The sequence below is a fragment of the Adiantum capillus-veneris genome, chromosome 8, assembly GCF_014529385.1.
Source record: "Adiantum capillus-veneris isolate H3 chromosome 8, ASM1452938v2, whole genome shotgun sequence".
NCBI lineage: Eukaryota > Viridiplantae > Streptophyta > Polypodiopsida > Polypodiales > Pteridaceae > Adiantum > Adiantum capillus-veneris.
The window spans coordinates 152,893,267-152,965,063 of NC_140938.1; the positions used below are offsets into that span (position 1 = coordinate 152,893,267).

At 43.3% G+C, this 71,797-nt stretch overlaps 3 protein-coding genes across 7 annotated transcripts; 1 reads left to right on the top strand and 2 right to left on the bottom strand.

Moving 5' to 3' along the window:
• The first annotated feature begins 12,538 nt into the window (after positions 1 to 12,538).
• Positions 12,539 to 17,280, top strand: LOC147453186 (uncharacterized). Its single transcript, XM_086518655.1, has 5 exons — positions 12,539 to 12,735; positions 13,392 to 13,596; positions 14,055 to 14,186; positions 14,388 to 14,645; positions 16,540 to 17,280. The coding sequence occupies exons 2-5, from the start codon at positions 13,438 to 13,440 to the stop codon at positions 16,741 to 16,743; spliced, it is 753 nt and encodes a 250-aa protein (XP_086374781.1). The 5' UTR covers positions 12,539 to 12,735; positions 13,392 to 13,437; the 3' UTR covers positions 16,744 to 17,280.
• Positions 17,281 to 18,933: 1,653 nt separating this feature from the next.
• On the bottom strand, positions 18,934 to 30,382 carry LOC147453187 (Thioredoxin superfamily protein). Of its 3 annotated transcripts, none has more exons than XM_086518653.1 (7): positions 30,022 to 30,379; positions 29,792 to 29,838; positions 29,271 to 29,385; positions 29,129 to 29,173; positions 28,739 to 28,798; positions 28,527 to 28,626; positions 18,934 to 19,165 (listed from the first exon to the last, which is right to left on the bottom strand). In XM_086518653.1, the coding sequence occupies exons 1-7, from the start codon at positions 30,331 to 30,333 to the stop codon at positions 19,050 to 19,052; spliced, it is 795 nt and encodes a 264-aa protein (XP_086374779.1). In that variant the 5' UTR covers positions 30,334 to 30,379; the 3' UTR covers positions 18,934 to 19,049. The 3 variants fall into 3 exon arrangements, with proteins under 3 accessions (XP_086374779.1, XP_086374778.1, XP_086374780.1); XM_086518652.1 differs by having other exon boundaries at positions 18,934 to 19,169; positions 28,531 to 28,626; positions 30,022 to 30,364; XM_086518654.1 differs by lacking the exon at positions 29,129 to 29,173 and having other exon boundaries at positions 18,934 to 19,169; positions 28,531 to 28,626; positions 30,022 to 30,382.
• A 2,579-nt stretch (positions 30,383 to 32,961) lies between these two features.
• Positions 32,962 to 46,715, bottom strand: LOC147453188 (uncharacterized). Of its 3 annotated transcripts, XM_086518656.1 has the most exons (5): positions 46,421 to 46,715; positions 46,161 to 46,319; positions 45,929 to 46,053; positions 45,727 to 45,856; positions 32,962 to 33,338 (listed from the first exon to the last, which is right to left on the bottom strand). In XM_086518656.1, the coding sequence occupies exons 1-5, from the start codon at positions 46,568 to 46,570 to the stop codon at positions 33,336 to 33,338; spliced, it is 567 nt and encodes a 188-aa protein (XP_086374782.1). In that variant the 5' UTR covers positions 46,571 to 46,715; the 3' UTR covers positions 32,962 to 33,335. The 3 variants fall into 3 exon arrangements, with proteins under 3 accessions (XP_086374782.1, XP_086374784.1, XP_086374783.1); XM_086518658.1 differs by lacking the exon at positions 45,727 to 45,856; XM_086518657.1 differs by lacking the exon at positions 45,727 to 45,856 and having other exon boundaries at positions 32,962 to 34,484.
• Positions 46,716 to 71,797: the final 25,082 nt, after the last annotated feature.

Sequence of the window (71,797 nt, forward strand, 5' to 3'; positions counted from 1 at the left end):
ATCCACAAATTTGACTACAAGTCCAAGTCTAGCAAGTGCAGATATAGGTAAAAGATTCTTCTTGATCCCAGGTACATAAAGTGCATCAACAAGTGTGAAAGAACTGCCATTTGCAGCAGTAAGCACAATCTTTCCAACTCCCTGAACCGGATAGAGGCATTGTTGGCACAAGTGACTGAATTCCCATGATGGACACACTCAGGAGAGGTGAAAAATTCACGATGTGAGGTGATGTGCTTTGTAGCACCACTGTCGAAATACCACACATGTGAATCTGTAGCAACTGACATGCATGCATCATGGACAACAGGATTGTAAGTGCACTCTGCACTAAAAGCCCATTCTGCATCAACATCAGCAACACAGTCTTCTTTAACAGAAGACTCAACAATGGCTGCATTTGTAGTGGAACTAGCATATGCAGTAAAACCACCCTCTTTCTTCTTAGCCTCTTTGGCCTTCAACTTAGGGCACTGCTTGATCAACAATAATGGCAACGCATCTTCTTTTTGCCCTTATCACCAAAATTTCCAGACGAATTGCTGCCAACAAAAGCATTAGGAACAGAAGTTTTGCCACTCGCAACAGAACCATAAGAAGTGGTTGCATTGTTGTTACCACCCTTTCTTTGAGAAGCAATAAAAGCCTGTTCAATTGCACGCTGCCTAGTCCTGTTTTTTCTGGAAAGTGACTCTTGCCACAGCAATGTGCATAATGCGTCAAACTTGACAACTTCAGGATTTCCTTGGGTCATAAGTCTCAAAGTACTAGCAAAAGTCTGGTAAGAATTTGGTAAGGCATCAAGAACAGTCTGCACAACGGAACTGTCTGAAATGACTTCACCTGTAGAAATAAGTTGCTCATGGATATCCTTGACACCAGCAAGGAAAGTGTCCATATCATCTTCCTCATGCATAATCTTCGATTCCAGCTCTTTACGCAGCAAAGCAATTTTAGCCTCATGGGGGCTTACATAAAGACCTGCTAGAATATCCCAAGCCTGTTTTGAAGATTTTGTTGAACGAATGTGAGGAACAATGGTGCGATTCATAGACAACGCAATCAATGCATGAGCCTGCGCCCAACGAGCTTGTTTTGCAGTAGGCAAAACAACTCTAATAGCAGCAATCCTTAAAGAAAGACCTGCAACATCCTCAACATCACCTACATCCTCAAACCAGGACATACATCAATGCCATGCAAAATATTCTAGACGCCCTTTGACACAAGAACATGTTGCATCATATAAGCCCACATAGGGTAATTGTCCCCATCCAACCTGTCCTTAGCAGCAAACGTCTTGAACACATCTGTGTTGTTGTCAGCCATGGTAAACACTGCACCTGATGTGAAAACTGCCCAAAAAGAGGAGAAACAAAGCGTGAACAGCACGTGCTATATAGCACAAACCGTAGAAGACTGTAAAACACCTCTTATGCAAAAAACAACACTGACAAAAATTCTACACAAAATTATAAAATTGCATGTGTAGTCCTGTTTGTAGTGAAAACAGAGGTCGAAATGAGCCCGAATCAGAAATTTGAGCAGACTAAGCTCTACGTCTTATCCGAAATTTTTTTCGACCTACGAACGCTCGCCAAAGCTCACAGAAATCGGAGAAAGTGAGCAAGCGTGTGCTGGAGCTGCTGGCGACTAAGCCCGGGAGGACGCAACCTGCTCTAATATCAATTTTTGGAATTAGGGTTGCAGAGAAACACACACAGCTTGGAGAAGACAAAGGAAGCTCTAGGCACACAATAGAGAGTGTGTTACTTAGTGTGCAATGGAAAGATAGATAGCCCTAGAGTGATGGGCGTATATACAATGCACAGGGGAAAAAACCTCCTAAAGAAGGAAAAAATGTCCCGGTGGTCCTAGTGTGTTCACACACGTCACTACCACATGTATATGGTAACAAAGTAAAGGTAATTGCCCAAGGACAGAGTTTACATGGGACCACAAACATCACTATACACAAGCTGCAACTTGCATGTTGCCCTAACTGAACCATCCTTTGGAAACTTAGAACACTGCATCTTACCCAAATACAGCCTTCACAAACATGTTTGATAGGTGCTTCCAGAGGCGGCAAAGAAGCAACCATATTAGATTTTTGCAAACGTAGCAAACTGGCAAAATTCAGATGACCAAAACGTGCATGCCATAGTTTTGCATCTGAAATAGCCTTTGAATCCACAACTAGATTTGCAAAATTCTTCCCACTCTTGTCATACAAAGTGAGCTTATACAACCCACAACATAAAATGTCAGATGCAACAATTTCATCACCACGACTACAAGACCAAGTCTAGCAAGTGCAGATACAGACAAAAGATTCTTCTTGATCCCAGGTACATAAAGTGCATCGACAAGTGTGAAAGAGCTGCCATTTGCAGCAGTACGCACAATCTTTCAAACTCCTTGAACAAGATAAGAGGCATTGTTGGCACAAGTGACTGAATTCCCATGAGGGACAGACTCAAGAGAGGTGAACAAATCACGATGTGAGGTAATGTGCTTTGTAGAACCACTGTCAAAATACCACACATGGGAATCTGCAACAATTGACATGCATGCATCATGGACATCGGGATTATAGGTACAATCTACACTAAAAGCCTATTCTACATCAAGATCAGCATCACAGTCTCCTTTCACAAAAGACTCAACAATAGCTGCATTTGTAGTGGAACTAGCATTTGCAGTGGAACCACCCTCTTTCTTCTTATCCTCTTTGGCATTCAACTTAGGACACTGCTTGATCAAGTGATCATTAGCTTTACAATAATGGCAACGCATCTTATTTTTTCCCTTATCACCAAAATTTCCAAACAAATTTCTGCCAACAAAAGCATTAGGAATATGTGTTTTTCCACTCGTAGAAGAACCATGAGAAGTGGTTGCATTACTGCTACCACCTTTTCTTTGAGGAGCAATAAAAGCCTGTTCAATTGCACGCTGTCTTGTCCCTTTTTTTTTTTGGAAAGCGACTCTTGCAATAGCAATGTGCATAATGCATCAAACTTGACAACTTCATGATTTCCATAGGTCGTAAGTCTCCAAGTACTAGCAAAAGTTTGGTAAGAATCTGGCAAGGCATCAAGAACAGTGTGCACAAGGGAACTGTCTGAAATGACTTCACCTGCCAAAATAAGTTTCTCATTGATATCCTTGACACCAGAAAGGAAAGTGTCCATGTCATCTTCCTCATGCATAATCTTTTATTCCAGCTCTTTAAGCAACAATGAAATTTTAGCCTCATTGTTGCGACTTCCATAAAGACCAGCCAAAATATCCCAAGTCTGTTTTGCAGACTTTGTTGAACGAATGTGAGAAGTAATGGTGCTCTTCACAGACAACGCAATCAATGCATGAGCTTGCGCATCTTTTACATCCCAATGAGCTTGTTCTGTCGTAGGCAAAACAACTCTAATAGAAGCAATCCTTGCAGCAAGACCTGCAACATCCTCAACATCGGCTACATCCTCAGAACCAGGACGTACATCAATGCCCTGCACAATATTCCAGACACCCTTTGACACAAGAACATGTTGCATCATGTAAGCCCACATAGGGTGATTGTCCCCATCCAATATGTCCTTAGCACAACAAACATCTTGAACACGTCTGTGTTGTTGTCGGCCATGAAGAATGCCTGCACATGATGTGAAAACTACCCAAAAAGAGGATAAACAAAGCGAGAACAACACGTGCTATATAGCCCAAACCGTAGAAGACTATAAGGGACCCTTTATGCAAAAAAACGGCACTGACAAAAAAATTGCACAAAATGACAAAATAGCATGTGCAATACTAGTAGCTTGTACTGGAAATGGAGGCCGTAATGAGCCCGAATCAAAAATTTGAGTAGACTGAACTCTTCGAGGCTTCCCAAAATTTTTGTCGACCTGCGAACGCTCGCCAAAGTTCACAAAAATCGGAGAAAGTAAGTAGGTGTGTGTTGGAGCTGCTGGCGACTAAGCCCGGAAGGATGCAACCTGCTTTGATACCAATTGTTGGAATTAGGGTTGCAAGAAAACACACACAGCTTGGAGAAGACGAAGGAAGCTCAAGGTGCACAACAGAGAGTGTTTTACTTAGTGTGCAATGGAAAAATAGATAGTCCTAGAATGATGGGCGCATATACAGTGCAATGGGGGAAAACCCTCCTAAAGCAGGAAAAAATGCCCCAACAGTCCTAAGTGTGTTCACACACATCACTACCACATGTATATGATAACACAAGCTACAAAACAAAGGGATGTGTTAGCAACCAAAGCCCTTCAATGTATTACGAATAAAATGGATCAATTTGAAGGGAAAGATATCACAAAGTATCTTTGTGGTTATGTGAAGGAGATGGAGCTACAATGAGTACCAGAGGTGGAGATGACTGGAAGTTTTGAGCCTGTTGTGGTCCATGAGATTAAAGACCAGAAAAGGGAAATCAGGAAAGAGCATGGAAGCAAGAAAAATTCAAATTAGCCTTAAAGGAGGAATACTTCATGGAGGACACTGAAAGGGTTACAAAAAGAACTTTCTTAGAATGGGTTGCAAAGCCAAAAGAAGGGCTTTCAATCACTAAGCTACTGAGGGAGTTTGAATGATGTTATGTTCAACTTGTTAGGAATAGAGTGAGGCACTTTGAATAGTGAAAAAACTAAGTTTTTTCTTTAAGTGGCAAGTCTTGAACTCCAAGAAAAGTTGGAAATACTATTAGAGGCCAATAATACAGAACAAGGTCTAAAGGTTGAGTGGAAAGAGATTTAGGATGCAGTCTTATTGCTTGCTAAGAGGCAACAACATAGAGACAAGATGATAGTGATTGGTATTACTTCTACCTCTAGCTTGAGATTCCAACAAAGTATGATATTTTTCCTTCTATGCTGGATGAGATCGTTAATGGCATGCGAGACATGAAGTTAAAGTTGGCTAGGCTTGAAGAGAAAGGGAAAACTTCTGGATAAAAATTCCAAAGTAAAGCTTCATGCACATATGCATATGGTGTGATAGCACAGATCATGGTAGAAGAGATTGTGATAGCTTTAGTGGTTCTTTACAAAGAGATCTTGTGTTGTTTTAGGATGGGGAGATCCATTTGCGGAAGCTAAGTATGCCATTGGGAACAAACTTTGAAAAAAATGGCTACCAATCATACCATTTTTGCATTGAAAGTCGCTACCTTTCGGGCCAAGGAATATCCCATTACAAAGAAAGGATCAAAGATTGTTGAAAATGATTTTGATGAAGTTAATAAGTTTTGGCCCTATGCAGTGGCATCAACTCAGAAAGGAAAGGTTACTAAAGAGGTACCACATCAATCTAGGATTGCATATGCCACACGATAGGATGGATGATCCAGTGGCTACCAATCATACCATTTTTGCATTGAAAGTCGCTACCTTTCGGGCCAAGGTATATCCCATTACAAAGAAAGGATCAAAGGTTGTTGAAATTGATGAAGTTAATAAGTTTTGGCCCTATGCAGTGGCATCAGCTCAGAAAGGAAAGGTTACTAAAGAGGTACCACATCAATCTAGTGATTCCATATGTAACACGATAGGATGGATGATCTAGTGGACTCATTGTCAGTGCATGCATATCCTACCAAATGTCACAATAATGAAGAAATTGTAGAAGAGAAGTGCAGGCATGAAAATAGGGATGAAGGAACCTTGATTATAAAGAGGGCTACCAGAAGAAGAGGAAGGAAGGATCTAGGACCCTCTCATGAGACTTCACCAAAAGATCCTTTTTCACCTAAAGTACCTATAGCGAAAGCATCTACAAGAAAAAAGAAAGAGTAGGAAAAACAAAAACCAAAAGGCCCTGCTTATAGGTTACAACCCAAAATTGAAGCTGCTACAAACTTGAAGAAGGTACTAGAGGAAAGGATTTTAAATAGTAAGGTAGAGTTTCCTTTGGGCAACATTTTTGGCATAGACAAGTGTGAGTTCCATGAGGAGATTATAGATATCATAAAAAGGAAGAGGCAAACCCTAGCAGAGATTATTTCTCCACAAGCATAGGGTGAAGCAGAGCCATTGAGGGCACAACGGATACATGTCCCAGATACATGTCCAAGAGAAGGAATGTGATTAGAGTATCGTAAGAAAATAAGTATTCAGGAAGAGAAAAACATGTTAGATTTCTTGATGTTGATGATGAAGACAAAGCCACTACTTCAAAATTCATTGGGCAAGAGCTATAATTAAAACCTTGGTCAAAATGGGTGAGCTTGAGGAGCCATATGTTGCAATAATAGATCATGGCTCTAAAATCAATCTTATGCCCAAGAGTCTTTTTTTTTTGGCAAGAAAAAGATTCTTTGATAAATTTAAAAAATTGCCCAATGGGCTACAAACTACCCCTACTAGAGAGGGCTATGTCAAAAGGTGGGAAGACTCTCCCAATGAAAAGCCTAGATATGTACAATGATGGCTAAATCAAGACATGGGAGGAGGAAACAACCAGATTGGTGGGAAGTAGTTCCATCTAGGTGCCACATGAGCTCTGGGTGAAGAAAGGCCCGGGTTGTCAAAGTTGCAGGAAGGCCTTGTGGTGATTCTATATGCAATTGGAGATGCACTGAAGCCTCTCAAATTGTCCCCTAAATGTATGAATCAACTCCAGCTAGATGTCTTGTACCATCTCCATCGATGGGACGAGTCGGGCTTTAAAGATGCAAAAGCACCAGGCTCTCCAGATGAACCAAAGTGTTAGGCTTCAAATGAGCTCCCAAGAACTCTCACTATCTTTGCTTCACTCTTGAGGTACAAGATTTGTGGCTGGCTAGAGTCTAGGTCGGCCCTCCTAAACCACAATCATCATGTTGAATAAAGCCAAAATGAAGTGCTAGGCTCGTGAGGCTGGACCAAGCTGCAACACCCCAAGTGTACTAGCTAGCTATCAAAAGTGAAGGCATTATTTGAAGAATTTGAAGCCAAACCTGCTCTACCATGGGCCAATTCCACAAACAATGGAAATATGTCTCAAGTGCATGGTCATAGCAGTACATGTTACAGTATATGATTAATTGTTGTGCACCAACCAACTGCCAATTGAAGTAGCCCAATGAGCACCTAGCCAGTGGAACATAGTGACTCTCCTTGAATGTATGTTGTTCCACAGGCGCCCCCAAAAATATATCGAGAACTCAATTGTGAGATTGTCCTCCCACCAATGGTCCATTGTAGCTAAATGAATGTATCTCTGCAATGTTAGTATGTGATATCCCCGTCGCATTGAGTATTGGAGAAAGGAATCCCTATGTGATTGACCAAAGTAAAAGGATCCCACCAAAACCACTCCCCCAAGTTCCATTGCACTTGCACCAGGGATGACTCTTCCATGCCGATAATCACCAGTTTCTTGACAAGAGCTGACGAGTCTAGGTCTATCACACAAGTCCTCCCACTAATCCCCACAACTTGGATCCGCTAAAATTAGTACTTGACCACCTATGATGCCTCAACATAACTCTATGAAGGTGGTCCTCTCTTCAAACCTCAAAGAGCATGCAAAATCCTATGTCCAAGAAATCTTGAACTACAATGAGTGACTTCAATCGAGTGAAAGCTCCCATCCAACAGGGAGTCTCCTACTTAAGATGGTTGTGCCACTCTACTAGAATAGCCTCTCCACCCACACATTCTCCTTCTTCTCCTTCCTCTCTCTCTTGCATGCATGCATCCGCACATGCACTCCTTTGATTGGTATCAAATCATGGTTCTACGGAAGGAGATCATTGTAAAGAGCTCTAATTTGCAATGTCCAGGCATTGGTGCATCGACAAGTAGGTGGGCACTTCCAAGCTCACCATTGGAGCTTGGTAAGATGAGATCGCTCATAGCTAGAGTAGATTGGAGTGGAGAAGCATTAGGTGAGCTTCATTTCATCTCACAGTGAGTATAGGAGCAAGTATGAGATTTCATTTGGTTCGCGAGTGCAAAAAGATTTGTAGCAAAAATTCCAGCCACTTTGCAAATTTGTTTTGCCCTATGTAAAGAGCTCATTTTGGCAAGTTTTGCGAGTTCTTAATCGATTTTTTGAGGGCTAAAACTCTTTAGAAGAAAGTTTCTCCCAATTCCTCACCAATTTTGTTTTAGACTATTCATACTATCTACAAGTCATGGGTACGCAGCATCAAATTTTTGTAACTCAGATTTCTCCCCCTTTGAAGTGGATTTTCATGCTCGTTTTGACAATCTTGCCCAATTTTTGGGCTCTTTAACATTGTAGAAGGAAGCTTTTACAGATTTTGATCAGATTTGGGAAATATCTTCATCAAACTGCAAGGCGGTCTACTTTTGTAGGTTCACCAACACTCGACACATAGAGCTCTCAGCATCGGAATGCATGGTTTGGCGCTTTTGTCTAGCAATGGAAGACAACATCAACATCCTCTTCTCGACATCAACATAGCAAGAGAGAGAGAGAGAGAGAGAGAGAGAGAGAGAGAGAGAGAGAGAGAGAGAGAGAGAGAGAGAGAGAGAGAGAGAGAGAGAGAGAGAGAGAGAGCGCATCATTGGCTCTCCTCTGGCATATTGGGCATCGGTGGACCCACCTAACCTACCCTCCATCCGATATCAACTTCTCTAATCACACCGTTTTCAGACTTTTTGAGGGATCACCTTGCTCTTCTTAGCTCTTGAGGGACAGTTTCCTGAGCATCCTACTCAGAGATAGAGATTCAACATCGATGCCACAGGTGGAGAGCATTGGAGTTCCAACCAAGGATCACTTTTCGATCGAGATTTTAGTGTTTGTGCGTTTCTGGACGACGGCCATTAGGTTGCATTTTTCAGTGCAATTTATGCAGCACAACTATCATGTATGATAGTGTGGGTTACTTTAGAGAGTTATATGCATGGTTTTTTGCAATTTTTTCTATGTATGAATATGCAGATACAGAGTGAGTAAGTTATAGCTTGTAGGTGACAAATTCATATGTATACATGAATTTTGGATAGGTACAATTATCCATAGAGCTACTGGTTCAAGTTTCACGTAGATTGCAAGGTTTTTGGCAATTTATGTATACCATATGTGGATTTGCTACTGAGACATTGAGTGTCTTTTTACGCTCTATGCAATTTTTGTGAGATTTTTTTTAAAATTTTTCTTAAATTTCATGGGAAGCTCTATCCATTTTTCCCTAGGTTCTCGCCATAGTTTCCACATATTTGTAGCTTACTCTCTGATTCTATAGTGGTCAAGATTTACTTCCACATTGAGAGTGACCAAGTTTTGACTCTCATTTTGACAGTTTATGTCAGTTTGGATATGAATTTAATGTTCTTGTATCCACTCTCACAGGAGTGAGATTTGTGTATGCTCATGTGGCTATGGGTTGAAGGTAACCGATTTTGACCGCTGCTATGTTTTACAGCTTACAAGTATAGGGATCCGCACTTATTAGACTTTGCAAACAATTTTGTGAGATGCATTCTGAGCACTGTGTTTGCTCACTACTTACGTATATGGTTACGCGATTTATGATCAATTGAGTTGTTTATCCCCAAATTGGGCTTGCTTGGTTTAGTGACACTATTTATGCTTGCAAATCTTGTGTTGGTGCTTTCTTATGCATGGTTACTCTGTAGGTTTGCATTGAGTCGTGGATTTCACACTATAAACCTATTGTTGAGATTCTCTATGCATATGTGAGGATAGCTTTGTTGATCATGGTTAAGATTGTGCAGTGGTCAAGGTGATCTCCACTTTTGCATCTTTGATATAGATAATGGTTGAGATTTTGATTGAGATTACGAGAGAGACTTGGTTTTCTTCCACGATTTCTCGCCATATTTTTTGTTTTATCACCATATACTTTTGTTCCATATGCACTATTCACTGATATGATATCCATCATGTGTGACAATTCAGAGTCGATGTCGAGATTGTGGCCTTTGGCTTACACTGACAACTGGCGTGTGAGAATCACCTCTTCTACAGTCAAGTCTAGTCATCATGTAAGAATGTAAGGGCACATGGCCTAGCACATATGGCAGGTGAGTTGCACAAGAGTCCAAAAAGGTATTAGAGTCAGCCTTGCTTTCCACATTCTATGGAGCCACTCTTGCCCTTTGGGAGCTGTCCCTTGACCCTTGGGAAAGTTACCTATGTGACCCTTAAGAGGAGCACCTAGACACTTCTAGATCCTATATAAGTAGCCACTTCTTATACACTTTAAGCATCTTGTTAGTTTATCATTAATCAAGTTTTCATTTGAGTCGACTCTCTCTCTCTCTCTCTCTCTACGACGTTAAAACTCTCTTCTTCTACTTGTTGTTCTTCTTCTCTCCAATTGGTAATAGTTTGTTGCATTTGCATTTAGGATTAAATATTTCATAATTGCATTAAGTATTCACTACAAAGCTAGATTGTCTGGAAGCTCAAGAAGCCCCTCATTCAATGCTTGATAACTTGGTCTATGCTTGAATAAGTAGCTGAATGTGATTGTGTGTGTGCATATCATACTCCAAAAGCTTTCTGTAGAACTCTCAAACCTCGAATTCTGAGCTTGAGAGGCCCCTAAATTCCATCCTCCAAATTTTTAACTAAAAAAATGTGTGTGTGTGTGTGTGTGTGTGTGTGTGTGTGAGAGAGAGAGAGAGAGAGAGAGAGAGAGAGAGAGAGAGAGAGAGAGAGAGAGAGAGAGAGTCCACACTGCATAACCGAGATCATATATTCTCTCTCTTGGTAGCTTTGACAAGCAAGACAAGTTGCCTTTGTTTCTAGTGGGTTTGACCCTTAATTTGGGGGGTGGCACAAGTTCTGTGCTCAACTTGCACAATCTATTTATAGGGAACATGGACAGATGCAAGGTTTTATTCCAGAAACTCATAGTTCCCATGGTGGGTTCGTAAGAGGAAGATCCCATACCACAATATCTTTTTCATTCATGGACGTACGCAAAGCTTCATAAAAAGAACCTATGTGCTTTTTGGCTCCATAAGATGCCGATCCCGTGTGCAATATTTTTTTCCTCCAAATCCACATGCCACCACTTCTAGGAGAGTAGTCCCACAATCTGAACTAAACATGGTGCTCACTTTCTTGCCTAGAGCCCTTTGTCACTGCAAAAGACTTCAAGGCCAAAGCCTTTGAGGAGTTTCCCTCTCACTTAGGAAACCTCACATACGATGACTTCAAGCATTAAGGAAAAATTCAAAGGCCTTCCAAGGCAATCTTTCAATCAAGAAAGACTTCACATCAAGCAACAAAAGCATCAAGTTTCAAGCTTCTAAAATGTCTACGCTCAAGTTTCAAGCTTCTAAAATGTCTACGCTCTCTTCAAGAGGGGATTCAAAGCGAGGTTCAATGAGCATTCAAAGGAATCCTTTCAAGCTTCAAGGCGAGTTTGCAAAGCAAAAATCAAAGCCTCAAAGTCCTTTTTCTCACTCTCTAAAAATCTTGTAATTCAAAGCTTAAATTTTGCATATGAGCCCAACATCATGTATGTCTTTATATCTTATATTATCATGTGCGATTGTACGGAGTTTGACACTAGCTTTGAGATAAAAATCCAAAGCTAAGACCACTCGAAGCCATGATGAACGAGCAAGAGAAAAAATAGTTCAAGGGGAGGAGCATTAGCAGTCACATTAGATCATTTTTCACTAGTATTTCCTAGTTTTGCATGTAGCCTTTCATTCAATAAAAGTATCAAGAAGTGATACGATCCTGGACATTTAACAAAGGATTGTTGAAGATTCAGACAGTGTATACACTATAGAAAGATGGGGCATCCCTCTTCAAAGTGTAGAAGCAGTAAGAAGCATCCAGAGAGTAGCACTATAGAAGGGATGAACATGAAGTCAGAGTCCCATGACTTGGCACTGATAGAGACAACTTGTAGGCAATATATGAGTGAACCCCAACCTCTTTTTAAAGTCATCTTTGAGGATATCTCGGTCGGTGGTGTGGAAAACTTGATACTAAGAGACTTGTGTTCGGGGGAGATGCCTTTGGCCTTTGTGAAACCATAGTCCATTGAGTCATTATAACCCCTGTGGTCTGGGGTTTGTGACAATTGAGCTCTTTGTAGTTGGTCACTATTCTAGTCCAAAGGAGAAGGAGAGGTTTGTTGGGATTGTGACGTTTGGCCTACACTTGACATTTATGCACCCAACCATGCGAGTGCACGGGCTGAATTTTGGTCACATAGTTTGGAGTCATTGAGAAGGAGAGGTTTGTTGGGACTGTGGTGTTTGGCCTACACTTGACATTTATGCACCCAACCATGCGAGTGCACGGGCTGAGTTTTGGTCACATATTTTGGAGTCATTGCCTCGTGTAAAGGAGTGGTGCATTAGGGATGACTTCAACTTGCATGAGGATCCTACAAATAGGATTGGGGGTAGCCATGCTACTACACACAGAGAGCAAAGTTGCCTCAATCAATTTAGTTATCAATATGTGTTTACACTCCTCTAATTTTTATTGAGTAAATGATTAAGCTTGTGTTTGCATGCTATTATCAACACTCTCTAAACTTCTCTATTTGTTGCCTCCCCACCAACACGAAAAGAGAAAATGCAAAACCATCCCCTTGAGAAGCCACCTTTCACCAAAGAGCATTCGTGGGCGACGTTTGACATTTGTTGTTTGTCGTCGCTGCTTGCTGTGCTGGGCCTGCCCTCACCTTCCCGCCGCCATCGCTCCTCTCTTCTTTCCCGTCCCTAATCCTGGTTAAACACGCTCTCTACAGCTCTTTCGGGACACCGCAAGGTACTCTCTCTCTCTCTCTCTCTCTCTCTCTCTCTCTCTCTCTCTCACACACACACACACACACACAGAGAGAGAGAGAGAGAGAGAGAGAGAGAGAGAGAGAGAGCAGAAACGGGCTTTTTAAGATTGTAGGAGCTATGCACGTGAATGCAGCCAGAGCACCCTCATGCACACATTTGCATGCGCGCACACGCATGCACTTATACATCTGTTGTTAGCAATAAGCAGTCATGCTCACAGAAAGCCGTGATGGACAGAGAAATTTTAACTGATCTCTTAGTGGGTTCACTTAATGTAAGCCCTCCATAATATGTGTGTGCAAGGCCTACTATAAGAACCCCACACCTATAAATTTTCTTGAATATACAACACACCCTTTTCTAGTTCAATCTGAGTACGTCTTCTTTGATTGGTACCTTTCTGGATGTTAAAAATGCAGCTAAATAACCCCTTTCCCGTCGAACTGACATGCTATGTTTACATAATTGTACCGTTCCCCATTCTTTTACATGGTGCATTTCTAGAGATTGTGGATAATTAACATCAATTTGAGTTTTGAATAATCATCACGGTCTAAAACGAGCAATACGTCGTTGAAGTTTCAAATTGCAAGGATTTCTTAACATGATTTGAGCTTGGTAATCTGTGTTTCTTAGATGATAAGTAAGCCCAAAGTAGCAGAACTTTTAAATCAAGATTACCATGGCTGCATGCCTTGACTTGGGCTATAAAAAGATTTTGAGGAGACCTCTGACCACCACAACAAACAGCAGTTCTTTAAGCAATACACCAAAAGGTTACTTCCACGCACTCCCAAGAGCATCTGGCTTCTATGAACTCTTCGATACAAGAGAAAAATCGGTAAGTTTATGCACGTAATCTTTGAATTGAATTGTCTTTTCATAATTTATATATTAAGGTTTTTTCTGCGTCTTGAAACCGACCAAATTGTTCATAATTGATATATTATGGGTTTTTACAATATCTTGAAACCAACCAAATGGTTCAAAAGTCTCATTTGCCTTTAGTCTACTCAGAGCAAAATTCTCAGATCATGAAGGTCTATGTTTGCGATAATGGTAATGAAAATGAACCCTGAATGTGTAGGCTAGCTGACACTCTTTAGCGTCGATTCGTACGTACAGCAAACATAAATTTCGAATGAAGATCAACGTTTTGTCATCAGCGATCCTCGTGGAGCATATGTTTAGATATTGGACAAGCTTTGGAAAAAAACTTGGGATGTTTGAGAAGTTTATCAAGTGTGTGTGTGTGTGTGTGTGTGTATGTACTAATCGCTTGCTTTTCCCTGGTCACAGTTCAAGCCTTCTTCAAGACACATTGATTGCAGCTATGGGTATGAAAAGATATGGCGCCCAACGAGGGCCAAAGTTGAGGGGGCGGGCATGTCGAGCCTTGGAAGTAACTTGACAAGTAGGCAACCAGAGCAGGTGATCATTATAGCCACATCCACTTTCGAAACGTCGCTTCTTGATTGCACATGTTGAAAGGAAAATTCTTCCATCGAGGCCGCATAAGTTTCAACTTCTCCTTTTTCCAACAAGGACTAGTTATATAGCTAGCAATTCACAAGAAGCTTTAACATTTTGTGATGAGTTTTGAAAGCCCAAAGCTTTACCCTTGAAATGCAGTGGCGACCGTCGATAAAGTATATTGATCCAGGGACTGGAATGCGGATCTACGATCAGCCATGGAGGCCTGGAAAAAAGTATCTGAAACCAAAGGAGCATCATGTAGAAGGTGAAGCTAGAGGCACTCGCAAGAAATTCATAATGGCAGAAGAGCATCCGAATGGTACGGAATGGCCATCCCCTCGTGCTCGAGGCATGTGTATACCAAGGTCAGAGTGGGAGCCTCCTTTTAGGAAAGGCAATAGAGATGATTTACAGGTGTGGTGCAAGTTTCTTGTACAGATTGATATATATGTATGTATGTGTATGTAGTATGTATTCACTTACGTGGTATGTGTACATTTGTGCGTACATGAATATGTACTCACTTGTGGTGTGTGTGCATTTGTGTGTGTATACATATACCTATAGATGTATGTATGCATGCATGCATTTATGCATATGCATATGCATATGTGTGTGTGTGTGTGTACGCGTGCGCGTGTGTGCATGCACGAGAGAGAGAGAGAGAGAGAGAGAGAGAGAGAGAGAGAGAGAGAGAGAAATGAAATGTAATATTAACGTCTTCAAAAGGCCAAAATGACCTATGAGACCAAAAAGTTACATGTGGTGAATCTAATACCAAGTCTGGATACAAAAAGTACGAAGAACTGAAAAGAAAATAGTGGGTAGGGGTGGGGTGAAAGCTGACACAAAGGGAACACAAAGGGTGAGTTGATATGATGAGCTCTCTGATAGTCGAGGCATATACATATACATCAGTATCCAAAAGGCTATAGAGATTCAATGTCCTCTCAGATAGGCACTCTGTCGGGACGGCTCCTATGTCGCGCCAGTATGGTATGGATCCTCTGTTGCAATCTGCGTCGATGTCGAGAGGGCCCCCTCATCCGTGGGCGACGGGACCGCCCCAACTCTTATCGCCCGATCAAGCAGTATGCTCTGGTGCCTCTCGTGTTGTTATGTTGTTGGGGCTTCTCGGACTCCTCTGTCTGTGACTGAAAGAAATCTGTAATTTTCCGTTGTTGCTGGATCTCTCTCATTGTGCCCCTCTTCAAGAGGTCCTCTCTGTGTTTGCAAATCTCCAGTAAGTATAATCCGAGGCATCTCTGATCCTGGTATCTCATGACTCTAGAAAGTGGCCCAAAACCCTCTCTAAATAGACAGTGAAAGCAGCCTCGTAATTCATAGTATACTTGGCAATGACATATGTAACGTAGCTCTGTCTCTGGCTCTATCTGGCACACCTGACAAATCCTGGACTCAGCGGGTACTCCTCTAAATTTGCATGTCTCGATCTCTAGCTGATGTGAGGATGTGCGTATCTGACCAATAGCACATCGTATCTCGTGGATAGATGAGTGTCCATGTATCCTCGTTTGATCACAAAACCATCCTCCGTGAGTTGGAGAAGATGCTCTCTATAGAAAGTCATCTTCGTACCTAGCTCATGTGTAGGTTGTATCCATGTCCTCTTCGTATCCAGCTGAATCAAGTCCTGTCTGATGAGCCTGGTAATCTCTGCCCTAGTGAGGGAGATGGAGGGTGCATCCAAAGAGTACTGAAATGGGGGTAGCCGATCCATACTAAAGCCATGTAACTGAAACCAAGATGCCATCTCTGCATACCAACATGATCTATCTCCCTGCAATGCCAGCTGTCGCGAAGACTCTAGTACTAATCGAGCATATCTGTCTCTAGGGAGATCCCAAGTGCTATGCATAAATGAAACCGATCGAGTGAGTGCCTCCACTACACACACACACACACACGAGAAGAAGAGCATTTTAACGTCGTAGGAAACTATCCCAAGAGACCTTAAAAATCTATCCGACGAGGAGAGTTGAACTCAAGACCTGTTATTCAAGAGGGAAATGGCATTACCAATCTACCACACTTGGGTGAGAGAGAGAGAGAGAGAGAGAGAGGTGCGGGGGTGCGGGGGGAGAGGGGGGGAGGGGTGTATTTTGACACTTCAATTTTTTGATGTATGACGCTCAAATTTTTTTAATGTATGACACTCATTTGGAGCCATCTTTCACAGAGAGAGAGAGAGAGAGAGAGAGAGAGAGAGAGAGAGAGAGCTTTCCTGTTATGCTATTTCATGATTTGCTGCATATCTTGAGTATTTTCTTGCTGTGTCTGTCCATAGCCTATCAAGCACCCCAGGAGGCATCTCCATACATACAGGGACGAGTACGAGTCTAGTGGTGTGAAAAACACCCTAGATGCAAAGCTAGCCCCTCTGCCCATCGCTGGCAAGAGACGTCTTCAAACATACAGAAATGAGCAGCTGTCGTGTGGAGTTGGGGCTGCGATGAAGTTTCCGGACTACCATCCGGCCATTGTTCTTTGAAGCAAAGGGAGCCTCTTCACACGCACGCATGTACATACAGAAGTAAGAACATCGGTAGAGGGTACTGAGAGGAAGATGTAGCAGGTACTTCCGAGAAAAGTGCAACAATGTGGTAAGCATTGTCCTGCTGACAGGTTAGGTTATTCCTGATTAGACAAGAGGCAACTTTGTATTTGTTTTACTTCCATTTGGTTTGATGCCCTGTTGCTTGCCTGGTGATCTGCCGCATTCCAAAGCATAAGGCCTTGTAGCTATGTGCGTTCTTATGCTTTTTGTGTCTTCCTTGCTGGTTTGCTCGATCCTCAGCTTTTACCAAAGTGCTTTGTGGTGTCAGCGTGAAATCAAGTTGACAGGCACAGAAGTTTGTATCAGTATTTGCTCACATTTTTTCGCAGTTGGACAAATAGTATGCTGGTATCATGTGCTACAAAAGCAACTTGTGCCTCTGTCTTCAATTTTCATTCGTCTGTTGTTTGGCATTTGTTTTCATCTTGATTGTAATATGAAGAGTCTCGAATTTGAGACATTTTCTATCAAAGCATGTTTGTATATCGAGGGACATATTTCTTTCTGCGCATGTGTTGGTTTGATCTCATAGGCAGATTTGGTAGATTTGTTATCCCAGTTCAAGACTCGTGGTGGATTAGATCTTTGATGTCTCTTGGGATTGTTCCTACATCGTTAAAATCTCTCTTCTTCTTCTTCTTCTTCTCCTCTCTCTCTCCCCCTCTCTCTCTCTCACACACACAAACAGACAATTTGGCCTCATGATTCCGACCAATTTTTGTCTTGAATGTGCTATGTATCACCTTTAGAGGCTCCGTCTGGCTGTGGGATAGAATATTGGACTCTCAAGAAATATTTTTTTCACACAGTGTTCACATCATTGTCTATTTTGAGGCAGAATTTATCCTTTTCCCCTTGCTCTCAACCAGCAAAACAGCACATATTAAGCTAAGACACATTTTTCCCGATCACTAATGAGCAAATACGTGCTTGAGTCTATCCCTTTTTGCAATTAGAGCCATTGCAAACAGTACACTTACCACATGTTTCTCATTTTGATAATAAGATATAAAAAGTACTATTGAAAGTGTTTGTTTTGAGCCATTCTTCGTCAAATTAGGTTTCGTGTCTAGAGGGGCAATTTCAAGTTTGTCTCTCTATGGTAGATTGAGGCAGGCAGACATTTACATCAGCAACCATTTAGGTTTTTGGTTTTTAATTTTCCTTTGTTTGCTGTCGTATGTTCTACAGCATGTGTTGGTTAGTTTCACAATTCTATTGATCATCATGCACCTCTCGTTTTTTCACATCTCCATCTCAACACTACGTCCGCTCCCCTTCACTATTTTCTCTCTCCTTTCTCTACTTCCACTTTTGGTACATCGCTCTCCTTCCCCTACTGCTTTTGGTACATCGCTCTCCTTCTCCACCTTTGCTACAAGCTTTGTGCCAATCAATGTTGGAGCACCTTCTACACAACTATGCTCTTTTATCACCTTCGAAATGGTAAGCTTGCAAAAATCCAACCATGGATGATAATTAGTATAATCATTATGCATATTCAGCTAACCAAGACGCACCTAGCCCCACACTAGTTTATGAAGAAATAAACCTGCTGATTTCAACAGATTACGTGTGATAATAACATAATAGATCTCCCATATGTGTCTGGGAGAAGTGTCTCAGCTTACAATCATGCCATTAGAATTCAATGATGCTTTTTAGGGGCTAAACAGCAAAGGAAAAAAGTTCATATTTTTCGTGTAAGGTAAGAAAAAGGATTTCCCCCAAAAACGAAGCACCCAAGCTTTACATTATTCGAAGGAAGAGATGAAGCAAGCATAAGGCTAGGAGCTATATATGATCGAGGCAAGCTTGTTACTAAATAGCACCAATGATGATCAAAACTGATGCTTGCTGAAGATGAAATGCCAGTAACAAATGTAAAGTCCACGAGAAACTCTATAATTCCAAAAGAGACCCATGTACCTGCATACTTGGAAACACCCTTTGGCAAACACCCCTTCACTCACAGAGTGTGATCGCTACACACACATGCATGTTCCTCCCCAAAACACAAACCAAGCGCCATTTGAGAACACTAAACGATTACAACATTAGGTAGAGTCGATGACATTCAAAACGTAGGTTCTACAGAAGAAAACAGAACTTTAAAAGCACTACTTACAACGAAGTAATACGCTTGATTTTCTGACTACTCGTATACATATAATACACAATCCCATGCAATGTAGCTGAAGTCTTTTTTGTCAAATACAACACACATGAGCCATTTTATTTTAAGACACTGCAGACGAACAACAAATACTCAGAACATCATCTAAAGATGCATGGTCTCCAGTCCCTTCATCTTTCCTGGAATAGAGCAGCTGTGTGCCCTTAAAAATAAGTAAACCTCCCTGCATCCACAGATAAAATCTCTCTCTCTCTCTCTCTCTCTCTCTCATTCATTACATACTCACCTGCAAACTCCGCAGGCGTTTGCAAACGTTTGCACAAACCTGAAATTTGCCTACCTGTTGCAAGCTTTGCTGTATTTTGCACTAGCATTTCTTGTATGAACTTCGAGCGATAAGCTATGAACTCTTAAGTTTCAAGTTTTCCATAGTGTTCTCTTGTATAACCTTTCAAAATTCTTTGTCCTACATTATTGTGTATGTTTCGAGTTTAAATTCCCAAACTCAAACTCGGTTCTCAATTATGAAAACACCCTCCGCGAATGAAAGCTCACCCACCCCGGCTGCATTCTTTGCAAACTCGGCATTCCCTTAAAGCCTTTCCGTTTATTCAACAGTTTAATACCGTCTTTTCGGGAGGCAACTTACACAAGCTTCAGATTTTGCAAAGCGGCATCCCACCTCAAAGGGAAAGCACAAATGTGGTGGTCTACACTTTTACTACATAAGAAAGCACTAGGTGAGGTTCAAAAGGTTGTTTTCATCCATTAGGTTGATACCTCAGTACGAAGTGGATGTCTTTGACAGCACGGCACCACCTTCGGATGAAAGTGTAAGATACTTTGTCTATTTAGTCGAAGATTTTGGATACTTTTCTACCTGTAGCTTCTTTTCGCAATGTGTCTCTCAAGGAACAGATAAGGAATATATTGTCGTGGTCTACCAAAGAAATTCAGCGCTACTGTTTGAAGCTGAAGTCTTAGGGAATTCAGCAACTTATGGATCATGCTTTGGATAGTTATTCAATGTTCTCAGGTTCCTTGACTTATGCTATGGACGAGCCAAGTGTCCAAGGCTACAGTGAAAGACTCTTCAAAAGGGAGGAAGAAAAGCAAGAAGCTGGTTCAGAAAAAGAAATCCACAGCCCCTCAAATGTCTGTCGAGTATTAGAAGCAAGGACAGTGCTGTGGGTGTGGTGAAATGGGGCATTTTTTTGCAAAGTGCCCTAAGAAAAGAGGAAGAGCATGAAGACAAACCGGTAACTTGTAGAGCGGCAAAGGACAGAGCAAATAAGGAGAAGATGAAAGGAGGGTTTGTACCAAATTTCATGAGGACGCCTGGAGACCACAAGAATAAGAGTATGGAGTTTTGCAGAGCGTGGGGCTAAGTACAAGATCCCGAAGCCCTATTTTCTTCGACATCAGAGCCAAGGCCAACTTTATTTCACCAAAGATGGCGACTTGATCAGAAATCAAGCTTGACAAGATGGGACCACAGATGGGTGTGTTAGCGGCACATGGGCATGAAAGTCACCGGAACACCTGTCATAGGCAAACTTTGATAAGCATTGTAAGGGGTACATTGGGCATGAGGACTTCAACATCATGCCTTTGGAAGGGTGTGATGTACTCTTGGGGATGCCTTGGCACCACAAGAACGTCGTCGTCGTGGATTATCTAGAAAATTCCAGTTGAGAAATAGTAAGGGTAGAGATGTGGTCATAGATGTGAAACTTAAAGGCGAGCTAGTCCCTCTTGTATCAACTGCAGCAATTTCAAAATTAATGAAATCAAGTATTCTTGTTTGCTTGAACTCTCTAAATAACATGAAAGAAACTAAGGACTCAAGATTTTCAGAGCTAGACTCAAAAGCGTTTTCTTCAAGCTTATGTCGATTGCTTCTCTGAGGGTTTACATGGAGAGGTATCTCTTGAACAACCAGAGGATCATACCATTGAGTACTCCTCCAAACTCACCACCTTACAAGGTGAGCAGAGCTCAACAAGAAGAATTCATGAGCCAAGTGAAGATCTTTTGGAAAAGGGTTTGATCCACCACAATACTTACTTTTTTTGTTCTCCAGTATTGAATTCTGTCTTCAAATAGACTGCAGGACTGGCTCAACTACTGTTTAAACTTTACAATAATATCACTACCCACCTAAAATCCCGAATAATGATAGCTCTGACCAAGAGCTAGCCAAATAAAGCCATCTGAGATGCCCCAGTGGCACTCCTCCAAACATACTAGAAACCCGCAGGACCTCTCTCAATCGATGGCACTATCACTACCTAGGAGAAAACTTGAAAGCGTTAAATGCAAACGGTCAAGACTGCCACTCCTCTACACTGTGGAACCTGTGCCAATTGATGGCACTACCTCTGATAAGGCAAAGACTGAAAGCATAGAATGCAAACTGTCATGAGCATGTGCAGCATAATACAAGGAAAGTAAAGTGTCATCTGCATACTCCTGATCAATCTTCTTGGTAAATGGACTATTTTCTTATATTTCAGAGTACTTTCTTATTTAATGAAATTAGGATATTTAAATATGTATACTTAATTGTAAAAGTTAGAAACTGTAAATCTACTCAAATTGATAAAAGCTATCAGAAACCAAACACTCTAATGTGTCATGAAACACTCTGATGTGTCATATGATGGGTGACATTAAGCATCGCGAAGGAGTTGTATTGTTACTTCGGTGGAAGAGACCGGGAAACGGGTATTCCCGATGCGTCACATGATGGGTGACGGGAGCATCGAATAGGGAATATTCCATTGGTCTAGGAGGAAATCAGAACTGGAAAAAGGAATATGTGTAAAGACGCAGGCACAAGAATAAAGATGGGTTTTGAGAAGCTTTTTCTAAAAAGCGGAATATTCATTAAGTGCTTTCCGAGAAAGCAGATGCTTTCCCGTGAAGAATCTCTATCTTCATTGCATTCTCTCTTTCCGCTCTACCAACATTATACCTACGTGCCATGGCATCACACGATGCTTCTTCGCACGATAATGGGACTACTAGCACGCACCAACAAAATGTTATGGACATGTGAATGTATCTGCCCAATAGCGCACCGTATCCCATGAGATAAGTGTGTATCCATGTATGCAGGCCTAGTCACAAAACTGTCCTCCGTGAGTTGGGGAAGATGCTCTCTATAAAAGGAGAGAGAGAGAGAGAGAGAGAGAGAGAGAGAGAGAGAGAGAGACTAAAACGACAAAAAAAATACAAGAAACTCTAAAAAACAACAAGAAATGATTGTGAAACCCTAGAAAACAGAGAAAATTAGCTTTAAAACCCTAAAAAATAGCAACACACGTATTTGAATTCTAAAAAACAGCAAAAAGCAACGACAAAACCATTAAAAAAAAGTAAAAGACAGTTTCAAAACCCTAAAAACACCAAGAAGCAGTGACAAAACCCTAAAAAATAGCAAAAAAACAGTTCTGAAACCCTAAAAACAGCCAAAAAAAACAATTTCGAAACCCTAAAAACAGCAAAACAAGTGGTGACGAAACCCTGAAAACAGAGAGAGAAATGAAATGATATATTAACGTCTTCAAAAGGCCAAAATGACCTATGAGACCAAAAAGTTACAATTGGTGAATCTGATACCATGTCTGAGTACGGAAATTACGAAGTTACAAAGAACTAACACTAAAACACTAAGGAGAAAGGAAATAGGGGGAGGCGGGGGGGGGGGGGGGGGGGGGGGGGTGGGTTCAGATGAAATCTCTCATCAGTCGCTGTCGGATCTCATCGACCTCCTCCATGGTCAGTACTCTGGTTGGGCATCTTGATCTGTATCTTCTGTTGCAACCTTCGTCGGTAGCGGGAGACCCCCCGAGGTTGAGGACGTCTGGATCTGCCAAGCTCCGTAGCTCGATCAAGCAATGTACCTCTAGTATGAGTAGGCTTTGAGATCTGCTGTAATGACTGCTCCGTTGGCTCTTCTCTGGCTGGTATAAAGAAATCTGTGATTCGTCTCTGAGACTGTCTTTCCTCCGATGTCCTCAGCAAGCTCTCCCTATGTCTGTGCAGCTCTAGCAGAACAATCCGAGACACCTCTGATCCTTGTATCTCATGACTCTAGAAAAAAGTCCGAACCCTTCTCTGAACAGGCAGTGGAAGCGGCCGCGTATCTCATAGTATGTCGGGCAATGACATGTGTAGTGTAGCTCTGTCTCTGGTTCTAAGTTACATAGGTGACATATCCTAGTTCTTGCCGGCACCCGTCGAAATCGGCCAGTCTCGATTTGGAGCTGATGTGAGGATGTGCGTATTTGTCCAATAGCACATCTTATCCCATGAGATAAGTGTGTGTCCATGTATGCAGGCCTAGTCACAAAGTCGTCCTCCGTGAGTTGGAGAAGATGCTCTCTAGTAGAAGGCCATCTTCGTGCCTAACTTCTGTGTTGGCTGTATCCATGTGCTCCTGGTATTTAGCTGAATCAGATCCTGACGTATGAGTCTAGTGATCTCTATCCGTGTGAGAGACAGGGAGGGTGCATCGAGGGAGTATTGAAGCGGAGGTAATCTATCCATGTTGAGACCATGTGACTGAAACCATGCTGTCATCTGTCCATACCAACATGCTGTATCGCCTTGTAGACCTAGTTGTCGAGATGACTCGAAGGCAAGCCGAGCGTATCTGTCCCTGGGAGATCCCATAGACCGTGCACAAAGGAAACTGATCTCGTCAATGCCTCCACCACGGGGGGGGGGGGGCTAGCTCGGCTCAAATAATCTCATGTGGTACTGAGGCCTTAGCCCGAATCATCCGAGCGATCATAGAGACCAAAGGCCTCTCCATACATCTCCATCCATCTGTGTTGCCAGATCTCCCACGGTGATCTACTGAGGGTCCCCATACCTGAACTCCATAGAGCATAGCTGGAGTCACTAGAGTGTCAAAAAGCCAAAGCTTTGTTCGCGGTTCCTGAAACTGAACCTGCGAACACATCCTCTCCAGTCCTCCCAAAGGTGCATATGCTCTTGTCAGTCTAGTCTCTGATGCTCTCCTTAGTGACAACACCGGTCCACCGAAGACTACCCAAGATAAGTATATGCATATGTGTACTCCACAATCTCCTGGCCATACATAAATGTGGGTGCCGACCTCCTGACCCACTGTGGTGTGGTGTTGAACACCATAACCTTGGTTTTCCCCATATTGACAGACAATCCACTGTCACGAGCAAATGTATGCAGAGCATCCAAATGACGATGCATCCCCTCTGGAGAGTCACAAATCAGCACAATATCATCAACATATAGTAACAGCGGAATCCATGTCCCTGCTAGCTGAGCCCCCCTGTCCCCCTGACGCTCTACATAGTCCGAAAACTCATCCACTACATCCCAAAAAGAGTCGGGGATAGGGGGCATCCTTGCTTTACTCCAATAGTGGAGAGGACCATGTCAAACATTCCCTCAATGGTGCGTACCCGCCCCATCACTGTCCTGTATAGAGCCAGAATCCTCCAAATCAGCTCTGTAGGCACACCCATGTCCTGTAATCTGCATATAAGTCTGGCTATCGGCACTGTGTCGAAAGCTTTGCGGAAATCCACAAAGCTACAATAGATCCTCTTGCCATGGTGTCTACCCTCCTCAATAATAGCTCTGAGTGTCAGAATCTGGTCAAGAGTGGAGAAACCTCTCCTGAAACCTGCTTGCCTTGGTGCTCTTATGCCCTCTCGCTCTGCCCATCTACTCAGCTCCTATTCAAGAATGGATGCATACAGCCTAGCTAGTGTGTGACCAACCATGATGGTGCGATAATTCTCGGGAATCATGGGATCTCCTTACTTGAAAATAGGCACAATCGTGGATATACTCCAAGTCTCGGAAAAGCCTTCATACATGGCTCGATTAAACCGCATAGCCAGGAGCTCTGCAAGCATATCTCTGGCATGGATGAAGTGCTCTGCTACCAGACCATCATGATCATGTGCTCTCCTTGTCTTCATCCTGTCAATAGCTTTCCTTACCCTCTCGGCAGTAAAGAAAGAACATGTCTCCGGGCTTGTCTCTAGTGGGTCCGGCAGAGGTGGTTGTCCTGATACTGTGTAGAGAGATGTGGCATATTCCCCCCATGTCTCAGTGGAGGTGACCACTGGTGGTGGTGAATGTTCATGGAATAGCCTCCATGCTTCACTTGAGTCCTGACTTAAAAATAACTGATACAGATCTTGCTCTAGCTGGGATAAATAAGCCCTTTTCTTTCATCGCACTAGGCGGCGAAAGATAATCCGTGACTGTCTATGTATGGTAATACCATAGTTACCCGGAACGCGGAACGGAAACGGCGACGGGATCCCCGCGGAACGGGGGAACGGCTAGGGGTTCGGAACGGGAACGGCGCGGAACGGGAGGTATAAAAAACACCCAAATAGTGCATTTTTTAGCTTCTTGTGTTTAAATACAAGGAGTATTAGAGTGCTTTGACTCTAATACTCACAAAAAACTCGTTTTGAAGACCATTCAATCTTGCTATGACTAGATGATGTGAGAGAGAGAGAGAGAGAGGGAGAGACTCGAGAGAGTGAGAGGGAGAGGGAGAGATTTGAGAGAGTGGGAGGGACAGGAAGAGAGCTTGAAGGCTTAAAGCCTTGAGCCTTGAGAGAGTGAGTCTTGAGAGGGAGAGATCTTGAGAGTGTGAGAGGGAGAGAGCTTGAGCCTTGAGGATTAGCTTGTGGAGAGAAAGGGGGAGGGGGGTGCATTTTATGAGTCCTTGAGGCCTTGCACACTTCAAAAAGAAGCCCAAACATTTACTTCAATTTTTTCAATTTTTGCCAAATTTGTTTGTAGCCGTTGGCCGTTCCAGGGGCATTCCGAAACGTTTTGGGGGCGTTCGGAACGTTCCGGAACGGCCGTTCCGGTTTGCACTGGCCACCCGGAACGTCAAACGTTTCGGGACGTTTCGGAACGTTCGGGAAGGGAACTGCCCCCCCGGAACGCCGGAACGGGGGCTAGGGGGCGTTCCCCGGTAACTATGGGTAATACCCATGAGCACTTCCCTTGGTAACTTGATCCTCATCTCTCTACACTCTTCATCATACCAACTGTTCTAGGGCATTTTTCAAGATCGTCTCCGTGTAGGCTGGCTGTGGGGGTATGCTTTTGATGCTGCATCATGGAGCGTCTATGTCAGTATCTGAGTGAGTTCATCTAGTGGCCGTCCTGGCTCCTAGGTGCATAGCTTCCATGTATATCTCATCCATATACAGGATTTTAACGTCGTAGGAAACTATCCCAAGAGACCTCAAAGATCTATCCGACAAGTTGAACTCAAGACCTGTTATGAGAGAGAGAGAGAGAGAGAGAGAGAGAGAGAGAGAGAGAGAGAGAAATGAAATGAAATGTTATATTAACGTCTTCAAAAGGCCAAAGTGACCTATGAGACCAGAAAGTTACAATGTGGTGGATCTGATACAAAGTCAGAGTAACAAGATGACAAAAATGAAATGACAAATGTCAAAATAAAATACTAAGGAATCCTAAACTGCTAGGTGTGAACTAGGCAGCTAGCTGGAATAGCTAGATCACAAGAGATCCAGCATCGGTCGCTGGCAGATCTCATCAATCTCCTCCATAGTCAGTAGTCTGACCGGGCGTCCTGCATGTCGAGCCAAAGTGATCTGAATCCTTTGATGCAACCTCCGTCGATGCTGTGTAGTCCTGCATAGTCGTGGGCGTCTGGATCTCCCCAGCTCAGTCGCTCGGTCGATCAATGTGCCTTTGGTGTGAGGCGACGAGCTCTGCTGTGGTAGTAACTCCTCCGGGTGTCCAGTCGCAGCTCTAAAGAAATCTGTGATCTGTCTCTGAGACTGGCTAGCCATGAAACCATGATGTCATCTCCCCGTACCAGCATACTGTATCTCCCTGCATGGCTAACTGTCAAGAGGACTCAAGTGCAAGGCAGGCATATCTGTCTCTAGGAAGTTCCCACATGCGGTGTATGGAGACTGATTTGGTGAGCGCCTCAACCACTAGTGGGGGGGCAGCTAGCTCTGCTCGGACAATAGCACATGGTACTGAAGCCTTGGCTCTAATGAGCCGCGAGATCATAGAGACCAGAGGCTTCTCCATGCCCCCCCATCCATCACTGCGGCTTGTCCTCCCGTGATGATCCAATGAAGGTCCCCAAATCTCAGCTCCATAAAGCAATGCAGAAGCCACCAGAGTGTCAAAGAGCCAGAGCTTCCTCCGAGGCTCCTGAAACTGAACCTGTGAGCACATCCTTTCCAATCTACCCAATGCTGCATGGGCTCTGGTCAGTCTAGTCTCTACTGCCCTCCTCAATGAAAATGCTGGCCCACTAAAAACCACTCCGAGGTAAGTGTACGCATCTGTATACTCCACTGTCTCCTGGCCGTATGTGAATGCTCGCGCTGACCTCCTGATCCACTGTGGGGTGGTATTAAATACCATGACCTTGGTTTTACCAAGGTTGACGGACAAACCACTTTCCTGAGCAAACCTATTCAAAACATCCAAGTGACGTTGCATCCCCTCCGGAGAGTCGGAGATCAACACAATATCATCAGCATATAACAATAATGGAATCCATGTCCCTGCCAGCTGTGCACCTCTATCACCATCTCTCTCAATGTAGTCAGAAACTTCATCCACATACATACCAAATAGAGAGAGAGAAGAGAAGAAAGAATTTTTAACGTCGTAGGAAACTATCCCGAGAGAGAGAGAGAGAGAGAGAGAGAGAGAGAGAGAGAGAGAGAGAGAGAGAGAGAGAGACCCTGCTACACCAATGAGTATAAGCTTGGTCAATAGTCCACTGGGTATTCATGTCTGTACATTAAATGCACTAGGATGATAAACAACAGTAGACAGAGAATAGTATTCATTCAAACATGTAGACAACCAACTAATGAGACTGATAAAAGAAACTATACCAGGGAGTGCATTGCAATTCCTGGTACGTGCCTAAGGCTTCAAAATTGAGCATGTGAGATTCATGCATCAACTGGACAGTACGTTGTCTGGCAGGTCTGCAAGTGGCCTATCCAAACTAACTCGCACCTTGACACAGTCACAGATATTTTCTTTGATTTTTACTGATAATTTCAGAACCATCAAAAAGTGGCCAAAAAATGTCCATTGCAAGTTCCCAAAAGATAGTGTACACCTCAACATTTTGATAGCATTCACAAAAATTTTATATACCTAGATGAATCCGAGAAAATCCCGGATCCACAAAATTCTCCATCAATTCAGATTCATGCTGGACAAACAAGCATTTCCACTTTGAAAACAAAATCAAAAGACCACAGGCGAGAAAATCAAAAGGCAGCTTGTTGTACCAATCTGCCTTGAGGGACATCAAAATGCAAAATTGAGGAGCCCAGGCTGTTGGAAGCCCAAATGGAGACATTAATAAACCAGATCAAGCAAACAGTTTGCAATGAATGCAAACATCAAAATAATCATACAACTGCCAGAGCGTTCGCCTGGAACTACACATCAGACTATCAACTACCGATAAAAAAGATTGGACACCACTATCAATGAAGTATGCCATTAAATTCTCTCTCAACGCAACAATAACTTGCCTGTTGTAAAACTGAGCTCCGATCCTCAGGTGTAGCATCGAGTGTATATGCTTTCAATGATTTTTGTATTGTGTCAAGTCGACTCAACACCTTTGCCTGTGCAATGCCGTAACAATTTAATAAGGGAAATGAAACATTGCACAAGAAGCCCAAGTCAAAATTTACACTGACAAACAACACGCAATAGAATTTAAAATGCTATGCTTACACTTGCGGGATTAAAAAATGTTCGGCCCAAGCCATAGTATAGACCAAGCGCATCATATGCCTGACATAGCAAATAACCATTGAGAAGTTTGCACAAGAATAATGGGATCATGTGGTGAGCAAAAACCTATAGAAACTGCCAGCATAAACTTCAAGTGACTCATCACCATAGTTGGATGAGGGGAAAAGGATAAGATAATGCTAACTTCAAAGCAATTGATGCAAGACATAAGCATTAAACTCCTACTCGCATATCAAGACAAACAATCATGAAGACATGGGCATCCTGAAGAATGGCGGGCTGGTGCGTGGTGCACAAAAGTACCCACACTGGCAAGCAAGCTGACTTCATCAACTTCTTGCCGGCCATGAACAGTGCCCATGTACATACCTTGCGCTCAGGATCAGCATACAGATTTTCTTTCGGGAATGGAAGCTGCAAAACCAGATGATTACATTTATAGCACGTTTTCTGAAAATTAAAACCTCTGAAACTTGGTTGTAAAGGTAACTGTGTCCACCAAAAGGCCAACCTTTTCTGCCAGAATTTGCGCTTTGTCAGGTGTACCAACACCTATAGCTATTAATTGCACACCCGCTGCCTCAAATTTAGGCTTCGCATCGCGCAAAGAGGCTGCAAACTCCCAGCTGATCCATCAAAACATCAAAAACATAAGACGAGACAAGAAGACCCCGTTCAGTTAAAAGAAGGCTCGTCTGCTACATCCATGTGTATTAAGCCCTTTGTTTTCTACCAATAAGCAATTCGCTCAGTATTAGATCCTCCTTAAAGAATACCCACGATAATATATACATACTTGGTCATCATCTAAGTCGTTATCAAATGTTTGTTTCTAGAGTAATTGAAAGCTTTCCTGACGATAATTTATACATACTTGGTCATCATCTAAGTCGTTATCAAATGTGTGTTTCTAGAGTAATTCAAAGCTTCCTGTCTACATTGAATTTGGAAAAAGTAGCTTGTTTCTAGGGTAATAAAAATCTTCCCGCATCCATTTCCCTGTCTACATTGAATATGAACAAAGCAGCTTACCACAAGGGGCAACCAAAATGCCGCAGAAAAGCTACCACAGCCATTCCCTGCACAGCCAGATAGGGTTCAAGAGGTGTAGGATGCACCATAATCATGCGCGCGCACACACACACACACAGAGTGTGTGAGTGTGTGTGTGTGTGTGTGTGTGTGTGTGTGTGTGTGTGTGTGTGTGTGTGTGTGTGTGTGAGAGAGAGAGAGAGAGAGAGAGAGAGAGAGAGAGAGCACACGTTCTTTTGGTCCCAGAGCTGTTGAAATTGAACAGGTGAACCATCAGCGGTGAGTATGGTAACGGAAGAGAGGGCTTGGGCCTCCTTAGAAGAGGAGGAATGAGGCGATGTCGCGGAGGAAGCGATGGCCTGCACGGGTCGAACAGCAGCACAGCCACAACTTGGAGCTCGCTGATGATGATGGAAGCCGTGAAGCCTCTTGTGCTGGTGCGACGGCCCCTTGTTGAACGCGACCAAGGTTAGCTGCTTCTCCACCAGCGTGGTGTTACATTGCCAACAACTGCTTGCCATTCCTGCTACTGCTACGGACATCAACCACTGTGCTAGGCAAATCACTTAATGTTAATCGTATGCCACGTGGTCGTACATAGTGATGCCACGTGGTGCTGAATGAATGTTGCCTCGCAGACCACATCCAATTCCATATTGCACTAGCCTCCTCTCTATATGGCAGGTTGTTAAATGGAGGGGATCAAGGGTCAAATCAAATAACGCTGACCGTCGATTTTCGCGAATGACGATTAGAAAATCCGGGAAAAATAGTAAATTCGGGGAAAGTGGTAAATTCAAATGGGCGGCGGCGCTAATAAATGATGACGGAATAATATCGCTTTTGGAAGTAAGAGCCTTAAAAGTGAGGGTATGTGGTCATTACATGCATGAATATGCACTCATCCTCACATTATGATCATTTTGGAGGTAGTGTGAGTAGTGTGAGGCATCAAGCACAAGAAGAATTTACATTCAAAAATGGTAAATTCGGGTTGTTTTGTAAATTTGAGTGAGATGCAGTGTGATTTTTTCCTTCTATCCTCTTACTTACACCTCAACTAAATTCTTATTCCCTTTTTTCTTTCCCCCTTCCACTCTTGTCTATTGTGGTCATGGAGTGGTATGTTGAAATGGATGATGCGGATGACGACTTTAACATCTTGGGAAGCTCCTATACTAGCTCAAGTGAAGAAGAAGATGATGCACACGAACACATACAAGATGAACAAGACCCTTGATAATGCAAATGTTGAGGACTCCATGTCAGTGGATGTGACTCAACATATATCTTCCAGTTAGTTCTCATTTGATAGAGATGCATATAGTTTAATGATCACATCACTCAATGAGGATACCTCCATGTCTTTGCATACACTCAAAATGATTGATCATAGAGGGATGCTTGATCTTAAGAAGTGGCGCAAAATGAAAGAGACGTTTTGCTTAAGAGAAGAAGAAAATGGTTCGCTTTGTATTTGTCTCAAACTCAACCCATCCATGAGAATCGCGTGTCTAGAGGATTGGCAAACCATTGTTGAGGGTGGGCATCACATAGATGGCTCATCTTGTCATAGAGATCTTGCCAACACACTTGATACATTGAAGTCCACATGGTGCATTGATGCCCGTCGCTATGGGATTCCCATATCCTACGTCAAGGATTTTGTCAACTCTTGTGGATGCACCCATCAAAACAAGACTACAATGGCGTCTCAATGCAAGTTTGATCTTAACATGGTTCCATCATATGTAATAAGTACATTCAAAACCAATTTGGATTTTCAACTAGAGCAACTAATGATTGAGCACAAAGTAAAACTAGTTATGGTGCGATCTGCAAGGAAGCGGCATTCTACAACTCTTGTGATTGACTACATTTATTATAGAGGTGGAAAGCCAGAGCGTCACGGTTCAGAGAAGAAGAGAATTAGGACATCAAAAAAATGTGGTTGTCCATTCAAAGTTCAAGTGCAAAGCAGTGATGATAAAGATGAGGTTACTATATAGATTTACCCTAATCATGATGGCCATGTCCCGGGTAGTAGAAGTGATCTCTATCATTTGTCAGTACATCCATCTATTGTGAAATGTTGTGCTAAGGATTTGTTTGATATCGGTAGCTCTCGTCATGTTGCACAAATGTCACTATCTAAGGAAAGGTATCGAAGGGAGAGAGCTACCATGCTTGATCGAATCATATTTCGGTTCTTTATGATTTCGAAGGAGGTTCAAATGTTGTCCTATCAAAAACGCATTGAAGGTAGGCTCAACCTTTTTTTTTTCCATTATTGAGGTGTATATCAACGCTTTTATTTATAGTGGTCATATGTACAGGTAGAATCCCTAACGATGATTGGGCAACCATGCATAGTGAAGTTGCAGCTTTACAAAAACAAAAAAAGGTTGTAAATCTATCGCTTCTTCTCCATCAGTATATTTCTAGTATTCTATTAACATGTTCTATGTACGTAGGTGGTCTATTTCTAGCCTTATAATCCAACCGCACCAAATCCAAAGGACAAACCATTTATTTCAATTCTACAAGATGATTGGATGCTACATATGGCTATGCGATTCTCTTCCAACAATTCATGGGCGATTGATAGCACATTCAAGACAAATGTGTTTGGTCTTCCCTTATTTGCAGCAGTGCTACCCAACCAACTTGGACAAGGCATCCCGTTATGGTTCCTGTTATGTACAACGGACGCAGGGGCACATCATGACGTTATTGCTTTGGAGGTGACACTCAACATAATATTTGGAAGAATGGGATGCATTCGGCCTGCTGCACTCGTCATTGACAAGTCACAACAGGAACTAGGAGCATTTTCAAATGTGATCGATCAAGATCCACATTGTTGGGTGTGTGCGTATGTCGCACGTATCAATGCAAGGAACTTGCCGATACACTGTGTGCAAGCCACAAATGGCTCTAAGCACACAACAAGCCTAAACTAGTAAGCTCAAAGATGGCGTTGGTGTGTCACTCACCGCTCTACGCTTCCTGTCGTGGAGGATTCCTCGCCGCGAAGAAGAGGGAGACGCCGTTACTCTGCGCTCAACCGCCTCACTGTCGTCGTGCCGCCGCAATGCTCTCTCTCTCTCTCTCTCTCACTCACGCATACACACACACACACAAGGAGATGAAGAAGAAGAAGATGGAGATGGAGCAAGAGCACTCTTCAATTGCACAAATGAGAGAATGAGTGAATTTTAGGTTTAGTTGACTTTTATATGAGCTCGCTCCATTCACATTTGGACGCCCATGCTTAGCCAACTAATCCCTTGAATGTTCCAGTTAGAGTGCGCCTCTCATCAACGATCACTCTTACCCTTTTCCTATTGGACCGACAAGCCCGGTACCTGACTCTACCAAGTAAATAATACAACGTCTGTCGTAGGTGATAGGGTGTCCGTGAGCCGTGAGGGTTAACATGCCCCCCTTCCTAATGTAGATTCCGTCCTCGGAAGCTATTGAGTTGAAGCGCGTTCGTCGATGTGGAAGAGCTTTTGAGATGAATGTCCTTAGCCTCCTTCAGTCACTGCAAAATCAAACAACATTGGCACGGTAATTGCATTCTCATAAGCAATTAAAAAGCATATGCAGTTGTAGGCAGACAATTTGATTGGTAACATAATTTTAAACCATTTCTCAGCAATAAACATTAAATTGCAATATAATCAAACGCATAAACCGCTGTAAAGGCAAAAAATTAAACAAGGCTGGGGTTGCTAATTTAACGGTCGAAAGGCACTAAAGATCGACTATTAATACCATGGGTAAGCTTCTTAATATTCACTGGTCAATTAAGTTGTTTAATCGCGAGAGCCAAGTATTTCATGTTCGAGGGCTAACTAGAGGCTATACCTAGAAGACCTTGTAGTTAAGCTACGATAAAAGGAATTTCTCATGAAATCATCGCCTAACTGATTACCTTTTCTTTGACCCTCCAAAGTCTTTTCACAGTGATTCAATTTTCATGTGCGTGCTTATTTTGTATGCTTTGGGTTTTTTGCTTTTCAAGGAAAAGTGCCCACACTGGGAACCTCTAGGGCTCTAGTACCATAGGCGATACATGTGCGTGAAGTACCAAATCAAGCTGAGATTTCTCTTCTTGCTTAAGATTTTACATTGTGGTACTTTGATTTTTTGTTCATTCGTTTTCAGCATTATAATTTTGTAACTTTGGGGGGTCATATAACATTGTTACCCTCCCCAAGCTCATCACACTAGTAAACTCCCTTTATAATACTTAAGCTAAAGGTCAATAGGGACTAAGCCCACTAGAAAGCCCTAGTACATTTCACACAATGCTGTCTAAATCGGATTAAGAACCTAAGTAACCATTGATAATTAGGAAGGCATTCCCCATGGTATTAAGAGAAAATCTCTAACACCTAGCTTGGTCAAACTAGCTTAGTTGGACTGCTTGATTTTTAAACCTAGACAAGTGATTATGACAAAAATTACATTGAATTTAACGTTTGGTGCTAAACAAAGGCACTGAATATTATGCTACCAATTACAATCAAAGCAGACAAACATGAATGCAAAAAAGATAAGGGGCAACGCTAATGGACAAGAAACACCTGTTTATGTTTATGGTCGCGCTTGATTTGAAGTGTGAACGAGAGAAAGATCCCATAAAGGTCCAAATCCTAACCACAGCAACACGTTCCTGTACACACTAAGAAACACAAAGAATACCTCTAGGAGGCACATCATTGGGAAAAGAGAACTTTGCTAATCACTAAACTCTAAAACAGAAACATTCCTATCGTATTAATCCTACCTACCGTCCATCACTTGAGTGATGAGGATCAAAGGTGTTTTATGACATAGGTTTCTGTTTCAGTGTACCGGATGTGAATGTGTAGGTCTGGGTCAACGTTTTGACTTTTATTGTGCATACTCGTTTGCTAATTGCTTTTGCTCTTTACTATTTTTGTTTTTTGTGAGTATAAGGCTTTATATATACATTCCCTAAGATTGGAGATTGAAAGGTCAGGGAGGAAGGTTGAGAGGGGAGTATGTGAATGATGACTATCAGCAAACACTCCCCCCTTCCTTGGGTAGATCATACCGTTTGAAATGTGCTCGTCATCCTTTGAAACCAATTGTTCCAATTGGTAATAGGTGAGGATCTTTGCCAGTAGTTTTCTATCACTTTAGGTGCCTCATCGAGTTGCAAGGGTGGTAAGGTACTCTCCCAGGATCGAACTTGAAGTGGTTCATCAGGTGATTCTTGAACACTGGGAGGTGTGGATTCTTTTGTAGCTTCATGGAGGTCCAATATTGTAGGTAGAGGCTGTGGAGAAGCTTTTACCTCTATGGATGCATTACATGAGGAGCTAGAAGCTTTTCATGGGACTCCCCCCTTCCTTAGCTAGGTGGAACAAATTGTTCTTTCTTTGGCACCCAAACTAGCTCTGGAGCGGGTGTGTAGCATTTTGAAGGAACTGTGCAGGAGAGAAGAGGAAGGAGAAGAGCACACGACACACAGATATGGGTGGGGAGACTCAATCAGTGAGCAGCCCCCTATACACTTATATTATGTATAAGGTATACAAGTCAGTGGACGCCCAGACTCTGGGCGGCCGGGCAAGGCACAGGCGCCTATACCCCAACAACCTCCCACTTAAAGACGATTGTGCCTTTTAAGCAAGGGAACCTAGTCTAAAGACTACAAAGGGTGAGAGAAAATCTCTCTCAACGGATGCCCACTGGCTGGCTGTGATCGTGTGCATCCGGCTGTCCTGCTCCTTTGTAAGTCCATACACACCAGACGTACCGCACACGTACTGCAAGTATGTACACAATACCTGCATATCTCCCTCGTGCACTATGCCATCATCAGTCAACAAACGACTGACAACCCCAACTGCAAATGCTCCCACTGCAGCTGCGATATCCGGTCTCAAGATCAACATCTCATACATGAGACCACCGAATGCTGATGCAATGCTAGCGGGCCCTGCTAGCTCTACGAGCATGCATTAACATATATATCCCTGGCAATAGGCATCTCTGACTGACAAGGTGTGTCAGCCACATTCATCTACTTACTATCCACAAAAGACGCACCAACCTGTCGTACAACCTCAGAGAAAACCAGCTGCTCTAGGTGTCTGCTGGAAAACATATCCTGCACAACTATATCCCCATGCTCATTGTCGAGCATAGAAAGGAATGATTGCAGAATCGCTGACGTCTCAGCCTCCTCTGCAATCATCCACTACAAACATGACCACTCAATCTGCTGTGACTCACTAGAGCTCTCATGCTCTAACTCCTTATGCATAGACTCTTGCACAACTTCCTCCTGTCGTGACTCACTAGAGCAAGACCGCTCTACCCGTCTATCATGCATAGAAGTATCTCGCACAACTGACTCTCTGCTTTTCTCAGTCACTAGCAAAGCATGCATGTCTGACTCTGTCACCTCTCTGTGTGACTGCTCAAGTCGTGCCCCAAATGTGTGCACAACGAGCTCACTACTTTGCACTCCATGCAAAGCACCCTGCAATCCATGAGCAAAAGAGACTGTCCGGGTCTTTCGTTCTCTGCATGGCTGTAACAAGATTGAGACTCGACCATCTCGCAGTAGTACTACGTGCAATGGGTACCATGTGCCAACTCTAGCACCTCTCCAATCACTAGCGAACCCAAATGCAACGCAAAAGATCGCTCAAGCAGAGATACCCGACATCCACTATCCCTGAGCTGACCAACGAAAATCAAACTCATCGTCAAATCTGGCACATGACGCACATCTCTGAGCACGTACGATGCACCGCTCGGTATTGACAGTCTCACATCTCCTGAGCCAGCAATCGCATGCAGTGACCCATCTGCCAATCGCACACTACTATGCACTCTGCTAGAATAGCTACTAAACCAGTCACGATACGGAGTGACATGAAAAGTAGCATCCCTGTCTAGCACCCACTGCAAAAGAAGTGCACTATCCTCAGACGTCAATAAATCAGGAGTAATACAGGAAGCAAATGTGACCTCACTGTCACCAGGGTACTCAGACACTGTATCTGATCCTGCAACTATCAAGTCAACGGAGCCTATAGCATCTACTGCATCCTTGAGACTAGCTTGTCTCCTGTGTTGTCTCATACCACGAAAGCATCGCCGTCTAATGTGCCCTGTGTGACCACAATGGCAACATCTCAAGTGTCGACACGAACGAGAACGTTGTCTCTCATGAGTCATTGGTCTAGACTTGAAAGTCTCACACATATTGACTACTATAAGTGAATGTCAAAAATAACCAAGAGCTGTAACTCTACTCTAGGTACGGTAGCAATGAATCCACTCAACTAATCCAAAAGAAGCAACCTGCAACGAGAAAATGCTCTAAAAAAAGAGCTCACCAACACCTACAATGCTCATGCGAATCCACGCATAAAATCTCTCGCAGTAGTGTAACCACACTGTGCTCCACAAATGGCAATGATGCAAATCCCAAATGCCAAGTGTACGAGGCTTCTGTAGAGTAAACCAAGCTCCTGTATGGCTGTAAAATATGGCTGCAAATCAGCCCCAAAATTCAGCTCTTAAACAGCTGCATAAACAAGTCACAAACGTGTCCCAGATTAGCCTACAACTGAGCCATGCATGGACACCTGCAAAGAGGAAACAATGGCTGAAAATCCAGCACCCAAATAAGCCCTCAAACCTGCCTATAAACTTGTAAACCGGTAGCTGAAACCTGCTGAAAAACCTCAAGCCATTAGTGCTCGAATCCGGCTACCTAGCTCGTATCCACACAAGCATACATCACAATATTCACTCCTGTGAGTGTGCCAAGATAACTGTACGCCTGTCAAACCGTGAGCTAATCACCAAGCCCACATTGTGTGGTATCGATGCATACATGCACTAAGCTCCCACCTGCAGAGAACACCGCACGTAATCAGTGTGAGTGCAATCGCAATCACAACCTGGATCGCATCAACTTATGCGCATAAAACTCCTGGGAAAATTTCGCCAGAGTTTCGATGCACAATGGCTATCAACACAAAATAACCATTGTCTTGCAAGCTCAATACAATGAGCAATCAATGCGCATCAAACTAAACTCAACATACATGCATAAGCTCTGCAAACCTGTGTCCAGCAAATGCTCACAAAGAATACCACAGGTGACCATACATATCATCCACAACCAACCTCTGCACTTGCTCACAAGATCTACTGCTCACCACATAAGCATACATAGAGCATTACCCGCTCAAAGACCATGTATGCAAGCCACAACACTGCAGAAGAACCACTCAACTGCAACTGGCAACACCTGTGGGAGTACTAGACTCAACCTGTACCTGGGAGTCAAACCCGATCTTGTAACACCTGCAAATGCTCACAATTGAGCAAATCAAACCAATCCACCTCCTGCTTGCCAATCTACACAAGATGGGTTTCTTTGCGGCTGAAACCTATCTTCTGATGTAGTGCTCAGAACAAAATTCTGAGGGCATAAACAGCTTTGAAAGGGAGGTAAAACCCCAGGTCACCTATTGGAAATGCTCCCAGAACGTCAAGTGTGAATTTCCAAGCTCCGGATCCAGAATCTGCCTGAAAAGTGCGAGCACGCGCGATTACGCAAAAACGCACTGAACTTGGCTCTGATACCAATTGAAGGAACTGTGCAGGAGAGAAGAGGAAGGAGAAGAGCACACGACACACAGATATGGGTGGGGAGACTCGATCAGTGACCAGCCCCCTATACACTTATGCTATGTATAAGGTATACAAGTCAGTGGGCGCCCAGACTCTGGGCGGCCAGGCAAGGCACAGGTGCCTATACCCCAACACATTCTATGATTTTTTTCTTTGCACGATCGTCAATTCATTTTGAAGCTATAGGATTGGGCGCACATGGGTCAGGTGACCGGTAAGAACACAATCTACGTTTTGGCACCCAGATGTGGTCATTTCCTTCATAGTAGCCTTGGGCTTCCAATAGTTTTTTAGGAATCCAACGTCACGTTTCCTTACATTTCCTGGAGCGAGTGGGACGTTTCTTACAAGGCTTATGTTTTTTAGCACTAGTTATGGTTGCTAAAGAATCTTTAGGGACCCACTTGTATGTTTTCTTCATTATATTAGGATGAGTCTTGTCAGAAGCTATATGCATTGCTTGTAGCATATTTAAGGGTACGGGCATTTTATCCCCCTCAAGTGTTACCCAAGTCATTCCCTTATTTTCCCAAGTGTCTATGGTTGCTGCTAGGTGGACCCAATCTACATTGTCCGACTCGGTCATCCTAGGTAGTACATCCATATAAGGAGAATCTTCCCCAACATCAGTGTCCGCTTTACACGTGTAACAATACTGCAATGGGGCCGAGTGAACTGTGGTGTCAGATCTATGATCAATTATAAACTTGTTTCTTAGAGGATGTGCTCGACTAGTTACAAGATCCACTCGAATGACAGAATCTTGGAACTGCAAGACGTAGACATGGTTTTTAAACTAGTCATGCACCATTTTTGCTTCCCTCATGAATGGACATCCTAAGATCATCGCCGATGCCATAGTGTGTTTGGAGAAATCCATAGCAATGAAGGTGAATCCTTATTTTATGTCCAAAGACCTTGATCTTGAGATCTTCTAGCACCCCAATAAGTTTAACAATAGACCCATTGGCCATCTTCACTAGTATGGTTGTGGTCGCAAGGTGAGGTCTTCCCATAGTTTCCCAGCAATTTTTAGTCACAATTCTAACCCCAACGCCACCATCAAGGATTCCCTTCACAGTTAATCCCTTAGTAGTGATTGGTATGGTCACATTGGATTCATCACCCTCAAAGTATTGTCCCAACTTGTTAACATGTATTTCTATAACAAGGTTCTCATCTAGGTTGGGTTGTGGATCTAAGTGTTCCTCCTATATTGGCATCTCCCTAGCTCCATCCATCTGTGCAAATTGTGGTAGCCCAAACTTCAGTTCTCCATTGAGGAAGGCTCGAAGAGCTGAGACTGGCTCAGGGTCTTTATATAGTTTGGACATGATGGTGGTTCTAACTTCTGAAGACATGAATCCATCAATTTGGCAATGTTTAACGTCACCTTTTGGGCTTCACTCCCTTGACGTGGGGAAGATGGGATCTCCATTTCTTTGATAGGATCAAGTAGTCCCTCTGTAAACATTCTTTCCATCAAGAAGTGAGTACGCCCACTTTCCCATGACTTTAAGTCACTTTCTTCTTGGATGACACTAGGTATGGCTAAGGGTCTATAGATTTGGTGAGGTTGTTGTTGCGTAGGGAACACGGTGTCTCTAATCTAGATCTACCTAGGTGCTAGTTCTAGAACCCTTTGGGTATCTTCTACCAAACTCCTTAATTGCTTGACTCGCTCAATCTCCTCTGTAGGGTTTGGATAAGTTCCTATGTTCTTCTTGGATCCTGGCCATTGTGGCTCATGAAGATCTTCCTTGTTGGTTTCTATCTTAGTGGTCGTTTTGGTCTCCATAGTTTCACCTGAATCAGAATCCTCTTCAGCGTCGTTCATATATACGGGGTTTGTGATGGCTCCTCGGTAACTTCAATCAAGTTTAATGGCGTGATCTTCGGTGCATTTGGATTATTTGGACATTGGGCAATCAAATGATCTATCCCACATCGATTACACATGAGTATTGGCATTGTAAACGTGATCGCTTGATTGGTTTGCATTAGTGTGGCGTTCTTTTCTAGCCTAATAGGACACTCGGCTACACGATGTGGACCTCCACACTCATAGCATTGAAGAGGTGGTCTCTTAGCAGTGTAATTGATATTTTGGCTTCTTGCCGCAAGAGCAGCTACTTGATATACATGTTTGACTTGTCCCCAATAGTCCTCCATGTAGTATTGTGGACTTTCTTCAAGCACATCCATCCCATAGGAAATATTAGGATCTATATCTTCCTCACGGCCTTCCAAACAAGCAATAGATAACTCACAACCCACTTGATTCACAGAAGTGATTCTCGGATGTGGTGGTTGTGGTCCTAGCACTGGAGGTGGTAAAGGTGTTGTTTGAACAACATTTTGGGCCCTAGGGACCATGTGTTGTGCTATTTTCTCAAGAGGTGGGACCGGCATCAATGCAGGCACTTGAGGTGTGTCTGTCCATGATAAGGTTGGTCTATTGGCCATCGCGCGCTTAAATACTATGCAATCCTTAGCTTGATGACCATACCTCCCACAGGCATTGCAGTTCCCATTGAATTTTACCATAAAAGTAGGGCATTCATTGGTACTATGCGGTCCATAGCATACTGAGCACCATTGTTGCTCTCTTCTTGGATACACATGATTGTTTTGCGAAGCACGATTGTCTCTAAGACTCTCTTGAATAGCCTTGGTGAGATCTGCTAAAGTCATTTTAGATATCTTTGGCTCCTTAGCAATACGCTTTAAGGTCATTGGTTGATGCCCTGATGCTTGCAAGCTAATAGATTTAGGCTCAACAGACACTCTTTCTCATTGAATCATTAAATTATCCTCCAATTGGATCGCATTGGTGGTACTGCTTCTCAAGTACCTCTAATGACTAGGCCATTGTAGATATCCTCATGTCGTAACCCCCTAATGAATCTATCAAGCAATTGGTCATTGTTGAAGCGCTCATTTGGATTACAACAAGAATTCAAATGCTTCAAGTGACTAATAAAGTCTCCCACCGACTCTCCTTCCTCTCGTTGGGCTTTCTGGAGCTGAGAGACTACACCCCAAAGCACTCCCTCTCGTATATATTCTTTCAAGAACAGTCTCCTAAGAGTAGAATAAATCGTTTTTTCTTCCACCCTTAGGGTTCTATACCAATCCCCTGCCTTCCCACTTAAGGTTAGTCTTAAAGCATTACTCTTATGCATGTCATTGTGTTCTCCTAGAGAATCGCATATTTGTTCAAACACTTCAATATGCTTTCTCACATCCCGGTCTCCACAAAAATTTTGTGTGAGCTTGGCTATTTGTACTGCTTTACTTCTAGGTTCTCTATCAGGCGTGTTACGCATATTCTCGGCAATAGATCGACCAATAGCGTGAGCAAATGTTGCCAAGTCACCTAAGTGAGCAGGAACCGTGGGTAAAGGCGCTCCAGATAGTACATGTGGAGTAGGTATTGGCATTGGGTTTGGCGCATACGAAGCCCTTGGGTTCCACGTTGGGTACGATGTTGTGCCATGTGGTGGCCCAAAGTTCATATGTGTGGCCCTAGGCATAGCAGATGTCGGATGTGACATGCTAATGCTAGCCGGTATAGTCCCATGGAAATAAGAACTTGGGTATTGTGGTTGTGGAGCATAGGTTGTTGAAACAATGGGAGGGGTAGGGACTACATGAGTGCGATGACCCATAGGTGCATACAATTGGTACACACTTGTAGGTACTGTTGCAGGCATTGAGCTACCATGTAGTGGTGCTTTACTAACAAAGGAGGTCCATGGCGTGTTTCTCAGCATGCCCATCATTGGGGTAGGCATGGTAGCCGTGGTGTTATCAAGGAAAAGATGAGCTAGACTTGGAAAGGTGAAGCTATCACTTGTGGGCTCAGATTGCACTGAGACCCCTGGAGAAACAACATATGGGGGATCCATCGGACTTACCGAGGGAGTCTCCATTTGCGATAAGGTCGGTTGTTTAGCCTTTCCTGTATCCAAGAATCTCATGAGACCCGTTGAAGGCATGTTGATCCCCTTGTTCTGCCTCTCTAACTCGATAACCCTATGGATGACCTCAGAAACTCTTTGTTGTTGATCCTCCACACTAGTAGCACCCATTGTGGATTATAGGACATCTAACCAACCCACGTGATAGGTGTGACCTGTGTATAGGTCGGTCAGAGTCTCTGTTTGTAGTTTGTACTCCCAGTTCTCATTTAAGAACACTCCATCTAGGATTGAGGTGCTAGGGGTGTCCTTTGAGCTAGATGCAATGTTGCTTTCTGGGGGTTGGCCCTTAGCGGTTGCTAAGTCAGCAGCACTCGATAGCTCTCTTAGCAAGGATATTGACATAGGGGCTTTCGCTTTTAACTCTCTTCGTTGCTCCGCCTTGCGTAAGCTCTTGATTTCCTTTTCCCTTGCTGCAAGGATATATCGCTCAACCTCTTGCACTTCGGCAAGGCTTTTACCATCGGGTAATATGACCTCGGAGGAAAATAAGTCTGAAGAGTCAGGAGGTGCAGTGAATGAAGTATTCACGTGCACATTCTCTAAGGGTATAGGGTCTACGTTGGTCACGAATGGAGAATTTACTTCCCCACCCCCCTCATTTACATCATTAGCTCTATGTTCGGAGCGAGTGGCTCTACTAAAGGTTTCCTTCAAGCGGCTAAGCACGCTCGGCCCGGACCGCGGGCCCATGGTATGCATGTCTTGGCTTGAGCTATCGGGATTAGGCATTGGGAAACCCTCCATGATGTTGTAGTCAGAGGAAGAGTCACTAGCCGCTATATTCGGGTCTTGGTTTGTACTACCTTGGGTCCCCGCCGAGGGCCCGGAACCTAAAGTACGTGGATATTGAGAACTCGCGTAAGTCGAAATTCTCTCTAGTTGCTCCGTCTCTAGCACACGACCAGAGCGCAGATGCATGTGCCTTTGGCAACCTACAAGTGTCGACGAATAACCTCGAAGGTTAACCACTTACTTTTTTAGGCGTCTGTTTTCACTCGGTTTTCTTTTAATGTTTTTTAATATTTTTGAATGATTGATTTTTTTGATTAAAGTGTGTGATAGCTCAAAACGAGCGTATCACTCAGAGGGTCGCGGTGTGCTTTATAGCACCACGTTCGGTCACCTGAAGCTCCATTGGTAAAAAATCGATTTTTAGTTACATGTGAAGCTAAAATTCGTAATTTTTAAAAGGCGACTGTGGCCTAAGCCTGAGCGTGAGCTTGGGCTTGGGTCTGGGAGATATTCTCAATCCTGGTCCTACCTTTAAATTTTTTTTAATTTTTATTTTTTTTAATTTATTTATTTTTTAACTTTTTTTTAAAAAAAAGGATAAGGTCGTCGTGGCTTGCGCGAGAGCATACACACACTCTACCTACCTACTTCCAACTAATACACCTACTGTTACACACTAACACACTCTATTAGCTCTCACATATCTACTTCCTACTTACTGTACATTACATTACACAGAACTAACAACCTTAATACTAACACCTTACACAGAGAAAAAACACAGTACCTTTGAAAACTCCATTAACAAAAAAAATACACAGTAGTAACACAAAATCCTTCTTCTCAACACACACACCCTCCTTCTTTACCTTTCCTACAATTGAAATTGCACCACAAAAGAAGCACAGAGTGCCATTCAAGCTTAGTGTATGGCATTCCCCGGCAACGGCACCAAAAATGTGTACGTATGTCACACGTGTCAATGCAAGGAACTTGCCGATACACTGTGTGCGAGCCACAAATGGCTCCAAGCACACAACAAGCCTAAACTAGTAAGCTCAAAGATGGCGTTGGTGTGTCACTCACCGCTCTACGCTTCCTGTCGTGGAGGATTCCTCGCTGCGAAGAAGAGGGAGATGCCGCTACGCCGCGCTCAACCGCCTGACCATCGTCGTGCCGCCGCAATGCTCGATCGCACTCTCTCTCTCTCTCACGCACACACACACACACGGAGATGAAGAAGAAGATGGAGATGGAGCAAGAGCATTCTTCAATTGCACAAATGAGAGAATGAGTGAATTTTAGGTTTAGTTGACTTTTATATGAGCTCGCCCCATTCACATTTGGGCGCCCATGCTTAGCCAACTAATCCCTTGAATGTCCCAGTTAGAGTGCGCCTCTCATCGACGATCACTCTTACCCTTTTCCTATTGGACCGAGAAGCCTGGTACCTGACTCTACCAAGTAAATAATGCAACGTCCGTCGTAGGTGATAGGGTGTCCGTGAGCCGTGAGAGTTAACATTGGGAAATGCCAGTAGAAGGGCCACGCCGTCAAATAGCATGTCACATTATTCTATGTTGGTTTCATGCTAAGAAAGCATGGGTAGAAAATCTCATTCCACATGTAAAGGCTCCTTACATTTCCCAAGGCGTTCAATGCAACTTTTTTATTTTTCAATGCTCTCTCTTATGCTTGAAGGTTCCAAAAGAGTTACGAGGAGATCTGTACATGGAAATGTCAAATCTCATGCAGTGTCCAAGCGAGATTGACTTTGATGCTCTATATCAACAATTACTTGATCGATATTCAAACCTTCCGAATGTGGTGCATTATGTCACTAATGGGTGGTGCGGGAAGTTTTGTATGTGGAGATTACGATGGCCAAAATTTGGAAGGTTGTTTTCCCATGGTAATTTTGACACCACCAACTTGGTAGAACGATTATGGCAATATATCAAGTATACTCTATTGGAAGCACGCATCAATCGCTCTATTGTGGACCTAATACATGCACTCGTGGGTGATTCCAAGACGGGAAATCGCATCGGTGGAACCTTGCTTAGGTTCTTTATGCAAAAGCAAGAAACAGATATAGTTAAAGTCATACAGAGATCATATTCTTGCAAATGTATGCCATTTTTTCTATGGAACGACATGCATGTTCACAAGTTTGATGTGTGCAGCTGACTCTGGCAGATTTGGACTTCAAGGTTGTTCCCAGAAACATACTAGCAAGCTTAAAGAGGGAGAGCAAATTTTGCAAAGGTATATGCTAGACCAATCATGTCCAGTGGTTGTCAATGAAATGACGTCTTGGCCACGGAAAGTGCAAAATGGATTGCGAGGCTTTGAATGAAGGAGACATCAAGGGACCAATCATCCACCCTAAGAAGCCCGCTCGCCAAACTGGTATTCTTCGTAGAAAACACCAACGAGGCCGTAATCGTGTTCAATTTGATGCTACATATCCGTAAACCAATCAATCAAAAATCAACTCTAACAAGCAATACTTACATGAGCAAAGAAATTGAGGGCACGTGAACTTGCCCTCTTGCTTGTAATTTCACTTGCAAGTTTAGCATCATATGTTATCTCAAGTCCATATCTTGACGAGCACAATTGGATGGGGATACCCTTAGAAGATCTATTAAGCATAGGTCACTCATTACATACTATGTCAAAAAGAAAAGGAGCCATTATATGGAAGAGGGCGTACCGTGGTGTGTTTGAGCCCATCAAGAGGTCATGCGCATAAGTACTTCCACTTGGAGAAGAAATGTCTATATGAGTTTGGATTTTTCCTTTACCATTTTTCATTGGCGACATGATCACCTCATTTTGCTTAATGGAATAGAAAGAAAACAAAACAAATACGTTAAAAATTAGTCATAAAGCCGTGACAATTTATGGGTACAAAGTAATAAAACAATCAATACTTAGCAAATTACCGGAGATCTTGTTTGGGGATGTTCCTCATCCTCCATTTGTGATGTATATTCATCTTCGCTCTCCATACTCTTAATAGGTGAATGAGCATTATCCTCATGTTCTAAATCCATCTCTTTTTCTTCTTCTTCCTCAAGTTTGTTATTCTTGTATTTTCTTGACTAGAGGGACATTTAAGCATGCAAACAATCTTAAACTTAAAATTTTATACATAAGATACAATTATGAAAGCATTGAAGCAAAGAATGAGAGCATATCTTACCATCCTCTCGTATCCTTTTGCAATATTTGCTTTCATCTTCGCAACTTGAGTTGGCATGTCACTCTCCCACTTTGTCATTTCCTCTTGCACATGGTTCGCAAACCATTCTCTTCGTATTGCATCTTTCAGATGGAAGAGCTTAAGCGCCATCTCTTCTCACCATTTGCATTTAGATGTTTTAAATTTCTTTCGGGAAAGTTTTATGCGAGTCTCGATGCTTTGAAACCATGTTTTGGCTTGCCTATGAGACCGTGATCCATTAGCCAATTTGGGTTTTTGACGACCCTTTGGTCTCCCCGCGGCTCTACGAGGAATGTCGACGATAAGACCATGACGCTCTTTGATATGGTGGATAAGATCAACACGTTTCTCCCATTCTCTATTCCACTTTGGACAGGTTTCATGTACTCGACAATAGCGGACAAGCGCCCCATCTCTTTCCCTAAATTCCTAATGAAGAGCTGCTTTGCCTAGACATTAATATGCATTCTCATCTCCTACTCTCTCTGTCTCTCTCTCTCTCTCTCTCTCTCTCTCTCACCCTCACCCGCTCTCCATCTAATATATACACAACACCATAAAAGGATAAATTTAATCACATCATATAACACAATCTTCTTTATCTCAAAAAAACGTAGATTGAAGAAGAGGTGATGTTCTTTCTCTCAAAAAAACTTAGATTGAAGAAGAGGTGTGTCGATCATACCTTGATGTTCGGTTTGTATGCATCAACATCCCGTTGTGAATGTGAGGAGGAAGACTCACCTCTCCTCTTCATGAGGCTTCGTTTTGCTTTATAATTTCGATTAGACGTCCCCTTTGACGTCATCTTTATATCTCCGATCTTTGCGGGTACTAAGAATTTTTGTAAGCCTTTGCTCGATTGAGACGATCGGGGAGCTTTGCAGGGAGTCATCCTCTTTCAAAGTGTCGATTTTTTGACATGAACACAAATGGTTGAGCATCCGACAATGCAATCCATGGTCTACTTCCCGGCTCCTTATCACGTGACCCTACTCTCCTCGCACCACGTGACTATGCCTTATGTATTTTCACAATATCTTTTTTCCCATGCTCTCATAAACTTGTGATTGAATCCTCACAGTGGCGACGGAATGCTCACAGTGAACCCGCAGCGAGGGAGGGCCGATGGAAGCAGTGAACAGAAACTCAAGGCTAAGTAAATGATGCCGTTAACATTTCTGTGGGTTTTCGCCCTTGGTAAATGATGAAGAGAGAAAGAGCAGAGCATGCGAGCTTTGGGCTATGGCGAGGCAGAAAACGCAGAGCAGCATCACTATTAGCGCGCGGGTAAAAAGGCCTCGGAAGCCAGCGCAGCCCACCTCTCTCGTCTCTGAACACGCAACCTCAACATTCACTGCCGTTATTCAGTTTTGCAGAGCCAACACGGCGCCTTGATTCCCACGCAGCTGCCCTTTCCCCACCGGAATTTACTAGGCAACCCGATCCTACGGCCACGCGAGCCCACACCGTTGATCCCCTTCAAAAACATGGTGTGCCATATAGAGAGGAGGATTGCACTAGCTCAAGTGTAAGAGCTGAGTCGCCCCAGGGTCAGTGGGTTTAGTGAGGGTAAACCTCAGCACCACGTCGCACTACTTTTGTGATTGGGAGTCATCGCAAACATAGCAGAAAATATTGTTGGCTTTCCTTTCTTGATTGGCTACACTTTCCCTACGATTGAGGAGAGAACCCGCTCAACTGGAAAATAGCTTAACCCCTCCATTTCTCCCAGTGCTAGTAGCGTTAGATTTCTCTTTCGATTTTCAAGGCTGAGCTTTTGGCTTTTCTCGTTTTAGGCAAGGCACTCCCCCCACTCACCCTGCTCTTCCCGAGTGCGACTTTGCTCTAAGTTCATGAAAATGACTCATCTCACAAAGCACCGCCAAAGCTTGTCAACAAGCCCACATGCAACGCAAGGAGTTTTGTCTACCTCCGCTTAATTTGTTTGCACCCAATCCGAAGTCATACAACACTTATTTTTGACCACCTCCTTCATCACCATTGTGAGATGATTCAATTGCATCCTCCACTCTTGTGGACACAAAGAGCCTAAATTTCCATCATAGAGCTTGATGTAGTTCTTTGGTTTTCTTCCATCAAATTGCCAACCATCATACTGGCTTCTGAATCAGGATTCGTTGCCACAATCAAAGCACGTCGTCACCACCCAAGTGTAATTCCTTCTTCCTAGATGGTTTGGTGCACCCTTAAGTGGATTGATGAGGAGATTAGAGCCACTCTCCATGTGTGGAGAGTTATGACACGAACATGGAGCACACTGGGGGCCCGCGGAGGGGGGGGGGGGGTAAGGAAGGAGAGGAGGGAGAAGGAGCAGTTAGCATGGCCGTGAAACCATGTAGGGGCATAGTGAAGGGGGGTGGAGTGAATGACTAATAAGAGGGTTGGGAGAATACAGTATGAGAGGCATTGAATGTGAGTGCATGGTGCAGGACATGTGGGTGTGTGTGCGATGAGGAAGCAAATGAGAAAAGGGAGACATTTGCTTGGTGGAGTCACTACAACATGAATTAGTTGTGACCCCTTATTCATATACTATATTTAAAGAATAAGGTTAATAGTTAGATAAGTGTTAATTTGTAGTTGACCACTAGCCTTTATGCAATGTGAAAATTTCTTTGAAGCTAGGCTCTTTGTAAGAGCATCCATGGGGTTGTCATTTGTATGGATGTTGACAAGCTCGATCCGCTTATCACCAAAACGTCCTATATGAAGTGATATTTCACCTCAATGTGTTTTGTTTAGGAGTGAAACATGGGATTCTTTGCCAAAGCAATGGCACTCGGACTATCACAATGCTACGCTATAATCTGATGACCCTTGTCCATATCTCCCACTAAACATGCGAACCATAAATCCTCCTTTCTAGCCTTTGATGTTACAACAACTCAGTCTTTGTAGTGGAAGAGGATGTACAATCTTGAAGATATGATTTCCAAGAAACAACCCTTCCAACAAAGATGAAAATATATCCATATGTACACCTCTTGTTGTCTACATTCCCTACATAATCTGCATGTACATATCCAACAATGGATGCATCACTCTTTCCAAAATGTAAGCATTTGCTAGATGTACCTTTCAAGTACCTAAGGATATACTTCATTGCATTTCAATGTTTCTTGCCAAGGTTAGCCATGTAATGACTCACCCCTCCCAGTACAAATGCAATGTCTGACCTCATAGCCACCATAGCATACATGAGACTACCCACTGCTGATGAATACAGAATCTTAGCCATCTCGGCCTTCTCAATGTCTAATTTAGAAGAATCATCCTTGCTACGTCTCACATATGCCAGCATTGGGGTACTAGATGACTTTCCCCTCTACATGCAAGACCTTATGTATGTATGGTTCTTGAGACAACTCAAGAATGCCCGTTGACCTATCATGTTTGAGGCACATGCCAAGAAAGTGACAAATTTATTCCAAATCCTTCATAGCAAAAGCCTAGCCCAACATTTGCTTTATATTGGCAATCTTGTGAGTTTTTTTCCCAGCGATAAGCATGTCGTCAACATATAACACAAGAGAATGAATGATCCATCACTGAGCTTCTTCATGTACAAGCAATGATCCTCTTGACTCCTTTTATATAAATGAGACCGCATAAACGTATCAAACTTTTGATACCATTGCCTAGAGCCTTGCTTCAAGCCATAAAGGAATTTTCTCATTCTACAGACTGTTTTCTGCTTGGCTTAACAAACCCTTTAGGCTATTGCATGTATACATCCTCTTGGAGATCACTGTGAAGAAAAATTGTCTTCACATCTATTTGTACCAATTCCAAGTCCTCTATAGCTACTAATCCAAGCACCATACGCAAAGTAATCATCTTGACCACATGTGAAAATATTTCATCAAAATCTATACCTTTTTGTTGCTTGAAACATTTAGCTACAAGTCTAACTATATACTTAAACTTTTGATCTTCTTGTGTGAACTTTTGCTTGTAAACTTCTACAAGTAATCATCTTGACCACATGTGAAAATATTTCATCAAAATATGTACCTTTTTGTTGCTTGAAACATTTAGCTACAAGTCTAACTATATACTTAAACTTTTGATCTTCTTGTGTGAACTTCTACTTGTAAACACATTTGCAAGGTAAATCTTTTTCCCCCTCAGGTAATTTGACCAATTCCCAAGTCTCATTTTTGACAATCGAAACATATTTTGATTGCATAACTTGCTCCTGTTGTAGCTTATCAACCTTCTGCATAGCAAAACGATACTTCGCAGTTAGTTAACATGACATAATCCACACCTAGCTGATATCACTCAGGCACATGTGAGACTCTATTAGAGCATTTCAACCCCAACTACTATGACACCTAAGGGTTTGGAACCATACTCTCCACCCAACCCTTGGCACTTTATATAGGCAACCGCCGAACTCGGTTCATACTAGCCCCTAGCCTTTGGCCCTTGGCCTGACATTATTGTTAGGAATTAAATCATAGCTAAATAGAGATTAGAGTGGTTTAATTAATGGAGAGAGATAATTCACACACAAGAGAGATATTAGAGGGGGGGGGTGGAGAGAGAGAGAGAGAGAGAGAGAGAGAGCACAATGTACGTGGTTCACCCAAGTGTGGGCTATGTCCACAAAAGCGGCCACTCAATGGATTTGCACTTTAATGGACCTCCCACCGTGCTTCACTCTCTTTCACCACCTCACCACACACTTCACCACACACCTTACAACCTTCACCAATTTGATCTTTTTTTTTTTTTTTGTAGAAGAGGCCTCCTTTTATAAGCCAAAATGGAATTCCCTCCCTCATGAGAGTCCGCCGTGTGTAGCCGCCCTTGTGTATAAAAGTTTAAGTAGAACTCCCCCATGCACCCATGTGTAGCCGCCCTTGGGTAGACAAGTCCGCCTAGAAATCGGCCAGTGAATACCAACCACCACCATTCACTGGCCAAAGACTTTCTGCCACTGGCCATCATCTCCCATTGATCGTTTTTTGGTCAATTTTCGATCTCCATCTGGCCACAATATTTTGGCAAGAAATAATATTCCGGCCCCACTTGGAGACTAATCTCCACACCAAATGTTTGGCTGCTCAGTGCTGTCTATCCTGGCTTCTTATCCTTGAATATCAATTGAAGATAAGTATAAGACCTAGGGTAGCTAGACCTTGAGATCCTCCTCCCAACCTCCCATTATAAAGGCAGGCTCCTAGCCTCTTGCCCTAGACGGATCCCCTATACACATTGCCTAGCCCGGCCGCCTGGCCATGGTCCGTGACTCCCTGGCCTTGCCCTTGTCCTGACATTACTCCCCCCTTAAGGAAGATTTTTTGTCCTCGAAAACAAAAGTGGGAAACTGTTACCATATACATGTGGTAGTGATGTGTGTGAACACACTAGGACCGCTGGGGCACTTTTTCCCTCTTTAGGAGGTTTTTTCCCCCGAGCATTGAATATACGCCCATCACTCTAGGGCTACCTATCTTTCCATTGCATACTAAGTAACACACTCTTTATTCTGTGCCTTGAGCTTCCTTTGTCTTCTCCAAGCTGTGTGCGTTTCTCTGCAACCCTAATTCCAATAATTGGTATCAGAGCAGGTTACATCCTCCCGGGCTTAGTCGCCAGCTGCTCCAACACACGCCTGCTCACTTTGTCCAATTCCAGTGAGCTTTGGCAAGCGTTTGCAGGTAGACAAAAATTTTGGGATAGCTTGTAGATCCTAGTTTGCTCAGATTTTTTATTCGGGCTCATTTTGGCCTCCGTTTCCACTACAGGCAGTACTGCACAGGCTATTTCGTCATTTTGTGAAGAATTTTTGTCAGTGCCGTTTTCTGCATAACAGGTGCCTCATAGTCTTCTATAGTTTGTGCTATAAAGCACGTGTTGTTCCCGCTCCATTTCTCCTATTTTTGAGCAGTTTTCACATTAGGTGCAGCATTTACCATGGCTGACAACAACACAGATGTGTTCAAGATATTTGTTGATGAGGACAGGTTGGATGGGGACAACTACCCTATGTGGGCTTATATGATGCAGCATGTTCTTGTGTCAAAGGGCATCTGGAACATGGTGCAGGGCATTGATGTACGTCCTAGTTCTGAGGATGTAGGCGATGTTGAGGATGTTGCAGGTCTTGCTGCAAGGATTGCTGCTATTAGAGTTGTTTTACCTACGACAGAACAAGCTCATTGGGATGTAAAGGATGCACAGGCTCATGCATTGATTTTTGTTGTCGGTGAAGCGCACCATTGTTCCTCAAATCCGTTCAGCAAAATCTGCAAAATAGGCTTGGGATATTTTGGCTGGCCTTTATGCAAGTCGCAATGAGGCTAAAATTGCTTTGCTGAGTAAAGAGCTGGAGTCAAAGATTATGCATGAGGAAGATGATATGGACACTTTCCTTGCTAGTGTCAAGGATATCCATGCACAACTTATTTTTGCAGCTAAAGTCATTTCAGAAAGTTCCCTTGTGCAGACTATTCTTGATGCCTTACCAGATTCTTACCAGACTTTTGCTAGTACTTGGAGACTTATGACCCAAGGAAATCCAGAAATTGTCAAGTTTGATGCATTATGCACATTGCTGTTGCAAGAGTCACTTTCCAAAAAAAATAGGACTAGACAACGTGCAGTTGAACAGGCTTTTATTGCTTCTCAAAGAAAGGGTGGTAACAGCAATGCAGCCACTTCTTATGGTTCTGCTACAAGTGGCAAAAATTCTGTTCCTAATGCTTCTGCTGGAAGAAATTATTCTGGAAACTCTGGTGATAAGGACAAAAAGAAGATGCGTTGCCATTATTGTAAAGCAAATGATCACTTAATCAAGCAGTGTCCTAAGTTGAAGGTCAAAGAGGCTAAGAAGAAAGAGGGTGGGTCCACTGCAAATGCCGGTTCCACTACGAATGCAGCCATTGTTGAATCTTCTGTGAAAGGAGATTGTGATGTTGATGTTGATGCAGAATGGGCTTTTAGCGTAGAGTGCACTTACAATCGTGTTGTCCATGATGCATGCTTGCCAGTTGCTGCAGATTCACATGTGTGATATTTCGATAGTGGTGCTACAAAGTACATTACCTCACATCGTGAATTGTTTACCTCTCTCAAGTCTGTCCCTCATGGGAATTCAATCCCTTGTGACAACAATGCCTCTTATCTGGTTCAGGGAGTTGGAAAGATTGTGCTTACTGCTGCAAATGGCAGTTCTTTCACACTTGTTGATGCACTTTATGTACCTGGGATCAAGAAGAATCTCTTGTCAGTATCCGCACTTGCTAGACTTGGACTTGTAGTCAAATTTGTGGATGATAGATGTACAGTTCAATATCTTAGTTTTGGTGATGAAATTGTTGCATCTGGCCTTTTGTGTCGTGGGTTGTATAAGCTCACTTTGTTTGAAAAGTGTGGACAAAATTTTTCAAATGCAGTTGCAGATTCAAGGGCTATTTCAGATGCAAAACTTTGCATGCACGTTTTGGTCATCTGAATTTTGCCAGTTTGCTACGTTTGCAGAAATCAGATATGGTTTCTTCTTTGCCGCCTCTTGAAGCACCTGTCAAACATGTTTGTGAAGGCTGTATTTTGGGTAAGATGCAGCGTTCTAAGTTTCCAAAGGATGGTTCACTTCGGGCCACATGCAGGTTGCAGCTTGTGCATAGTGATGTTTGTGGGCCCATGCAAACTCCGTCCTTGGGAAATTACCTTTACTTCGTGACTTTCATTGATGATTACTCCAGGCATGCATGGGTATTTCCGCTTAAAGAGAAGTCCGAAGTTTTTATGTGCTTCAAACAATTTCTGGCTATGGCTGAAAATGTCTCGAAATGTACTATGGGCACCCTCCATTCCGATCGAGGGGGGGAGTATATGTCTCATGAATTTAATGCATTTCTGGCTAGTCGTGGGATAAAACACCAATGTCTTATACACCTCAGCAAAATGGTGTTTCTGAGAGGAAAAACAGGTCACTAACGGAAATGGCACGATGTATGGTCAAAAGTCAAGCTTTGCCGCATTCTTTTTGGCTTGAGGCCATCATGTGTGCCACTTATGTACTTAACAGGTGTCCTACGAAAGCTTTGTAGTCTATTACTCCATATGAAGCATGGCATGATAGAAAGCCTTCTATTGAGCACATGCGTGCTTTTGGTTGTTTGGCATATGCTTTGGTGCCACAAACACAGCGCAGAAAATTGGATGATAACGCTGTCAAATGTATTTTTGTTGGTTATAGTGCTGAAAGAAAAGGTTACAGGTTATATCATCCGCAAACAAAGAGTATTCTGGTTTCACAGGATGTAGTGTTTGTGGAAGATTCTATTCAACCCTTAATGTCATGTACTAGAGATAATAATGTAAGCTCACAGGACATTTATGACACTTTGTTGCCTCTTTTCAGTGGTGGAAATACGAATGTAATTTCCAATGAGCCAAATGTACAGCCTATGGGGGTTTCTGAAAATGTTACAGATCAGCCTATTACTGATGCAGATGTACATGATGTACTTGATGAGGAAAGGGCTGAAAATGAGCAGGCTAGAGGTATGCCAAAATGGCTGGTGCACACTTTGCGTGACAGTAAATTGGATGCACCTTTGTCTAGTCGTACTCGTTCAGGCTCTCACCATGCATCAGTGTTAACCCTCACGGCTCACGGACACCCCATCACCTACGACGGACGTGTATTATGTATTTGGTAGAGTCAGGTACCAGACTTGTTGGTCCAATAGGAAAAGGGTAAGAGTGATCACCGATGAGAGGCACACTCTAACTGGGACATTCAAGGGATTAGTTGGCTAAGCATGGGCGCCCAATTGTGAATGGGGCAAGCCCATATAAAAGTCGTTCTAAACCTAAAATGGATCATTCTCTCATTTGTGCAATAGAAGAGTGCTCTTGCTCCATCTCCATCTCCATCTCCATCTTCTTCTTCTTCACCTCCTTGTGTGTGTGTGTGTGTGTGTGTGTGTGTGTGTGTGGACGATCGAGCATTACAAAGGCACGACGGCGGCGAAGCGGTTGAGCGCGGCGAAGCGGCGGCTCCTTCTTCTTCGCGGCGAAGAATCCTCGACGAAGCAAGCGTAGAGTGGTGAGTGACACACCATCGCTTTCTTTGAGCTTACTAGTTTAGGCTTGTTGTGTGCTTGGAGCCATTTGTGGCTCGCACACGGTGTATTGGCAAGTCCCTTGCTTCGACAGTGCGGCAAGGAGCGCACATTTTTGGCGCCGCTGCCAGGGAAATGCCCTACACTAAGCTCGGTTAAGCACTTTACGCTTTCTTGTGATGCAATTTCAATTGTAGGATAGGTAGAGAAGGAAGGTGTGTGGTTGTGTGGAGAAGATTTTTGTTACCCTGTACTGTCTTTTTTTGTTTTCTGTTAAAGAAGGAGTTACTATTTTTTTGCAATGTACTGTTAGAATTAAGGTATTAGCTATGGAATGTTAGTTCTGTAGGGTTCAATGTTAGTTCTGTAAGGTTAGTTTTGTAGATCTGTTAGCTACTGTAGTACTGTGTAAACAGTGTTAGAGTGTGTGTGGTAGTATCTCTATTAGCTGTAAGTAGATAAGTTAGGTGTAGGTTAAGTGTGTGTGTGCGCGCGCGCGGCGTGGATTCCCCAAGCCTAAGCCCAAACCCAGACCTCACTTCTCAGTTTTAAAATATAGTTTATACACCTTTTTATATTTAAAAACTATTTTTAGGATTTCGAGGACTATAAAGACTATTTTTAGGATTTCGAGGGCTTCACGTAGCCGAATAGGGAGCTGTAAAGCACGGCACGTTCCTTTAGCCAAAACGTTTGTCTTGAGCTATTACACGCCATATTTTGTGGCTTCGTGTTAACCCTCACGGCTCACGGACACCCCATCACCTACGACGGACGTGTATTATGTATTTGGTAGAGTCAGGTACCGGGCTTGTCGGACCAATAGGAAAAGGGTAAGAGTGATCGCCGATGAGAGGCGCACTCTAACTGGGACATTCAAGGGATTAGTTGGCCAAGCATGGGCGCCCAAGTGTGAATGGGGTGAGCTCATATAAAAGCCAACTAAACCTAAAATTCACTCATTCTCTCATTTGTGCAATAGAAGAGTGCTCTTGCTCCATCTCCATCTCCATCTCCATATTCTTCTTCTTCACCTCCTTGTGTGTGTGTGTGTGTATGTGAGAGAGAGAGAGAGAGAGAGAGAGAGAGAGAGAGAGAGAGAGAGAGCGATCGAGCATTACGGCGGCACGACGGCGGTGAAGCGGTTGAGCGCGACGTAGCGGCGTCTCCTTCTTCTTCGCGGCAAGGAATTCTCCACGGCAGGAGCATAGAGCGGTGAGTGACACACCATTGCCCTCTTTTGAGCTTACTAGTTAAGCTAGTTGTGTGCTTGGAGCCGTCTATGGCTCGCACACAGTGTTAGGCAAGGCCCTTGCTTCGACAGTGCGGCAAGGAGCGTACATTTTTGGCACCGTTGCCGGGGAATCGCCCTGCACTAAGCCCAAGAGGCACTTTGTGCTTCTCCTATGAGTTGTTTGTAGTAGGAAAGAAGAGGAAGAGGAAGAGGAATGAGTTGTTTTTCTGTAAGTTGTTAATTTCTGTGTTGTCTGCAAGTTTTGTGATTTCTGCATAATGTTGTGTTTTCTATTTGCACACAGTCTTTGCACAATTAGTAGTCGTTAGCTTGTTTGCAGTGAATGAATAAGTAGGAAGGCAGTTAGCAATTTCTGCTTGCACACAGTCTGTACACAGTTTTCTGTCAAGGTTTGCCTGCACACAGTCTTTGCACAGTAAGGTAGTGACAGAGGAAGTAGGTGGACAGTTAGTCAGTGGTTAGCAGCATTGTTAGTAAGTAGATAAGGTAGTGAGCTGTCTGTGAGCTGTTGACTGGCAAAACACCCAAAATTACTAGGTGAGCAGCCTTCACGGGCCCTCACTGACACTTCTAGGGGATCCAAGTCATATGAACCTACGCTCTAGACGAGTGTTAGAGCACGAGCATATTGGTAGTGCCTCCATTTACACGGGCACCCATTATTCCTCCACCCTAGGTTCTGGACCTTCGGTCGGGACTCAAGGTAGCGCGACCCAAGATCCTCATATCGCGTCTAGTGATTCTTCCTCTGACTACGAAGTCATGGAGGGGTATCCTACACCAAACCTTGATAGTTCAAGTCAAGACATGCATGCCATGGGCCCACGGCCTGGGTCCAGCGTGTTTAGCCTCTTAAAAGAGACCCTTAGTAGAGCTACTCGCTCCGAACATGCGGTTAATGAAATAAATGAAGGGAGCGGGGAAGTAAATTCGTCATTCATACCTAAAATATACCCTATGCTTCTTGAGAGTGTGCATGTGAATGTTCCATCCACTGCACCTCCTGATCCTTTAGGACTATCTCCCTCTGAGGTTTTACTACCCGATGGTAGGAGTCTTGCCGAAGTACAAGAGATCGAACGCTATATGCAAGCAACAAGGGAGAGGGAAATTGAGAACCTACGAAGGCTAGAACAAAGTCGAGCCCTGAAAGCAAAGGCTCCTATGGCAACAATCATGCCAGCCGAGCAACCGAGTGCTCCCAAGGTAGCAGTCACGGAGGGGCAAGCTATGGTGAGCAATAATGCTTCCACTTCAAGGGAAACCTCCAGCACGCCAGGCCTAGATGGGATATTCCTAAACAAAAATTGGGAGTATGAATTACAAGCAGAAGCTTTAACTGATCGATACACAGGACACACCTATCATGTGGGTTGGTTAGATGTTCTACAATCCACATCGGGTGCTACTAGCATAGATGAGCAACAACAGAAAGTCTGTGATGTCCTCCATAGGATTGGCGAGTTAGAAAGACAGAACACAGGGATCAACATGCCTTCAACAGGCCTAATGAGATTCTTGGATACGGGAAAGGCCAACCAACCAACCCTGTCACAAATGGAGACTCCCTCAGTGAGCCCCATTGATCCTCCATATGTTGTTTCTCCAGGAGCCTCAGTACAATCTGAGCCCACAAGTGGCAGCTTTACCTTCCCAGATCTAGCTCATCTTTCTCTTAAAGACACTACGGCTACCATGCATATCCCAGTGGTGAGCATGACAAGAAGCACATCATGGAGTTCATTTGTTACCACTGCGCCGATGCCTAGTAGCACAGTGCCCCCAACTATACCTACATGTATGTATCAATCATGTGCACCTGTCGTACCTCAGTCTCATGTAGCTCCTACACCTCCGATTATTCCAAGAGCTTACAATCCACAATGGAATTATCCAAGCTCTTATACAAGTACAGCCATGCCATTTAATAATAACATGCCATATCAGGCACCCCCTATGCCTAGGGCCACGCTTGTAAACTTTGGACCACCGTCTGGTACACCACCATACGAAATATGGGAACCAAGAGCCGCGCGTATGCCAAGGCCAAGGCCAACTCCCATCTCACATGTGGTTCTAGGAGCACATACACCCATTATACCTGCTCAAATAGGAGATTTGGCAGCATTTGCTCAAACTATCGGTCACTCTATTGCGGAAAACATGCGTAGTGCACCTGATAGAGAGCCTAGGAGCAAGGCTGTTCAAGTAGCTAAGCTCACACAGAAATTCAGTGGAGACGGAGATGCTAGAAAGCATATGGAAGTCTTTGAACATGTGTGCGATTCCTTGGAAGAGCACAATGAGATACATAAGTGCAAGGCTTTGAGTTTGACCCTAAGCGGAAAGGCTGGAGATTGGTATAGAACCTTAAGAGTAGAAGAGAAAACGATCTACTCTACTCTTAGGAGACTGTTCTTAAAAGAATACATACGAGAGGGAGTACTTTGGGGTGTAGCCTCTCAGCTCCAGAAAGCCCAACGAGAAGAAGGTGAATCCGTGAGAGACTTCATTAGTCGCCTAAAGAATTTGAATTCTTGATGCAATCCAAACGAGCGATTCAACAACAACCAATTGTTCGATAGATTCATTAGGGGACTACGACATGAAAGTATCTATAATGGCCTAGTCATTAGAGGTATCACTACTTGGGAAGCAGTCACCATGAATGCAATCCAATTGGAGGATAATTAATGATTGCAGGAGAAAGAGTGTCTGCCGAGCCGAAGTCTAGTAGCTCGCAAGCGTCAGGGCATGAGCCAATGAAGATAAAGCCAATCGTGAAAGAGCAAATGATATCTGAGATGACTTTGGCAGATCTCACGAAGGCCATCCAAGAAAGCCTTAGGGGTAATCGTGCTCCACAAAACACTCATATGTATCCAAGAAGGGAGCAACAATGGTGCTCAATTTGCTTGGGCCCACATACTACGAGTGAATGCCCTACTTTCAAAGTAAAGTTTAACGGGACTTGTAACGCGTGTGGTAGGTATGGCCATCAAGCGAAGGATTGCCTAATGCTTAAACGCATCATGGAAAATAGACCGCCTATAGCTTGGGCAGACTCACCTCGAGTTCCTGCATTGATGCCTACCCCACCCATGGAGCAACAGTTGCCATTACAGCACATGGTCCCTAGAACCCAAAATGTGGTCCAAACCACACCGTTGCCACCTCCAGTGCTAGGACCGCAACCCCCTCATCCAAGAGTTACACCTATGAACCAAATAGGTTGCGAGTCATCTAGTACTTATGTAGATTGCGAAGAGGACATAGACTCTAGTATCACCTATGGAGTCGACATGCTTGAGGAGTGTCCCATGTCCTATATGCAAGACCATTGGGGACAAATCAAACCGGTATATCAAGCTACTGCGCTAGCAGCAAGAGGCCAAAACATTAATAGTTTTGCCAGGAGACCACCTCTTCAGTGCTACGAATGTGGTGGACCACATCGAGTAGCTGAGTGCCCCATTAGAATGCAAAAGAATGATGCACTAATGCAAACAAGTCAAGGGAGTGCATTGGCAATGCCAATACTCACTTGTAATCGTTGTGGCATACATCATTTGATCGCACAGTGTCCTAACAATCCAAACGCACCGAAAATCACACCATTGAACTTAATAGAGATTGTTGATGGGACACCACCAACTATAAACATAGCACCAGTGAATGCACTCACACGGTCGATGCTCCAAAAGCAAAATTACATCCTCGAAGAGAGAGATGCTGTATCCATTGGCCGAGCGAGAAAGAAGAAAACACGAAGAAAGAAATCCCTTAATGCTTCTAGCTCAAAACCTAGTTCAAAGACTAACATAGGGACAGGAGAGGATCCCGTGTATATGAATGACCCTGAGGATGACTTAGATTCGATAGAGACCATGGAGACCAAAACTGTTACTACAAAGGAAAAGGCCAGTGAGGAGGATCACGAGAGGGAATTACGACGAACACCAAAAGAGTATTCAAAGTTAAACTACCCAGTTGCGAACCCCCAAGATAAGCCACGAGAGACAAAAAATGAGGATTGCAAGAGAAAGATTGGAACCTATCCAAACCCAACAGTGGAAATTGAACGAGTCCAACAACTGAGGGGTTTGGTGGAAGAAACTCAACAAAAATTAGAACTTGAACCTAAACACATCCAGATGTCAGACACAGTGTTTCCCACACAAGTTCAACCTCACAAGAACTACAGGCCGTTAGCTATACCCAGTATCATTCGGGAAGAGAGTGAGGGTAGGACATCTGAAAGTGGACACACACCTTTCCTACTAGAGAGAATGTTTGGTGAGGGAATGCCCGACCCCCTTGAGGAAGTGGAGATTCCATCTTCACCATTCTCTTGTCAGGGTCCTACGTCCACAAGATGCCATTAAATGTTGCCAAGCTGATGGATTTCATGTCTTCAGAAGTTAGAACCACCATCATGTCCAAACTATATAAAGACCCCGAGCTAGTCTCAGCTCTTCGAGCCTTCCTCAATGGAGAATTACAGGCCGGATTACCAGAGTTTGCACATATGAACAAACCTGACTCGGTAATGAATGATGAGGAACATTTAGCACCACCATCTGACCTAGCGGGACATGAATCTGTAATTGAAGTACCCGTTAACAAGTTGGGGCAATACTTTGAAGGTGATGAATCTAATGCTACTCTGCCAATCACTACTAAAGGATTAACTGTAAAGGGAGTCCTTGACGGTGGTGTGGGAGTCAGCATGGTGACAAAGAGTTGTTGGGAGTCTATGGGGCGACCTCACCTTGAAGCCACAAGCGTAGTGGTAAAAATGGCTAATGGATCTATTGTTACGCCTATTGGAATGCTTAAGGATCTGAGGATCAAGGTCTTGGGACACAAGGTAAGGCAAAATTTCATTGTTATGGATTTTTCCTAGCATCCTATGTCATTTGAGATGATCTTAGGGCGTCCATTCATGAGGGAAGCAAAAATGGTGCATGACTGGTCCAAAAACCACGTCTACTTACAGTTCCAAGACTCTGTCATTCGAGTTGATCTTTTAAGTGGTCAAACGCATCCTCTAGGAAATAAATTCATCATTGATAATCGATCAGACACAACAATTCACTCAGCTCCATTACAATATTGTTACACGTGTAACGAAGACACGAATATTGGGGAGAACTCTCCTTATATGGATATCCTACCCGGAATGGCTGAGTCAGACAATTTTGATTGGGTACACCTAGCGGCAACTATAGATACATGGGGAGCTAGAGGAACAACCTGGGTAACACCAGATGGGGAAGAGATACCACACATTGCATCAGTAAACATGTTAGGTGTAGCGCATGTAACATTCGATGATAAGAAAGAGGCACACCTACCTGAGAGTGAAACCGATGATTCCTCAAAGGCTTCAGGCCAATACACATCAGAAATGGAATCTCAGGGAGAAATGGATTCAGAACCTGAGGAAACATCGAGTGAGCCAAGTATAGAAACTGAACACTCAAGGTCTAGTACGACCATCTATGGTAATTTATATGAGATTGAAGAAGATACAAGCGAAGACCTATCAAGCGAGTCGAGTTCAAACATTTACCAAAATCAAAACCTTAACAAGAAACAAAGGTCATATAAGAGACGACGATATCGAGCAAATGTGAGAGCTAGGATAAACAAGGAAAGATCTACTGTAGAATGGCTTAGCTATCTAGGGGCATGTGATGCTCATCGAAAGCTAGTAGACAATTGGGGTGAACATCTCCAGAGTGTCATGTGGTGTAGCCCGCGACCCATTGACCTCGCTCAATTGGAGGTTACAGAGCCGAAATTGAGTCGAACTATAAGAAGACATCAAAACCGAGAGTTAGCACAACAACAAAAGGAGGCAGAACTAAAAGAAAGGTCTCCGTCAGGACAAGAGCCTGCTGACTTACATACGGCTCCTGAACATTTTAAATCTTATACCACGGGGGAGCGAAAGGTTGTGTATGCCAAAGCCCAACGAATACCTACCAATGGAAGCAGTGGAGTCTATGATGGTCCAGCAGTAGTTAAAGAGATAGAATTAGCAGAACCAGGTGAGGAGTCTAAACCAGTCTTTATTGCTCAAGACCTTACCGAAACTGAAGAGGCTGTACTTAAGGAGCTCCTCAAGGAATACAAGGATATCTTTGCTTGGACATATCATGACATGAAGGGCGTTCCACCTTTTGTGGTGCAACATACAATTCCCATGATCAACACTGCTAAACCCGTCCAGCAACGACCCTATCCAATGAATCCTAAGTACGCCAAAATTGTACAAGAGGAGATTGAAAAACTTATCCAATGTGGATTCATATACCCTATTGAGAACTCAGAATGGGTTTCTCCAATAGTCATTGTGCCAAAAAGTAATGGGAACTAAGAGTGTGCGTGGACCTCAAGAAAGTTAATGCAGCCAATAGGAGAGATCATTATCCCTTGCCATATTCAGAACATGTGCTTGAAAGAGTTGCGGACAAGGAAGCTTATAGCTTTTTAGATGGGTACTCTGGTTACAATCAAATCACAATTGCATTAGAGGACCAAGCTAAAACTGCTTTTATCACAGAGTTTGGAGTGGTTGCTTTTCGTGTTATGGCTTTTGGCTTAACGAATGCCCCTGCTACATTCCAACGATTAATAAACACTGCGTTTAAAGAATTTCTAAGGGAGTTTTGTGAAGCTTTCCTAGACGACCTTTGTGTTTATTCTTCTTGGGAGAAGCATTTGTTATATCTACGAAAAATATTTGAAAGGTGCAGATTTTATCGCATCTCATTGAACCCTTTCAAATGCCAATTTTGGGTTAAGCATGGAGTCATTCTAGGGCATATAGTGTCCAAGAACGGGATATCCACAGATGAGTGTAAGATTAAAGCCATTGCCGATTTGCCACCACCTACGAACTATAAAGGAGTTCAAAGATTTATGGGCCATGTTGGTTATTATCGAAGATTTATTTTAAACTTTGCCGAGATAGCACGTCCATTGTACAAGCTTCTTATCGAGTTTCACTGGACGGAAGAATGTCATCAATCTTATGAGTTATTAAAGAAGGCCCTAACAAGTGCTCCAATCCTGCGAACACCTGATTGGAATGTACCTTTTCATGTGCATATTGATGCATCAAATTTTGGTATTGGGTGTGTTCTAAATCAACCAGGAGAACATAAATTGGACTACCCTATTAGCTTTGCAAGTCGCCAATTAAATGAGGCCGAGATGAATTACACTACTACAGAGTGCGCAGGTCTAGCTATGATTTACGCAGTAAAGAAATTTCGCTATTACCTTCTTGCTACCAAATTTGTGTTTTATGTTGATCATCAAGCATTGCTATATTTGGTAAACAAGCCGTGTTCCACAGGTCGAATTACACGATGGTTGTTAATTCTTCTTGAGTTTGACTTCACCGTTGTTGTGAGGCCTGGAAGGAAACATGTCATGGCAGATCATTTATCTCGTATCCCTAATGGCGAAGCTCCTACGAGGGTTGATGATGAATTGCCTGATACTCCTTTGTTCATTGTTGAGACAATGCCTGAATGGAGTGAAAAGATTGTTAACTTCTTAGTTAATGGTTTTCCACCCAAAGAACTGCGAAAAGATATAGCTCGAAAATTAATCAAGGAATGCGAACCCTATTGCTTACTGGATGGAACTCTCTATAAGAGAGGAAAAGATGATGTTCTTAGACGTTGTGCCCGCGAGGATGAGTATTTATATATTCTACAAGAGGCACACATGGGCGTAGCTGGTGGTCACTTTTCAGGAAAGTTGACTGCCCGAAAGATCTTACAGTCAGGCTATTGGTGGCCCACTCTGTTTAAGGATGCATCACTTTTTGCAAAGGGATGTGATGAATGCCAACGCTTCAACAAGCCACAAAGAAGGGATAGGATGCCTCTACATCCCATCAAGGTAACCCAACCATTTGAAAAGTGGGGCTTAGACTTTGTAGGCCCGATTAGTCAGGCTGCACGTAACACGCAATCACGATATATCATTGTGGCTACCGACTATGTAACCAAATGGGCTGAAGCAAAAGCAACACGGAAGGCGGATGCAAAAACAACAGCTAAGTTCCTCTTTGAGAACATTATCACACGTTTTGGATGCCCCTTTGAACTTGTGAGTGACAATGGAACTCATTTTATAAATGAAGTAATAAAAGAACTCACATCAAACTTCATGATATCACACCACAAGTCTACACCCTATTATCCCCAAGCAAATGGCCAAGCTGAGAGTACCAACAAAACTCTCATCTCCATTTTGACAAAGACAGTCGAGGCTCATCGCACTGATTGGGACCTAAAGCTTACATCAGCTTTATGGGCTTATCGTACTGCGTATAAAGTTGTTATTAATTGCGCACCATTTAAGATGGTGTATGGCCAAGAAGCAGTTATGCCATGGGAGTTTGTCATTCCTAGTCTTCGAGTAGCTTCTCAAAAAGGTTGGGATGGTAACCCCTTAGTGGAGCGATTATATATCCTGGAAAGGCTAGCTGAAGAGAGGCAATTAGCTGTGCGAAATGCTCTAGTGGAGAAGGATAGGAGAAAGAAGTGGTTTGATAGCCATTTAAAGGATAAAGACATCAAGGTTGGTGATAAAGTTCTTATGTACGGGGTACGTAATGAAAAGAAGAAATTGAAATACGCTGATAAGGGACCATATCGAGTGTGTGAAATTACCCCGCAAGGTACCATTCGTGTGGAGACTCTAGATGGAGTTGAAACCATTGGATTCCTTAATGGGATTAAATTCAAAAGATATTATGATCCTCTAAGCCAGGAAGAGTTGCAAGCCATCCATCAAAAGAAGGCTGCCAAGGAACAAGCAGAGCTTTAAAAAATCCAAGCAAGAGTTGAGGCTCGAGAACGACAACAACGTCTTAGACGCCAACGAGAGGCTAATCTGGGAATCACGCAAGCATTTTTCGAGGACACAGATGACGACTCATTAGAATCTGAGCTACGATACTCAATTGAGCTAAATAGCCCCTATGGGAAAGTACTATACAATGCCTTATTAGATACGGGAGCTAAACACAATTTGTTATCCTATGGAGTTTGGTGTCAATTAGGGAAACCGACCCTATCCCCAAGTACGATGCAAGTCAAGGGCATTAATAAAAAGAAAACTGCTATTCTTGGAGTCCTTCAGACCCCTGTTGTCTATGACAATGGAAGCATAGTGCAGAGGTTTCTAGTCATGCCCGCGGGAGCTATAGAAGGCAACGTAAACCTGGGACACACGTGGATGTTGGCAACCAAATGCACTATTGATTGGGATACTGGTAGTGTCACGGCGCGACCACCGACTCTTACCCCTATCATTCAAGCAAAGTCACCTACGTTGCAAACTCTAGCAAAGTTGAAGGATAGCCAACATTCACAAGACAAGGTGGTTAACTCGTCTTTGCCAGCTACCCATGAACCTAGCACTTCAACAGTTGTAGTTGCGACAAGCAATAATATTGTAAGTACTCAACCTGCACGACCTAAGAGTACATATCAATGGGTCCCCAAGGCCTTACTTCCAACTACCTCAACCCTCCCATCCATTCCAAGAAAAAATTTCCTGGGAAAACCAAGAGCGTGCCCTAGGAGAGTCAAGACCAAATCACGATGGATTCCAAAACAACTATTAGAAGCCCAAGGCTACTATGATGGAAATGAGAAAATTTGGGTACCTAAACGTAAAATGTGTCCTTCCCTATCGACAACAAACCCATATGAGTCAAACAGTGTAACGCTAAAGCCAATGGCAGACCGTGGGAAGGGAAAGATCACAGAATGCTACACACCTAGTCCAGAGCTAGTTTGGGCTCCAAGGCAAAACCAATTTATTCCACCTAGCTCCGGAAGGGGGGAGTTCCATGAATCTTCTAGCTCCTCATGTAATACATCCATAGAGGTAAAAGCTTCTACACAGCCTCCATCTATAGTAGTGGACCTCCATGAAGCTACAAAAGAATCCACACCTCCCAGTGTTCAAGAATCACCTGATGAACCACTTCAAGTTCGATCCTGGGAGAGTACCTTACCACCCTTGCAACTTGACGAGGCACCTAGGGTAATAGAAAACTACTGGCAAAAATCCTCACCTATTACCAACTGGAACAATTGGTTTCAAAGGGTGACGAAATCATTTCAAACGGTATGATCTACCCAAGGACGAGGGGAGTGTTTGTGGACATCCATCATTCACTTGCTTCCCTCTCAACCTTTCTCCCTGACCTCTTAATCTCCAATCTTAGGGAATGTATATATAAAGCCTTATACTCACGAAAACAAGATAAAAAAGTAAAAGAGCAAGAGCCATAACACAAATCATAAAAACAAATTATGCACAACAACACGACCCTTGTAATATTTACACTCTAACCATCATCTATTTGCGTGTACAGATATGGCTAGTACGCTAGAGTCATCCACTCCTGCCTTGGGTGAGAGGTACCCTCGTTACTTTTCACAAATATTTCACATGGTCTTTCCAGTGCTTGCATGTGAATGGGATTTGATAGGTACGCTAGCATGTGAGAGGAATTTTGAGGAGTTAGAATGGCTGATACGTCTCTTGACCACGTCTGATCCATACTTAGTAGAGAGCGTTTCTCCCATTGCACAAGCCTACCCTTTTGACCAAGATGACTAGAGGCGTCTCGTGACCTTCTTAGTAAACATGGGCACCTATGATGGAGAAGAAAATTTACACGACTCCGTAGGGTTTCCCCCCAACCTCTACAATATCCTATTCCCTTGACTCTCTAGGGGGAGTGCAAATAATTAGGTTAGGGTTCCTTATGTTTTTTGTTGTGTTCAATAAGTGTTGGTACCTTTTTCCACTAATGTGCCTCCTGGAGGTATTCCTTTTGTTTCCGAGTGTGTACAGGAGCGTGTTCCTATTGGTAGGATTTGGACCTTCATGGAATCTTTATCTCAACTCACTCTTCAAATCAAGCGCGACCATCGACACAAACAGGTGTTTCTTGTCCATTAGCATTGCCCCTTATCGTTTTTGCATCTATGATTGTCAGCTTTAATTGTGATTGGTAGCCTAATATTCACCGCATTTGCTTAGTATCAAACATTTAATTCAATGTAATTTTTTGTCATAATCACTTGTCTAGGTTTAAAAATCAAGCAGTCCGACAAACTAGTTTGACCAAGTTAGGCGTTAGAAATCTTCTCTTAATACCATGGGGAATGCCTTCCTAATAATTAATGGTTACTTAAGTTCTTAATCCGATTTAGGCAGCATTGTGTGAAATGTACTAGGGCTTTCTAGTGGGCTTGACCCTATTGACCTTTAGCTTAAGTATTATAAAGGGAGTTTACTAGTGTGATGAGCCTGGGGAGGTGTATCAGTGTTATATGACCCCCCAAAGTTACAAAATTAAAATGCTGAAAATCAACAAACAAAAAATCAAAGTGCCACACTGTAAAATCTTAAGCTGGAAGAGAAATCTCAGCTTGATTTGGTACTTCACTCACATGTATTGCCTATGGTACTAGAGCCCTAGAGGTTCCCAGTATGGGCGCTTTTACTTGAAAAGCAAAAAACCCAAGGCATACAAAATAAGCACACACATCAAAATTGAATCACTGTGAAAAGACTTTGGGGGGTCAAAGAAAAAGTAATCAGTCACGCGATGATTTCATGAGAAATTCCATTTATGGTAGCTTAACTACAAGGTCTTCTAGATATAGCCTCTAGTCAGCCCTCGAACATGAATACTTGGCTCTCGCGATTAAACAACTTAATTGACCACAGAAAATTAAGAAGCTTACCCATGGTATTAATATTCGATCTCTAGTGCCTTTCGACCGTCAAATTAGCGACCCCAGACTTGTTTAATTTTTTACCTTTACATCTGTTTATGCATTTGATTACATTGCAATTTAATGTTCATTGCTGACAAATTGTTTGAAATTCTTTTACCAATCAATTTGTCTACCTAAAACTGCATATGTTTTTTAATCACTTATGAGAATGCAATTACTGTGCCAATGTTGTTTGATTTTGCAGTGACTGAAGGAGGCTAAGGAAATTCGTCTTAAATGCTCTTCCACCTCGACGAACTAGCTTCAACTCAATAGCTTCCGAGGACGGAATCTACATCAGGAAGGGGGGGATGTTAACCCTCACGGCTCACGGACACCCCATCACCTACGACGGATGTGTATTATGTATTTGGTAGAGTCAGGTACCGGGCTTGTCGGACCAATAGGAAAAGGGTAAGAGTGATCGCCGATGAGAGGCGCACTCTAACTGGGACATTCAAGGGATTAGTTGGCTAAGCATGGGCGCCCAACTGCGAATGGGGTGAGCTCATATAAAATCCAACTAAACCTGAAATTCACGCATTCTCTCATTTGTGCAATAGAAGAGTGCTCTTGCTCCATCTCCATCTCCGTCTTCTTCTTCTTCACATCCTTGTGTGTGTGTATGTGTGTGTGTGTGTGTGTGTGTGTGTGTGTGTGTGTGTGTGTGAGAGAGAGAGAGAGAGAGAGAGAGAGAGAGAGAGACAGAGAGAGTGCGATCGAGCATTGCGGCGGCACGACGGCGGTGAAGAGGTTGAGCACGACGTAGCGGCGTCTCCTTCTTCTTCGCGGCAAGGAATCCTCCACGGCAGGAGCATAGAGCGGTGAGTGACACACCATTGCCCTCTTTTGAGCTTACTAGTTAAGCAAGTTGTGTGCTTGGAGCCGTCTATGGCTCGCACACGGTGTAACGCCAAGTCCCTTTCTTCGACAGTGCGGCAAGGAGCGCACACTCAGTGAGACCCATTGATCCTCCATATGTTGTTTCGCCAGGAGCCTCAGTACAATCTGAGCCCACAAGTGGCAGCTTTACCTTCCCAGATCTAGCTCATCTTTCTCTTAATGACACTACGGCTACCATGCATATCCTAGTGGTGAGCATGACAAGAAGTACACCATGGAGTTCATTTGTTAATATTGCGCCGATGCCTAGTAGCACATTGCCCCCAACTATACCTACATGTATGTATCAATCATGTGCACCTGTCGTACCTCAGCCTCATGTAGCTCCTACACCTCCGATTATTCCAAGAGCTTACAATCCTTAATGGCATTATCCAAGCTCTTATACAAGTGGAGCCATGCCATTTAATAATAACATGCCATATCAGGCACCCCCTATGCCTAGGGCCATGCCTGTAAACTTTGGACCACCGTCTGGTACACCACCATACGAAATATGGGACCCAAGAGCCGCGCGTATGCCAAGGCCAAGGCCAACTCCCATCTCACATGTGGTTCTAGGAGCACATACACCCATTATACCTGCTCAAATAGGAGATTTGGCAGCATTTGCTCAAACTATCGGTCACTCTATTGCGGAAAACATGCGTAGTGCACCTGATAGAGAGCCTAGGAGCAAGGCTGTTCAAGTAGCTAAGCTCACACAGAAATTCAGTGGAGACGGAGATGCTAGAAAGCATATGGAAGTCTTTGAACATGTGTGCGATTCCTTGGAAGAGCACAATGAGCTACATAAGTGCAAGGCTTTGAGTTTGACCCTAAGCGGAAAGGCTGGAGATTGGTATAGAACCTTAAGAGTAGAAGAGAAAACGATCTACTCTACTCTTAGGAGACTGTTCTTAAAAGAATACATACGAGAGGGAGTGCTTTGGGGTGTAGCCTCTCAGCTCCAGAAAGCCCAACGAGAAGAAGGTGAATCCGTGAGAGACTTCATTAGTCGCCTACAGAATTTGAATTCTCGATGCAATCCAAATGAGCGATTCAACAACAACCAATTGCTCGATAGATTCATTAGGGGACTACGACATGAAAGTATCTATAATGGCCTAGTCATTAGAGGTATCACTTCTTGAGAAGCAGTCACCACCAATGCGATCCAATTGGAGGATAATCTAATGATTCAAGGAGAAAGAGTGTCTGTTGAGACTAAATCTATTAGCTCGCAAGCATCAGGGCATCAGCCAATGACCCTAAAGCCTATTGCTAAGGAGCCAAAGATATCTGAGATGACTTTAGCAGATCTCACCAAGGCTACTCAAGAGAGTCTTAGAGACAATCGTGCTCCGCAAAACAATCATATGTATCCAAGAAGGGAGCACCAATGGTGCTCAGTATGCTATGGACCGCATAGTACCAGTGAATGCCCTACTTTTAGAGTAAAATTCAATGGGAATTGCAATGCGTGTGGTAGATATGGCCATCAAGCGAAGGATTTCCTAATGCTTAAACGCATCATGGAAAATAGACCGCCTATAGCTTGGGCAGACTCGCCTCGAGTTCCTGCATTGATGCCTACCCCACCCATGGAGCAACAGTTGCCATTACAGCGCATGGTCCCTAGAACCCAAAATGTGGTCCAAACCACACCATTGCCACCTCCAGTGCTAGGACCGCAACCCCCTCATCCCAAGAGTTACACCTATGAACCAAATAGGTTGCGAGTCATCTAGTACTTATGTAGATTGCGAAGAGGACATAGACTCTAGTATCACTTATGGAGTCGATATGCTTGAGGAGTGTCCCATGTACTATATGGAAGACCATTGGGGACAAATCAAACCGGTATATCAAGCTACTGCGCTAGCAGCAAGAGGCCAAAACATTAATAGTTTTTCTAGGAGACCACCTCTTCAGTGCTACGAATGTGGTGGACCACATCGAGTAGCTGAGTGCCCCATTAGAATGCAAAAGAATGCTGCACTAATGCAAACAAGTCAAGGAAGTGCATTGGCAATGCCAATACTCACTTGTAATCATTGTGGCATACATCATTTGATCGCACAGTGTCCTAACAATCCAAACGCACCGAAAATCACACCATTGAACTTAATAGAGATTGTTGATGGGACACCACCAACTATAAACATAGCACCAGTGAATGCACTCACACGGTCGATGCTCCAAAATCAAAATGACATCCTCGAAGAGAGAGATGCTGAATCCATTGGCCGAGCGAGAAAGAAGAAAACACGAAGAA

Excerpts from the sequence above, each read along its gene's own strand:
- LOC147453186 (XM_086518655.1), top strand. The coding sequence starts at position 13,438 with ATGGCTGCATGCCTTGACTTGGGCTATAAAAAGATTTTGAGGAGACCT. Across the intron at positions 13,597-14,054 it reads TCGATACAAGAGAAAAATCG|TTCAAGCCTTCTTCAAGACA; the intron begins GTAAGTTTATGC and ends CCCTGGTCACAG. Across the intron at positions 14,187-14,387 it reads CAAGTAGGCAACCAGAGCAG|TGGCGACCGTCGATAAAGTA; the intron begins GTGATCATTATA and ends CTTGAAATGCAG.
- LOC147453187 (XM_086518653.1), bottom strand. The coding sequence starts at position 30,333 with ATGTCCGTAGCAGTAGCAGGAATGGCAAGCAGTTGTTGGCAATGTAAC. Across the intron at positions 29,174-29,270 it reads CGCAAATTCTGGCAGAAAAG|CTTCCATTCCCGAAAGAAAA; the intron begins GTTGGCCTTTTG and ends CTGGTTTTGCAG. Across the intron at positions 19,166-28,526 it reads CTCAGTTTTACAACAGGCAA|GTTTACTTATTTTTAAGGGC; the intron begins GTTATTGTTGCG and ends GGATGCAGGGAG.
- LOC147453188 (XM_086518656.1), bottom strand. The coding sequence starts at position 46,570 with ATGGCGCTTAAGCTCTTCCATCTGAAAGATGCAATACGAAGAGAATGG. Across the intron at positions 46,320-46,420 it reads CAAAAGGATACGAGAGGATG|TCAAGAAAATACAAGAATAA; the intron begins GTAAGATATGCT and ends ATGTCCCTCTAG. Across the intron at positions 46,054-46,160 it reads ATCCCCAAACAAGATCTCCG|CAAAATGAGGTGATCATGTC; the intron begins GTAATTTGCTAA and ends TATTCCATTAAG.